General features: G+C 43.0%; 3 protein-coding genes across 8 annotated transcripts in view; 1 reads left to right on the forward strand and 2 right to left on the reverse strand.

Moving 5' to 3' along the window:
- Nucleotides 1–4,780: 4,780 nt before the first annotated feature.
- On the reverse strand, nucleotides 4,781–46,827 carry sfmbt2 (Scm like with four mbt domains 2). Of its 4 annotated transcripts, XM_042311193.1 has the most exons (22): nucleotides 46,713–46,827; nucleotides 41,672–41,856; nucleotides 37,954–38,048; nucleotides 34,629–34,869; nucleotides 30,755–30,775; nucleotides 22,830–22,918; nucleotides 20,769–21,012; nucleotides 19,538–19,635; nucleotides 18,428–18,529; nucleotides 17,953–18,183; nucleotides 17,216–17,342; nucleotides 16,981–17,094; nucleotides 16,858–16,900; nucleotides 16,094–16,161; nucleotides 13,593–13,732; nucleotides 12,964–13,073; nucleotides 12,605–12,780; nucleotides 12,466–12,510; nucleotides 12,156–12,316; nucleotides 11,489–11,761; nucleotides 11,159–11,287; nucleotides 4,781–6,198 (listed from the first exon to the last, which is right to left on the reverse strand). In XM_042311193.1, exons 2-22 carry the CDS (start codon nucleotides 41,760–41,762, stop codon nucleotides 6,058–6,060), a joined length of 2,739 nt encoding a protein of 912 aa, XP_042167127.1. In that variant the 5' UTR covers nucleotides 41,763–41,856; nucleotides 46,713–46,827; the 3' UTR covers nucleotides 4,781–6,057. The 4 variants fall into 4 exon arrangements, with proteins under 4 accessions (XP_042167127.1, XP_042167128.1, XP_042167129.1 ...); XM_042311194.1 differs by lacking the exon at nucleotides 30,755–30,775; XM_042311195.1 differs by lacking the exon at nucleotides 12,466–12,510.
- A 3,649-nt stretch (nucleotides 46,828–50,476) lies between these two features.
- Nucleotides 50,477–67,642, forward strand: LOC112214256 (store-operated calcium entry regulator STIMATE). Of its 3 annotated transcripts, none has more exons than XM_024372877.2 (8): nucleotides 50,477–50,976; nucleotides 52,371–52,419; nucleotides 52,629–52,724; nucleotides 53,066–53,187; nucleotides 54,237–54,349; nucleotides 54,980–55,063; nucleotides 55,455–55,586; nucleotides 55,886–56,088. In XM_024372877.2, exons 1-8 carry the CDS (start codon nucleotides 50,787–50,789, stop codon nucleotides 55,904–55,906), a joined length of 807 nt encoding a protein of 268 aa, XP_024228645.1. In that variant the 5' UTR covers nucleotides 50,477–50,786; the 3' UTR covers nucleotides 55,907–56,088. The 3 variants fall into 3 exon arrangements, with proteins under 3 accessions (XP_024228645.1, XP_024228646.1, XP_024228643.1); XM_024372878.2 differs by lacking the exon at nucleotides 55,886–56,088 and adding an exon at nucleotides 55,764–55,873; XM_024372875.2 differs by lacking the exon at nucleotides 55,886–56,088 and adding an exon at nucleotides 66,225–67,642 and having other exon boundaries at nucleotides 50,478–50,976.
- Nucleotides 67,643–70,453: 2,811 nt separating this feature from the next.
- itih5 (inter-alpha-trypsin inhibitor heavy chain 5) overlaps nucleotides 70,454–72,089 on the reverse strand; it is a 15,565-nt gene continuing 13,929 nt past the window's right edge. The window contains exons 12-14 of the mRNA XM_024372869.2: nucleotides 71,661–71,777; nucleotides 71,164–71,541; nucleotides 70,454–71,021 (exon numbers count right to left, since the gene is read on the reverse strand). Of these exons, the coding sequence (XP_024228637.1) occupies nucleotides 70,741–71,021; nucleotides 71,164–71,541; nucleotides 71,661–71,777 (776 nt within the window). The 3' untranslated portion in view covers nucleotides 70,454–70,740. The remainder of the gene's footprint in view (nucleotides 71,022–71,163; nucleotides 71,542–71,660; nucleotides 71,778–72,089) is intronic.

The raw sequence follows: 72,089 nt of genomic DNA on the forward strand, positions 1-72,089 counted from the left end.
CGACTGCACTTGAAGAAACTTTCAATGTTCTTGGAACTTTCCGGCATTGACTGACCGTCATGTCTTAAAGTAATGATGGACTGTCATTTCTCTTTGCTTATTTGAGCTGTTCTTGCCATAATATGGACTTGGTATTTTACCAAATAGGGCTATCTTCTGTATACCAACCCTACCTTGTCACAACACAACTGATTGTCTCAAACGCATTAAGAAGGAAAGAAAGTCCACAAATGAACCTTTAACAAGGCGCACCTGTTTGTTGAAATGAAGCTGGTTGAGAGAATACCAAGAGTGTGCAAAGCTGTCATCAAGGCAAAGGGTGGCTACTTTGAAGAATCTCAAATATAAAATATATTTTGATTTGTTGAACACTTTTTTGGTTGCTACATGATTCCATGTGTGTTTTTTTCATAGATTTGATGTCTTCACTATTATTCTACAATGAACAAAATAGTAAAAATAAAGAAGAACCCTGGAATGAGTAGGTGTGTCCAAACTTTTGACTGGTACTGTATGTCCTGTACGTACGCACCGACACACACAGAAATGGAGCATGATAATTGGAATATGTCTTGCGTTAAACATCTGGGCTGATTACTCCAATAGGGTACAATACTGAGCAGCATGAGAGGGAAATGGGTTCAAAATGGAACGTGGGAGAGGGGGATGAGATAGAGTAGAGGAAGAGAGGAGAAAAGAAGAGTAGACGCTCTGTGATGTCCTGTCAGCTCTCAGTCTTGCAGGCTTTGAATTTCACTGACACAGCGTGAAGCCTTAGTGATCACTATGAACACTATGACCTTAGTCACTATGACCTACTGACAGATAGTCCTCTTAGGGAGGTTTAAACAGACCACACAACAACATCCCTTTATCAGAACAACAGGGAATAAATCCCACTCGTCTGTCTGAAATGGCACCCTATTCCCTATATAGTTCACTACTTATTAATGCACTACCCATGGATCTGGTAAAAAAGTAGTGTCCTATGTAGGGAATGGGGTGCCATTTCAGAGGCACCCATTGCCTTGAATTGGATCTCTGTGACGGGTATTTAAAGAGAATCCACGATAGTTGAAGTTGACCTCCTAGTGGAGCTGTAATTTAGTTGTGTTCATTACTTGTAGCTTTAGCTAGCTGTCCTGTATGTCATGCAGATATAAGATCTGCTTACTCTTCCTGGTTCTGCCTGTATGAAGAGTTTGCCCTCCACTGTCCTTCTCCACTGGGTTCCATTGTATTGAGTTTGAAGCCTCCTTGACCTCTCTCTGTGTATGATTTGGTTCGGACTCACATTCAATTTTATTGTTAGAGCTGAGGAAAGATGTGCTTGATATTTCTCATAATGGAGTGATGTATTTTTTGCCTCGAGAGGCTCACGACTCGTCTCTTTTCTCTGCTTGGCTGGTTGGCAGTCAGCGGCGCATTAATAAATGATAAAGGAAATCAAAGGCTTACCAACAGCATGATTGGATACAAAATCTTGAATAATCAGTATATATAGACAGTGCATATCATTTGAGAATCATGTTATTTTTGATTCTACCATTTTAAAGCATTTCATGAAAATGTTATTTGGTATGAAAGCCTAAAGACAAGCAGTGAAATTGAAATCCTTCTGACACTTCCTTTCTATTTTTCACCTTTCCTACACTTCCCCCTTACACACACACACACACACCTCCCTCCCCCTCTAACACACTTCTGTTGTGCTTCTCTGCTAATTATTTTTCAAAGGAGCAATTTATTTCAATGTTTATCATTTCATCCATTCCCCCAAAGATAACATCAAGTGAATTCATTATCTTTGAGAGAGAGAGACGAGGGGGTCCAGAAAAATATTCATATTGCATCTCTCTCTCTCTCTTTCTGTTTTTCCCATTTCAGATGCATCCTTCACTTTGTAAAGGCAATGGAAATGGGAGAGGAGCAGATGGTGATTTGGTCCCACGGGCAGTACAGATGACTTATGAATAATGAAGAATAGAGAGGAAATTGTTTGGCTGGTTACACAGAGGTGTGATGCTATAGATACACAGTCGTTCCACACAGATAAACCTTAATCAATAGTGAATCATTTCTGAATGATGATGCACCCACAGCGCCACTTCATATCTGTCTGCTTGAACTACTTGTTTATCAAATGGCTTCGTGACAATTAACGGAAGACAAGGTTAATTTTAATTGCGCTGTTTTTTTTTTTAATCAACTACTGTAATGTACAACGTCTATTCCCTTTGGAAAAGTCCGTTACTTCCGCTTTATTGCGGGTGTATTTGACTAAATACTTACGTTTATTCAATCAAAACAAATCAAAATTGTATTTGGCACGTGCGCCGCATTCAACTGGTGTAGACTTTACTGTGAAATGCTTGCTTGCTTCCCAATGACGCAGAGTTTAAAAATAAAATGAAATAGTAACACAAGAAGAATAAAATGCATGAGAATGGAGCGATATCCAGCACCAGATCAATATGCAGAGGTACGAGGTATTTGAGGTAGATACACTATACGGCCATAAGTATGTGGACACCTGCTCGTCGAACATCTCATTCCAAAATCATAGCCCCTTTGCTGCCATTCCCTCTTCTGGGAAGGCTTTCTACTAGATGTTGGAGCATTGCTTCGGGCACTTGCTTCTATTCGGCCACAACAGCATTAGTGAGGTCGGGCACTGATGTTGGGCGATAGGCCTGGCTCGCAGTCAGCGTTCCAATTCATCCCAAAGGTGTTTGATGGGGTTGAGGTCAGGGCGCTGAGCAAGCCAGTCAAGTTCTTCCACACCGATCTCAACAAACCATTTCTGTATGGACCTTGCTTTGTGCATGGGTGCATTGTCATGCTAAAACAGGAAAGGGACTTCCCCAAACCATTGCCACAAAGTTGGAAGCACAGAATCGTCTAGAATGTCATTGTATGCTGTAGCATTAAGATTTCGCTTCACTGGAACGAAGGGGCCAGGCCGAACCATGAAAAACAGCCCCAGACCATTATTCCTCCTCCACCAAACTTTACAGTTGGGACTATGCATTCGGGCAGGTAGTGCTCTCCTGGCATCCGCCAAACCCAGATTCATCCGTCGGACTGCCAGATGGTAAAGTGTGATTCATCTTAGTGTTGAAGCTCCCAACTTAGTTATTGTGCTGACGTTGCTTCCAGAGGCAGTGTAGAACTCATGCTGTGTTGCAACCGAGAACAGACATTTTTTTCAACACCTGGCGGTCCAGTTCTGTGTTCTTTTCTGGCCCACCACTTCATGGCTGAGCCATTGTTGCCCCTAGACGTTTCCACTTCACAGTAATAGCACTTACAGTTGACCGGGGCATCTCTAGCAGGGCAGAAATTCGACGAACTCACTTGTTGGAAAGATGGCATCCTATGACAGTGCCACATTGAAAGCCACTAAGCTCTTCAGTACGGCCATTCTACTGCCAATGTTTGTCTATGGAGATTGCATGGCTATGTTCTGAATTTTATACACTCGTCAGCAACTGGTGTGGCTGAAATAGCCAAATCCACTAATTTGAAGGGGTGTCCACATATAGTACACTATATAAACATAAGTATGTACATAAAGGTAGGGTAAAGTGACTAGGCATCAGGATAGATAAGAGTAAAATATAGTAGCAGCAGCAAATTATGTGTAAAACTGTGTGTGTGAGCGCGAGAGTGCGTGTATGTGTGTAATGTGGATGTTGTGTCGTCCTGCGTGTGTGTGTGCATATGTAGTTTACGTGAATGTGCGTGGGTTTTGTGTGCAAGTGTCAATGTAGTGTGTGTGAGTGAGGGTGTATACTAACCAAGACGTTTACTGAAAACGGTATAGCCTAATAATTCTCTCATTTGATTGTCGTCTTTCTCTCTGAACGACCAGACCAGTGCTGTCGTGACCCAGATATAGGCCTGCTGCAATGGGAGTGCTGTAGTGTGAGAGCACAGAGAGGTGGTTAACCACAAACACACATGGTTAACTCTTCTTCCTCTACGTGTTCTTTCCCAGGCCTGTACAGTCGATCACAGCTGAGTCCTGACACACAATACTACTGCTCTATATGAATGGAGTTATGTAGGTCAAGACATGGAAATGATCAAAGCCATTTAGAAGATGACAAAATACTGTAGGTGTCTGTAGTTGCCAGCTCTCACTCTTAATATTGGGCTGTTGTGTTCTCAAAAGATTTACTATTGCATTCACTGTTAAAATACATTCAAATCATGGACGGACTTCAGAAGTTCGCCTGAAATTGCCACTTGTACATGAGTTTAAACAATTCTGCATTTTTTTTATTTAAACCAGTTAAATAGTTGTTTACTCCTCTGCAATCAAAATGTATCCAGTTTGTTTTCAGATACAGCTGCGAAAAGGGAAAATCATGCAAAACAGACGTTAGAAATTGGGTTGCCAAGCAACCCTTTGAGGTAGCAGTTGATTAAACTGCTTTTCAGACTGGCTCAATCGAAAGTGTCAGAGTTGGTGTGTGTATGTGCTATTAAATTAATTCAACTGTGCCGTAACAGAAAATTGGTGAAGCACGACTCGTCTTACTGCTGTGAAATACTCTCATCTGAATATGTACTGCCTGTATTCAATTAAATGTATATTACATTAATAACATGTTACAGTCTTGGAAATACAACAGGCAAATCCAATCAGTGATGGAATGGTTATTACTACCTATGTACAGTACTTCCTGTGAGTTTATACATGGTTTAAAAAACAAACAAAAAAACACCTTTGATGAATTCTTAATCTCTATAAACACTAGAAAACAAAGCGTCATTACAAAAATTCTGTAGAAATTTATTTTCTTATCAACACTTATCAAAAATATCTGCACCGCGTTTTGCATAGATGGATACAATATATTTTACACAACTGTTTACATGATTGTTAGAACAACTTATTAAAAAGTGAAAAAAAATAAAATAATAATAATAATATTTCAGGACTTTGGTCACATTGTAGATACTACCAACAAACTATCTATTGCTAAGCAACAGACTATCTGTTGCTAAGCAACTGCTTGCTAAGGTTAGGGTAAGGTTTAGAATAAGGGTTAGTAGTTAGTTGAAATGTTACTGACAGCCTGTAGAGCATCTACAGACAGACTATTCAAATAAAGTGTAACCAGGATTTTTTACAACAAAAACTGCAGCAGACCTTCTATTTCCCTATGCACACAAGAAAAAAAAAGAGGGATCATTTAATAACAGGACTCAATTACTATTGACTGGAATAACTCATGAACATCCTTAAATACATATTTGGAACCAAAGACTTGGACATTTCAATAGCCTCTTCAATCAACTCTAAATATATGTGTCTTTACATCCAAATAAGATATCTATTCAATAAGGAATACAATAAATATTGCAAATATATTATTGTAGGTTACTAACCAATTTTCGTTAATCAAATATATTAACCTAATTTACTTAAATATAACAAAGAGAGAAAACATTGAACAAATATTTTATAACATTTGTTCATAACTTAATAAAACGCTGTCAGGGCCATTAGTCTCAAAACAGCATGTAAAAAAAATACGATTTCCCCCCAAAATAATCCTCGATTTCAAAATGTTCCAAGAAAATAATCCTCAATTTCGATCAGCTTCTTCACAGATCTGTATTCCATATGGATTGACTCATATGTATCGTACTCAACTATTCACAGTTGACTGATCCTTCCACACAGTACTATGGAAATCTGAACCTTCAAGCCAATCTCTACCTGTTGTCGCAGATGATGGTGACGTCCTGAGCTCCGTATGTGGGTAGCTCCTCTTCTGCTTCCTCTGACATCACTTCCTTCTCTATGTGACATCAGTAATCCACGGAAAAGTGGCCAGGTAATCCTTGTCAAGAATTTAAGAATTCCTAAGCGACAGCATTACCAGTTTTCCCACTTTCTTCCCAGCCTTCCACACCAGGTAATCCCAGACTTGGCATTAATCGAAATCATCTCTCCTCCTCTTCCTCAGATGAAGGTGTACTGGGTCATCTCCAGACAGCCTGTTCCCTACAGGGTAAAGGTGCCAGGTGAGATGCCCAGGATCAGTTGGCGTACTGGGCATAGAAGGCCACCTTTACCCTCTCTATCTGGTGACACAGCTTGATGGCTGGACCCAGCTTCAGCTCCATACACTCCTGGACTGTAGGCAGGGTCAGCAACAACAACGCCTGGCCATCTATGTCCTGCAGAGAGAATGTGAGAATAAGATAAGAGATAATAAGGTGAGAGACAGAGACAGAGAATAAGGACAGAGACAGATAATACGGACAGAGAGACAGAATAAGGACAGAGAGACAGAGAATAAGGACAGAAAGACAGAATAAGGACAGAGAGACAGAGAATAAGGACAGAAAGACAGAATAAGGACAGAGAGACAGAGAATAAGGACAGAGACAGATAATATGAACAGAAAGACAGAATAAGGACAGAGAGACAGAGAATAAGGACAGAGACAGATAATACGAACAGAAAGACAGAATAAGGACAGAGAGACAGAGAATAAGGACAGAAAGACAGAATAAGGACAGAGAGACAGAGAATAAGGACAGAGACAGATAATACGAACAGAGAGACAGAGAATAAGGACAGAGAGACAGAGAATATGAACAGAAAGACAGAATAAGGACAGAGAGACAGAGAATAAGGACAGAAAGACAGAATAAGGACAGAGAGACAGAGAATAAGGACAGAAAGACAGAATAAGGACAGAGAGACAGAGAATAAGGACAGAGACAGAGAGATAATATGGACAGAGAGACAGAGACAGAGAATAAGGACAGAGACAGATAATACGGACAGAAAGACAGAATAAGGACAGAGACAGATAATACGGACAGAGAGACAGAGAATAAGGACAGAGACAGATAATACGGACAGAGACAGAGAATAAGGACAGAGACAGATAATACGGACAGAGAGACAGAGAATAAGGACAGAGACAGATAATACAGACAGAGAGACAGAATAAGGACAGAGACAGATAATACGAACAGAGAGACAGATAACACGAACAGAGAGACAGAGAATAAGGACAGAGACAGATAATACGGACAGAGAGACAGAGAATAAGGACAGAGAGACAGAGAATAAGGACAGAGACAGATAATACGAACAGAGAGACAGAGAATAAGGACAGAAACAGAGATAATATGGACAGAGAGACAGAGAATAAGGACAGAGACAGAGGCAGATAATACAGACAGAGAGAAAGAGAATAAGGACAGAGAGACAGAGAGAGGAAAGGATGACAATGTTAATGATAACGTGAAGAGAGAGTCTGTATATCAAACAAGAAAGTGTGTTGTTTTGGGGACATGTGTGTGTCTCCATGTATTTCAGAGTGTGTGCAAGCCTGGCCTGCTGAGGAGTGATGGACTCCATCCTAGCTGGAGGGGTGCCCTCATCATATCTATGAACATAGACAGGACTCTAACTCCTCTAGCTCCACATTGAGATAGGCTGCTGCCTGGCCTGCACCCTGTTAGCCAGCTTAGTGGAGTCTGTGGAGTCGCCTTAGCAATCTCACTAGAATAAAGACCTACTCCATTCCTGTCATTATTGAAAGAGATTGTGATACCTCACATCTCAAAATAGGGCTACTTAATGTTAGATCCCTCACTTCCAAGGCAGTTAGTCAATGAACTAATCACTGATCATAATCTTGATGTGATTGGACTGAAACATGGCTTAAGCCTGATGAATTTACTGTGTTAAATGAGACCTCTCCTCCTGGTTACACTAGTGACCATATGCCCTGTGCATCCCGCAAAGGCGGAGGTGTTGCTAACATTTACGATAGCAAATCTCAATTTAACCCCACAAAAATGACTGAGTTTTCATAATTTGAGCTTCTAGTCATGAAATCTATGCAGTCTACTAAATCACTTTTTATAGTTACTGTTTACAGGCCTCCTGAGCCGTATACAGCATTACTCACTGAGTTCCCTGAATTCCTATTGGACCTTGTAGTCATGGCAGAAAATATTCACATTTTTGGTGACTTTGATATGGAAAAGTCCACAGACCCAATCCAAAAGGCTTTCGGAGCCATCATCGACTCAGTGGATTTTGTCCAACATGTCTCATACTCTGGACCTAGTTTTGTACTGTGGAATAAATATTGTGGATCTTAATGTTTTTCCTCATAATCCTGGACTATTGGACCACATTTTATTACGTTTGCAATCGCAACAAATAATCTGCTTAGACCCCAACCAAGGATTATCAAAAGCCGAGCTTTAATTTCTCGGACAACCCAAAGATTCTTAGATGCCCTTCCAGACTCCCTCCACCTACCCAAGGATGTCAGAGTACAAAAATCGGTGAACCACCTAACTAAGGAACTAAATTTGACTTTGCGTAATACCCTAGATGCAGTCACACCCCTAAAAACAAAAAACATTTGCCATAAGAAACTTCCTCCCTGGTGCACACAAAACACCCGAGCCCTTGAAGCAAGCTTCCGGAAAATTGGAACGGAAATGGCTCTACACCAAACTGGGAGCCTTCTGACTAGCTTGGAAAGACAGTACCGTGCAGTATCGAAGAGCCCTCACTGCTGCTCGATCATCCTATTTTCCAGCTAAATTGAATTTTTGATACTGTCGCAAAGCTAACTAAGAAGCAGCATTCCCCAAGAGAGGATGGCTTTCACTTCAGCAGTGATAAATTCATGAACTTCTTCGACGAAAGATAATGATCATTAGAAAGAAAATTATGGACTCCTCTTTAAATCTGCGTATTTCTCCAAAGCTCAGTTGTCCGGAGTCTGCACAACACTGCCAGGACCTATGATCAAGGGAGACACTCAAGTTTTTTAATACTATATCTCTTGACACATTGATGAAAATAGTAATGGCCTCTAAACCATCAAGCTGCATACTGGACCCTATTCCAACTAAACTACTGAAAGAGACGTTTCCTGTGCTTGGCCCTCCTATGTTGAACATAATAAACTGCTCCCTACCCACCGGATGTGTAGCAAACTCACTAAAAGTGGCAATAATAAAGCTTCTTGACCCAGAAAATGGAGAAGAAAAAAAACAAAAAATCTTCCTATATCGAATCTCCCATTCCTCTCAAAAATGTTTGAAAATGCTGTTGCGCAGTAACTCCTTGCCTTTCTGAAGACAAACAATGTATACAAAACGCTTCAGTCTGGTATTAGACCCCATCATAGCACACTGAGTCTGCACTCGTGAAGGTGGTAAATTACCTTATAAATTGCGTCAGACCAAGGCTCTGCATCTGTCCTCGTTCTCCTAGACCTTAGTGCTGCTTTTGATACCACAACATTCTTTTGGAGAGATTGGAAACCCAAATCGGTCGACACGGACAGGTTCTGGCCTGGTTTAGATATTATCTGACGGAAAGATATCAGCTTGTGTCTCTGGATGGTTTGTCCTCTGACAAATCAACTGTAAATGTCGGTGTTCCTCAAGGTTCCGTTTTAGGACCACCATTGCTTGTTTTCACTATATACTTTACCTCTTGGTGATGTGATTTGGAAATGCCATGTTAACTTTCACTGCTTTGCGGACGATACACAGCTGTACATTTCGCTGAAACATGGTGAAGCCCCAAAATTGCCCTCCCTCAGACATAAGGAAGTGAATGGCGGTAAATGTTTTACTTTTAAACTTGGACAAAACAGAGATGCTAGTTCTAGGTCCCAAGAAACAAAGAGATCTTCTGTTGGATCTGACAATTCATCTTGATGGTTTTACAGTCGTCTCAAATAAAACTGAAGGACCTCGGCGTTACTCTGGACCCTGATCTCTCTTTTGATGAACATATCACGACTGTTTCAAGGACAGCTTTTTTCCATCTTCGTAACATGGCAAAGAATCTGAAACTTTGTCCGAAAACGATGCAGAAAAATTCATCCATGCTTTTGTCACTTCTACAGTATATTAGACTACTGCAATGCTCTACTTTCCGGCTACCCGGATAAAGCACTAAATAAACTTCAGTTAGTGCTAAATACGGCTGCTAGAATCTTGACTAGAACCAAAAAATGTGATCTTGTTACACCAGTGCTAGCCTCCCTACACTGGCTTCCTGTTAAGGCAAGGGCTGATTTCAAGGTTTTACTGCTAACATACAAAGCTCCTACCTATCGTTCCGATTTGGTCCTGACGTACATACCTACACGTACGCTACAGTCACAAGACGCAGGCCTCCTTATTAGCCCTAGAATTTCTAAATAAACAGCTGGAGGCAGGGCTTTCTACTATAGAGCTCACTATTTATGGAATTGTCTGCCTATCCATGTGAGAGACGCAGACTCGGTCTCGACCTTTAAGTCTTTATTGAAGACTTATCTCTTCAGTAGGTCAGATGATTGAGTGTAGTCTGGCCCAGGAGTGTGAAGATGAACGGAAAGGCACTGTTGCGACGAACCGCCCTTGCTGTCTCTGCCTGGCCGGTTCCCCTCTCTCCACTGGGATTCTCTGCCTCTAACCCTATTACAGGGGACTGAGTCACTGGCTTACTGGTGCTCTTCCATGCCGTCCCTAGGAGGGGTGCGTCACATGAGTGGGATGAGTCACTGACGTGATCTTCCTGTCCGGGTTGGCGCCCCCTTCGGGTTCGTGCTGTGGGGGAGATCTTCGTGGGCTATACTCTGCCTTGTCTCAGGATGGTAAGTTGGTGGTTGAAGATATCCCTCTAGTGGTGTGGGGGCTGTGCTTTGGCAAAGTGGTGGGGTTATATCCTTCCTGTTTGGCCCTGTCCGGGGGTATCATCGGATGGGGCCACGGTGTCTCCCGACCCGTCCTGTCTCAGCCTCCAGTATTTATGCTGCAGTAGTTAATGTGTCAGGGGGCTAGGGTCAGTCTGTTATATCTGGAGTATTTCTCCTGTCTTATCCGGTGTCCTGTGTGAATTTAAGTATGCTCTCTAATTCTCTCTCCCCCTCTTCTCTCGGAGGACCTGAGCCCTAGGACCATGCCCAAGACTACCTGGCCTGATGAATCCTTGCTGCTAGTTCCTGCCTTTCTATGGAGTTTATTTCTAGCCACCGTGCTTCTACACCTGCATTGTTTGCTGTTTGGGGTTTTAGGCCGGGTTTCTGTACAGCACTTTGTGACATCGGCTGATGTAAAAAGGGCTTTATAAATACATTTGACTGGTTGTGTGTACCTGTTCCTGGAAGATGTTGGCGAGAGCAGCACAGTCGGTGGAGGTGATGAAGGTGACCACGTCTTCTACAGACCACTCCAGAGGGTTCCTCTCCAACACCAGCTGGCACTCCGCCTCACTACACTCCACCTGGAGGGCCACAGGACACAAAGATTCATCTACATACAGGACCTTTATCGACTGGATATGACAGCCGGACGCCATTCACTGACCATATCTGGGCCACCCAGCCACCAGGGAGCCAAAGAACCCATCAAATACTAAATCACATCTTCATTATTGTGGGTCTGTGTATGTGTGTGTCTCTGCGTGTAGCATTCTCTCTCTCACCTGCATGTCCTGTCTCTTGGGTGGGTGGTACTTGCTCTCCTGGTTATATGACAGGGACCGAGTGCTCCGCCTCCTGCTTTCAGGACCCTCACGGCTGCTTGAAGCTACGCCGGTATGGGTGGCCCTGCGTAGCGTCACGGCGCGCCGCGGCCGGCTGTTAGCCACCTCCACAGAGGATGTGTCTGTGTGGTCCTCGCGCGGCTCAGAGCTGGTGCCTTCTTCACTGCCCGACTGCAACATAAGATCATCTTCGTCCTCGTCTTCATCACTGTCCTGTAGGGAGTTATAGGGTCAATCTTAGTGCAGTGACAATCAAGTCCATAGAGAGAGAAAGACACACGGAGAGAGAGAGGGAGAGAGAGAGACATGACAAGACAGAAAGAGAAAAGAGACGCAAGAGAGAGACACACGAAAAGAGAGATAGAGAGAGGACACATGAGAGACAAGAGAGAGATGCGAGAGACAGAGAAAGAAACACGAAAATAGAGACGCGCTGAGAAAGAGAGCAAGAGAGAGAGAGACAAAGAGAGAAAGACACACGGAGAGAGCGAGAAAGAAAATGAAAAAGAGAGGGGGAGGGGAACACAGCCTTCACTCTTATACAGGAGACAAAGAGACACGGAGAGCGCGACAGACAGACCGACATAGATGGAGAGCTCTGTCAGACCTGTGGTGACCCTGCAGGAGTGTAGTCCACTGCAGACGAGCGCCGTTTCTTCTGGACAAAGATGGCCTTCCTCTTCTTCCTGCGGCGTGTGGGTTTGGCCTCCAGACTCTCCTCTCCTCCAAACGGCTTAGACAGCTTCTTCTTCTTACCGTAGTAATACGCTGGGGACACAACACTCAACACAGTTCATATGGGCTCAATTCTGATGCAGGTTAGCTATTCATTTAAAAGGGGGTTTAATCAAACAAATGGCTGTGTGTATTTTCGTGTGTGTGTGTGTGTGTTTTTTGTGACAGACACACAAACTCACACTTGTAGAAAATTACTGTATTTGTTCGCGCACGCACACACCAACCTACAAACATATATGAAGTTGATCTTAGTTCCCATTAACAGAAACCCACACATGAACACACAAGTAGAGTAACCACACCTGCACACACACTCACTATATTTGGTCTTGGTCTGCATGGAGCAGCTCTCAGGACACTGGTCTGTGACTTGGACGGGGCTGAAGAGGTTGGGACAGCACTGCAGCTTCCCACACACTTTACGACAGAAGTCTGGGATCTGCTCTGCCAGACGCACGATCCGGATGGACGATCGATACGTCTTCCCTTTGTATCTAAGGAGTGAAGAGAAAACGTGTCAGCTCGGGCCAATGGTATTGTTCATACAGGACCGTAAACTCAGGATGTTCACCAGGAGCGTGTTCTGGTCTGATGTGGCTTGTCTTGTGACTTAAGTTAAAAATGGGTCCTAAAATTGTTGCGCCAATCCTGGTCGAGCTCCTCCAGGTGGGACTCACTTGGCTTTGAGGGTCTCCTCGTGGCAGTCCCAGTGCTGGTCTTCCACATCCTGTAGTTCTCTCAGGACACGCCCAGGCTTGTAGGCCGCATTGATCAACATGCTCAGCACCTGCACGGGGACACACAGGAGAACACACTTTCTTTAAAAACATTTTTTTTTTTAAATTCTCCCTAGTTGTGAAGTGAAGTTTTTTTACCTTTATTTAACTAGGCAAGTCAGTTAAGAACAAAAGCCAGTAGAACACAAACACACAAACCCTCAAACACACTCAAATGAGCAAGGACACACATTCACACACTCTCACTAGGGGGTATCTAGGGAAATTAAAGGCTGTTTTTGCTGAGTTACTGTGTGTGTGTGTGTGTGTGTGTGTGTGTGTGTGTGTGTGTGTGTAAACAGAAATGACTGACAGCTCACATTAAACTGAAGCTGCTGCTGAGAGACCGCAGGTGGTTAACAAGACATTTCCTTCTCTCCTCCCTCCCTTCCTCCCTCTCCAGTCCTTTAATTAGACATATGCCTCACCACCTCCTCCAGAGTCTGTTGTTAGTTTTTCTGATCCCATAGGACTCTGGTCAAAAGTAGTGGGAATAGATGCAACCAGTATGTTGATGTTCCTCTACCTACCTCTTTGAGGACCAGAGTGCATTTCCCCGGCCCTACAGCCTGTGGCAGCTCAGCGATGCGCCCCTTGTTCAGGTAAGGGCCAGAGAAACAGCGGTGGTTCACGTAGATCCTGGAACAACAGTATCTCCCATTGGCTGAGCCTGAGGAGGAGAGAGAGAAGCATCATGGGACATCAGACAATCCTCCAATGACAGACAGGTATAAGATTGTCAGGCAGCCTATTAAGTTCAATCTCTTGATAGACTATATAGAAGTCCAATTATTTTTTTTCACTATCAGAATTGGGCTGTGTTTAGACAGGCAGCCCAATTCTGATAGATGTTCTTACTAATTGGCCTTTTGACCGATCAGATCTGAAAAAGATCTGATGTAAAAAGATCTGATGTGACTGTTCAAAAGACAAATGAGTGGAAAAAAAGATCAGAATTGGGCTGGCTGTGTAAAAGCAGCCTAACACTTACATTATGAATGAGCTGTTCTAAAAATCCAATGGCTTGTTAACGAGGCTTGTATTAGAGGTGTGCTGCACATAATGTAGTGTGATGCCACACCTCAGTTTACACTTTGTTACTCATACAAATGGAATTGCACAGCTCCGGTTGAATAGTAATTAGACAAATGATAAATATGCATGAGCGGAACTTAGAAGGACATGCGTCTCTTATGGACATCATACTGATGCACCTCCCCACACACACACAATAAACAGAGCATTGGCACACACACACCCTTAAAAAATAAACATAACATTGGCTGTGTAAAATGTTGAGAGGACTGCTAACAGAAGTGTTATATTGATCAATATGTAGCAGTTTGTCAGAACGCAACACTTCTCTGAGAGCTGTGAGGTACCAATCAGCGATTGTGAAGAGCAACTGTTAGACGAATGTTGTTTGCTCATCAATATGAATCTGCTTTGAAGCAGGTGTGGCTAGCGCGCACACACACACACACACACACACACACACACACACACACATTATAGGGCTTTTCCATGTTAATCATTAACTCTCATTTTCATTAATAGCTGTAAATAAATCATCACATACAGTTGATGTCGGAAGTTTACATACACCTTAGCCAAATACATTTAAACTCAGTTTTTCACAATTCCTGACATTAATATAATTATTTATTTCAGCTTTTATTTCTTTCATCACATCCCAGTGGGTCAGAAGTTTACATACACTCAATTAGTATTTGGTAACATTGCCTTTAAATTGTTTAATTTGGGTCAAACGTTTCAGGTAGCCTTCCACAAGCTTCCCACAATAAATTGGGTGAATTTTGGCCAATTCCTTCTGACAGATCTGGTGTAACTGAGTCAGGTTTGTAGGCCTCCTTGCTCACACACACTTTATCAGTTCTGCCCACAAACGTTCTATAGAATTGAGGTCAGGGCTTTGTGATGGCCACTCCCAATACCTTAAGTTTGTTGTCCTTAAGCCATTTTGCCACAACTTTGGAAGTATGCTTGGGGTCATTGTCCATTTGGAAGACCCATTTGCGACCAAGCTTTAACTTCCTGACTGACGTCTTGAGATGTTGCTTCAACATGATGCTGCCACCCACGTGCTTCACGGTTGGGATGATGTTCTTCGGCTTGCAAGCCTCACCCATTTTCCTCCAAACATAAAGATGGTCATTATGGCCAAACAGTTCTATTTTTGTTTCATCAGACCAGAGGACATTTCTCCAAAAAGTACGATCTTTGTCCCCATGTGCAGTTGCAAACCGTAGTCTGGCTTTTTTATGGCGGTTTTGGAGCAGTGGCTTCTTCCTTGCTGAGTGGCCTTTCAGGTTATGTCGATATAGGACTTGTTTTACTGTGGATATAGATACTTTCGTACTGGTTTCCTACAGAATCTTCACAAGGTCATTTGCTGTTGTTCTGGGATTGATTTGCACTTTTCACACCAAAGTACGTTCATCTCTAGGAGACAGAATGCGTCTCCTTCCTGAGCGGTATGACGGCTGCGTGGTCCCATGGTGTTTATACTTGCATACTATTGTTTGTACAGATGAACGTGGTACCTTCAGGTATTTGGAAATTGCTCCCAAGGATGAACCAGGTCTACAATTTTTTCCTGAGGTGTTGGCTGATTTATTTTGATGTCAAGCAAAGAGGCACTGAATTTGAAGGTAGGCCTTGAAATACATCCACAGGTACACCTCCAAATTACTCAAATTATGTCAATTAGCCTATCAGAAGCTTCTAAAGCCATGACATAATTTTCTGGAATTTTCCAAGCTGTTTAATGGCACAGTCAATTTAGTGTATGTAAACTTCTGACCCACTGGAATGGTGATACAGTGAATTATAAGTTAAATAATCTGTCTGTAAACAAGTACTTGTGTCATGCACAAAGTAGATGTCCTAACCGACTTGCCAAAACTATAGTTTCTTAACAAGAAATTTGTGTTTCTTGTTTTAATGACTCCAACCTAAGTGTATGTAAACTTCCGACTTCAACTGTATTTGAATTATGAATCGTGTTTACCTGTATCCATGGCAATGGGCTCACAGAGGTTGAGAGGGATTGTCTCCACGGGTTGTGGCGGAGCCAACCTAAAGACAGAATATCAATCAATCCATGAACCAATCAATCAATCAATCAATCAATCAAGTGAACAGCCAAGCCATCCAATCAACGATACAGCTATTTAAGACCCAGTCAGATTTAGCTTAGTGTGATACATGTCTTTCCCTCAACACAACTGAACAACAATAGAATGAGGGATTATTGATGAATGAGTCCCTTGGGTGAGAGATATGGTAAAAGAGGTTAGACGAGAGAGGTTGACAAAGTGTTACTGAAAGCCTCATATGTCGTCTCTGAACGACCACTACCCTGATCCTTCAGAGCTGCGTTTCCCAGCCGCGACTGAAACATGTCATTTGTCAATATAATAAATCTGTCCTCTGAAAAAAATAAAAGGCCATTTCCAAGTGAACAGCTAGCTACTGTTTCGGGCGGGGGAGGGGGGGGGGCTATGGTCTGAGAGAGAGGGGCCTCGAGGCTTTTTAAGGGTATCTACTTGAGTGTGTTCTCCATCTATGAGGTTGTATTGTAAAGTATAGGCCATGCATTTCTGTGGCTGCTGAAATGGCTTGGCAATGCATTGATTTGTTTTTAGAGTGGAATAGCAATCTGTGTGATGGAACTGTTAAAGTGCTGGATGGGGCTTTTCAAGAAGGGAATGGAACAGTGAGGGTTTTAAATTGGAGTGGTTCTCTGTAGTTTTGGAGCATCAGCGAACTTACTGCTTCTCTGGCTGGACGACGGCTATCTTCTTCTGCTGCTGGCCTGCAATCAACACAAAATAATAGGGTTTGCACTGTGTGCTCGTGTGTGCGTGTGTGAGAGAGAGATGCGGGGATACTTACAGACAGGCTTCAGTGGTGGAGTCAAGAGGTAAGCATTGGTCTCACACCATCCTACAGGAAAGATGTCCATGGACTCCACATCCACAATACATTCAGGGACAGACTTAGGCAGGCCTGGAGAGGGACAAAAGAGCATGGGGTAAGACAGCTGTCCACACACACACACACACACACACACACACACACACACACACACACACACACACACACACACACACACACACACACACCTCACCTTCCAGTCTGAGCCACAGCAGGCGACCCCTGACCTGTGTGATCTGAGCCACACACACCTCGGTGGGCCTGACAGGGTTAACGGCCTCCAGCCACATGTCTTTAGCGAAGCCTTGGCTCTGCCACGCCTACACACACAGACAGACAGCCAATGGGATAAAGGGCAGACATAACAATGGATCCTTCTGACAAGACTTAAGCCACACACATTGTCTGTATAAGCATTCATTTAAAAAGGTGCAATATGCAGAAATCACTCAACCATTTCCTAGTTGCTAAAATTCTAATAGTTCACCTAATTTCATTTTGTGACAAAACAAGCAGTCATTGTGTACAGAATCATTGTACCATCTAAACCGTTGTGAAATATATTTTCCATAACCCAAATTATTGTCTTTTCAGCTGTTTGAATCTGGTATAAAAAAACAAATCTGTGAACACCAGTTCACATAGAACAGACCCAGGGCTTCTTAGACTTGCTTTCAATGATAATGACAGATCTATGACTGACATTTCTATGTGAATTTGGTCGGGTCGTCCAAAAAGTGACATAATGCAGCTTTAAGGGGGGTGGGCACAGGGACGACAAGAGGGATGAAGAGAAAGGGGAGGAGAGGGATGGAGAGAGAAGGATGAGGACAGTGAGGAGAAGATGCATGGAGAGAGGGAAGAGGAGAGGGATGGAGAGAGAAGGATGAGGTGAGGAGCTGAAGGAGGAAGGAAGCGAAAGTATCTTACGTCGGGGAAGCATGCGTCCGGGGCGGTCTCAGTCCCGCTCTGTTTCAGGTAGTCCGCCCAATCAAAGTCCTGGCTCAGGTAGCCCCTAGGCCGCTCTAGACCAATCCCGTTCTTCAGACACCACTGGACGGGGAGGATGCCCGGCGACTCAGAATGGCACACCAGGGACAGGGGTGTGGCCTCTGGAGTGAGGTCATCCACTGTGACCTGGAAGTAGTGCTCATTGTAGACCTACAGAGAGCCATTATTAACATGGCCGCATTAACACATCGAAACACTTTTAAGGGTATGACTAGATGTGATACTGTTTGGTGGGGTGTGATACTGTTTGGTGGGGTGTGATACTGTTTGGTGGGGTGTGATACTGTTTGGTGGGGTGTGATACTGTTTGGTGGGGTGTGATACTGTTTGGTGGGGTGTGATACTGTTTGGTGGGGTGTGATACTGTTTGATAGAGTTGGTCAGGTAGGCCCACCTGTGTGACAGATACAGGGCAGATGTAGAACGGTTCCGACGGTGACACCATCTCCAGCTTCATCCCCGTCCTGAAGGAGTGTTTGGTCAGGTCTGCATGGTCCTGAAACCACCGGGTCACCGTGGAAAACACACACGTCTTTTAACAGTCACTGCAAACAGGCTTTGTTAACAAACACTAAGCAGTGGGACTAGGCTATACAATTAAAATGTTATTACTTTGATATTACTGACTCGTCTGCTAGAACAAATAATAGCTATGTGAGTCTGACTAATTGTCTGTGACAGGTGCGTTTGACCTATAGGTGGCCCTTTGAAACCCACTGACACCGAGGCCATCAGACAGGTCCCGTCAGATCACTGTCGTCTGTACGACAGGTACACACCCAGACTTAAGAGGGGCGTGGGAAAGACAGCAGCTTATCACCACACACACACACCATAAACCACCCACACAATAAACACAACCACACAATAAAACACACCCACACAATAAAACACACCCACACACACACAGATAGGAGGAGAGGTGTCTGAGCCACGTAGCATAAACATTTTACAGTGACATTTGAGTAATTTAGCAGAAGCTCTTATCCAGAGTGACTTACAGTTGGTGCATTCATCTTAAGATGGCTCGGTGAGACAACACAGTCGTAGCAAGTACATTTTCCCTCAACAGAGTAGTCAGTGCTTTTGTTTACCATGGGATTTATTTATGATACTCTTTAAAGTATCAGACTTTTTTTTTTTTGTGTGTGATTTTTTTCGGGAGATGGGCAGTGACTCCGCTGTCCTGACATTAGGGGGAAGCTTGTTCGGCCATTGTGGAGCCAGGACAGAGAAGAGTTTTGACTGGGTTGAGTGGAATCTGATAACAACATGATATTGTCTGTTAAAATGACTGATTGGAACTCAGGGGTTTGACTACATTGATTAAGTGAGTATCTGATTAATGTAACTGTTAAACCAGCCGCCCCACATGGCCTGATAGCACACGCAGTAAGAATGGTCACGGGAACTAACGGACCTGCACAAGAGTACACATGAAGTCGGTTCTGTGTAGAAGCACTTCCTGTGTCACAGGGCTACTTCCTGTGTGGCTGACCCTCACCTTAAACACCTCCAGGGGCAGTGGGTTCTTCTGGGCCTCGCTCCGTGCCGCCTCCAGGGCCTCCTGCCACTCGAGGGCGCTCTTCAGGCCACGCAACTCTGAGACGGGAGAGAGATGACAGTCAGAATGTGACTCAAACTCAGCATCAAATTAAAAGACCTTACAAATCTCTCCCAACTGTTTATTTAAAGGGATATATTCAGCAATGGCTCACAAAACTACCTTTAACTTCCTTCAAACTGCATGCAGACATACAAATGGTGTCCATGGGTTCATCTGACACTGGGTTAGTAGAAAGGGCTTCATTGCCAATATCTCACACTATCCCTTTAAGAAAACCTCTCCCAGTGTTTCCCAAATGTCTTTTTGTTTTTTTAATCAGATGCCATTTAAAGGAATACGTCTTACAACCAGATGACCCTCCCCCTCCCACTCTTGACAAACTGGCTTAACTAGAGCTACAGCTGAGACTGGATACACTCATTTGGATTTCTATCGATCATTTGGAGAGGAGATATCTAAAGTTTGGTTCCATTTTATGTTCAAACAGTCGGAATGGTATATGTATGTCTGAAGGAACATGTTTGCGTGCCATTACAAGTGTGAGTGTGTTGCTATGATTGGGATATTGCGGGTTCTGTGGAAAGGTGTTTTTTGACAAAGCCATCAGTTCTGTAGAAGTTGAAACTGTAAGATCTCGAATATGAACAGAGGCCAACATGTTGAGTCATTCAGAGAGACAGAGAGAGACAGACAGACACAGAGACAGACAGACACAGAGAAAGAGAGACACACAGAGAGAGAGACACACAGAGAGAGAGAGAGCCAGAGAGCGAGAGACACAGAGACAGACCGAGAGACAGACCCGAGAGACAGACCCGAGAGACAGACCCGAGAGACGGTGGTTTATGATATTGAACAGAGAGAAGGGAAACCCCCAACTACTCTGAACGGTGTAAAACAGTCATAAAAACGTTGACACACGATAGATGATTATGTGTGGGTGTAACATTGATCCTCACTACATCAAGGTTACCATTTGATCCTAATCTATGGCTCTCATGGGATATGATTCATAACCAACCCTTAATAATCCGTAAATCCAATAGAGTTGGAGAGTCCTGGAAAGTTGCAGGTTTTTGTTTCAGCCCAGCATTTAAAACTACCACTATTACAGCTGAATGTGACCCAGAGCCCATACCTCCATGCAGCTATGACCCCTCACCCTTACCTGCTGGGGGCTCCAATGACAGACGGTTCTCCTGAGCCCAGCCTAGTGGGCGGAGCCTCACGTCGAGGTAGAACAGCCAGGTGTCATGGGCATCGTCTTGGAGACCCACATGGCGCAGGCGGAGCCTCCCACCAACGTTCTGGGCGACGCGGGCAGCCCAGTAGAGTGAGGGGTCAGTGAGGTCCCGTACCTCAATCACCGAACCCTCCACAATCAGATCCACTGTGTTCTTCCCCCTCAGAGGCTAGAGAGAAGGATGGGAAGAGGGAGTGGAGAAGACAGAATTGATGGAAAGTATTCAAATCTGTGTGTACAGTGCCTTCAGAAAGTATTCACACCCCTTGACTTTTTCCACATTTTGTTGTGTTGTAGCCTGAATTTAAAATGGATGGTGTCCCCCAGGACTCAGTTCTTGACCCTCTCCTCTTCTCTCTATACACCAAGCCACTGGGCTCTGTCATATCCTCACATGGTCTCTCTTATCATTGCTATGCGGATGACACTCAACTACTTTTCTCCTCCCCCCCTTCTGACACCCAGGTGGCAACATGCATCTCTGCGTGCCTGGCAGATATCTTAGCTTGGATGTCAGCCCACCACCTCAAGCTCAACCTCAACCTCAACAAGATGGAGCTGCTCTTCCTACCGGGGAAGGCCTGCCGGCTGAAAAACCTCTCCATCAAAATTCACAACTCCAGTGTCGCCCTCCCAGATTACAAAGAACGTTGGCGTGACCCTGGACAACACCCTGTCGTTCTCTGCAAACATTAAAGCAATGACTCCACCCTGCAGGTACATGCTCTACAATATCCGTAAAGTATGACCCTACCACACGCAGGAAGCTGCGCAGGTCCTAATCTAGGCACTTGTCATCTCCCGTCTGGACTCCTGCATCTCCCCAAACTCTCCCATGTCATCCCGCTCCTTCGCACACTCCATTGGCTTCAGGTCGAAGCTAGCATCGACTACAAGACCATGGTGCTTATCTACGGAGTAACAAGAGGAACTACCCCTCCCTACCGTCAGGCTATGCTCACACCCTACACACCCCAACCCGAGCACTCCTTTCTGCCACCTCTGGTCTCTTGGCCCTCCCACCCCTACGGGAGGGCAGCTCCCGCTCAGTCCAGTCCAAGTTCTTCCAGAGCCAGCATCCCCCTAAAGTTAGGACAGCTGAAACTGAAAGTCCCTGCCCATCTTCCGAAAGCACCTGAAACCCTACCTCTTCAAAGAATATCATAAAAGATAAAAGGAATAGAGTTAAGCACAGGCAAAATCCTAGAGGAAAACCTGGTTCAGTCTGCTTTCCAACAGAAACTGGGAGACAAAGTCACCTTTCAGCAGGACAATAACCTAAAACACAAGGCCAAATATACTTTGGAGTTTCTTACCAAGATGACATTGAATGTTCCTGAGTTGCCTAGTTACAGTTTTGTTTTAAAATCGTCTTGAAAATCTAAGGCAAGACTTGAAAGTGGCTGTCTAGCAATGATCAACAACCAACTTGACAGAGCTTGAAGAATTTCGAAAAGAATAATGTGCAACATTTGTCAAATCCAGATGTGTAAAGCTCTTAGAGACTTACCCAGAAAGGCTCACAGCTGTAATCACTGCCAAAGGTGATTCTAACATGTATTGACTCGTGAATAATTATGCGAATGAGATATTTCTGTATTTCATTTTCAATACATTTGCTAACATTTCTGAAATCCTATTTTCCCCTAGTCATTGTGGGGGTATCGTGTGTAGATGGTTGAGAACAAAAATAAATGTAATCCATTTTGAATTCAGGCTGTAAAGACAACACAACATGGAATAAGTCAAGGGGTATGAATTCTTTGACTGCACTTCATGTGTGATATCCCCTCTTTGAGAGGGAACTGGTATTCTCTGGGGTGAAACTTCAGCTTGACATACAGAGCTCAACAGATCAGCTAAAGCTCTAAACGTGTTGATGGTTAATACACGGGTGTCACCTACGCATACACAGTCTCATTATCTCTCTCCCTCGTTCTCTCCGTCTCGCTCTCCCTGTCACACTCCCACCGAGACAGTACTCACCCCTTCCAGTAGGTTTGCTGGTGCGGTCCGAGAGCCAGTCAAGTCCTGGATGAGAAAATCTGTCCAGTCACTGTACTTCTCCTTGATGGCTACGAGACAGAACAGAGGGAGAGAGAGACGGTCAAACATACTGTGCTGTGCTAGCAAAATTATACATGACAATGCACTTATATATATATATTAGCACCAGGCTAAGCAATGAACAACACCGGAAAACAGTTAGATACAGCACTACAGTACAGAGCAGTCCACATAAACAGGTGTTGAGAGATACAATGGGAGCATGGTAGAAAAAGGCAGGCATGAACGAACACACACACACACACGTATCACCCTCTCCAGAGCCATTTAAACGGTTGGCTCCCACTCATTTGCATAGGACATGTTTGTTTACTCCACTTTCTGTTTCCCACAGTGCAACAGTAGTGATGTTTAATTCATGGTGCATCGTGGGTCTTGATTTTACTTTGACTCCACGCTGACTAGTGGCTTCCCACAGGCATACACAGGTCTACTTTGGCCAGCACAGTATGAAGATGGGCAGAAACGGCTACTCCAATAGAAATCCCCGAAACACTCTTGTAGGCGATGTCATGGCGACATTAGCTAGCTAAACTCACGCGTGGAAACACTTCGTCGGGTTTAACGGTCGTCTCACACCGGACTGCGTATGTGTTGGCCGTCAAATCAAAGGCACTTCTTCGATATAAAGTTGTTTTTGACTCAAATTAAAACGTTTCAGTTTGTCACTTTCACGAGGTCGGAGTAATAACATGTTAAACTACTGAAGACATTGGCTCGAATCGAGGTTGTGCTTTTTCGATTTCAAGAAAAGTAACACTTAAGGCAGCGGTGTCAAACTCAAATCAGCGCAATGGCCATATTGAAAAAAAAAAACTCCCAATGATTTTGCAGGCCAGGCACTGCCAGTTGGCATGCAGCATGTTGGCAGTGCATGCTGCGACTTGTAGTGCAGCGCATCGCAGGCGGTATGGAAGCGGGCCAAAATGAATTGACAACCCAAGTCATTAAGCAGGCCTCGTGTTTGACACATCATTTTTCACTTCACCCATTGACTTCTCAAACCCCAAAAACCGGCCTGGTCTGCTTGGTCGGTTTTGCAATTGTTGTCCGGAAGTCTCGCGATGTTTAGAGGCTCTGTGGTTTACAAACTCTGTGGTCCTACTAGATCATACACACAAATAGAGTAATCTATTTTTAAGTGATGAGTTATCCACCCCTCTCCAAAGACCTCTACATCTAATGCTCTAGGTTTACAGTCACCAATTGGACGCAACGATTCTGAGAATATCTGACTCAATGGGGCATGGTGACATGAGTCACAGTAGAACGACTAGTGGCCAGTAGCCTAGATCATGGAGGATTACACCGCTACCTGTCATTAAGCCACACCACACTTAGAAAACAAATCGAATCATTCATTCCTATGGGAGAGAACAGAGTTATTTTCGCCTCATTTTATATTCTCTCATTAGTATATTCTTCTGAAGCCAGATGAGTCAGATTTAGAGAAACAGTCAATTAATTTTCCTAAAAACAAAATCACTCTGTCTCGGCACATGGCCGATCCTTTTTTCCATACATGGTGCAAATACGGTTGCAAATAATGTCCCTCTGTCCCAGTGCATCTCTCCACACCACCCCTGTTTAATAATAGTGTTTTTTCCACACCCACACACACACACTCACAGTGCTCCTGTTGATCTTCGGTGTGCAGAAATAGATCAACTATTTTTACAGATCCTCCTAGATTAGTCATCAAGCCATTTAGAATAGGCCACAGAGCAGAATGCAGGCTGCTGCTTCGGCATCTGAACTTCTGCCCCTCCCCCTCCCTCTTTCTGTTCTACCTCCTCGGCTCCAGAGTGTAGTTACAGTACTAGTTTGCATGTAAATGATCATTATTTACTTCCTTTTTCTTGCCCATCCTCCAGGCGATAGACACAGAGGCAAATCCTGACTTCCACAAAACAATAACTGCATAATTTACTTTGAAGAGAGAACCCCCTCTCCCCTTTTCTATCTTTCGTCTTCTCCCCTCCCCCAATCCTCTCCTCTCTTTTGCTATACTGGTAGACATCCAAACAAATACCCAACATACAAAAAAAAAACATCTGATTTGCATATCCAACAACAAGCCATTGTGTAAACAGACAGGGAAGGCCAATTCAAAAGCGTATTTAAGAGAATCAAAGCCATTATTAAAATAACAAGTCTGGCCTGTATCATGGCAGGGAGGGATGTTTTCATCTGTGATCACAGCAGTACAGCAGATTCTAATCAGGGCTAATGGGACCAAATTAGACCATTTATTCTCAGTCTCACAAAGTGCTTATCTAGTCATTAGTATTACAGTGGCATGGTAAACCACACTGAGATACAATGTCTATCTACCTAGTCTTCTGGGGATTCTGTAGGACTGAATTAATAGTATAACCACAGACCCTAGATCAGGCTTTAATATCTACCAGTAACAATCTAATGATCTACTGCTAGTACATAAGTACCCCATTGTTTCACCAGGTGGGTTGGCGACAACAAACTACCTTTTAGAAAAATGCCAAAATACTCAAAGTAGAAAGACAAAAATCAACAACAAAGATACAGGTGAATGTTATTTATAGTCAGAACTGTAGCTCAATGGTCACTGAATGACAGCCAACAGGATAGACAGACACCTCTCTGCTGTGGTAGGCTAAATCATGTGTAGGCAGGGTTTTTTATGACGGGGGAGACGCCCTAGCTAGTGATGTTAACCGTTAATGTAAAGCCATGTTTACTGCCCCGGGACGTAAGGGGTTAAGAGTGTGTGTAGGTGGGGCAGGGCGTTTGTAAATGGCTATAATGACATGCATGGCTAAACCTAATATCACCTGGGCTAGGTAGAGAACAAGACTGGCCCACACTAAACACATCCAGCACTAGTTATATAATCATTATGAAAATGGACAAAAGCAAATGAGATTGGGAGATGGGACTACACCCATCCACACTACACCACACACCAAGTAAATACAAAGCGGTTGCAAATCAGGTGGTGGAGATGGGGAGGATGGGTCATTTGGGTATCAAATCAGTCCTGGCCTGCTCTTTCTGAGTGCCTTGTGTTAGTTGGCTCGTCTTTGACCAGGTTGATGCATGTGTAGTCCTTCCTGCCAACTAAGGATTCATTCATGCACTATTAAGGACAGACGCAGGTCAAGAGTGTTCACACACACAGCTGTCAAGTAGGCCTGAGCCTCATCTCAGCGCCTCCTCTCTAGCAGGTCCTGGCAGGAAGTTGTGAGTCTGGTGAATGCATTATGCAAATGACCTCTGTGGGGTTCTGAGAGCAGCGCTGTTATCACATGACTAAACTTGTGATACCTTCGAAGCTCCTGACACACACCCACACAGGAACACAAACAAATATTTTGCTATGGGGAACTTGAAATATTGTTACACTTCACATTCTTTCGCTGCAATACTGATCTCTGTTTATTATCTATGCATAGTCACTTTACCTCTACCTACATGTACATATTACCTCAATTACCTGGACTAACCGGTTCCCCCACACACTGACTCTGTACCGGTACCCCCCGTCGATGACCTCATTACTGTTCTTTTACTGCTGCTCTTTAATTATTTCACTTATTTCTCTTAAAACGGCATTGCTGGTTAAGGGCTTGTAAGTAAGCATTTCACCGTTGTGTTCGGCGTGTGTGACAAATCAAATTAGACTTGAAACAAGACAGGCTGAAGCCCCACCCCGTCACTCAACAGGGAGGCAGCACACAGACAGTTTCTCCACGCCGTGACTGCTTCTCTCAGCATGTCACTCAACAGATTGTTCCAAAACAACAACGATGCTGCTTTCCACATTGCTTCTAAATATGAATTTTCTCTATTATTTTCTCTATTATAATAATAGTTTGTGAATCTTGCTCCTTGCAAAACACCAGTTAGTCTGAAGGAAACTCCTCAGTAATGCTACCTTTACTTAAAATGCAAACATTAGCTTTAATACAGGTTGCTACCAGTGTTGGTATAGATCAGCATGTTGATCAGCATGTTTTGTTCAAGGGCATGTTCTGAATCAGATAGCCTATTCTAAAATCTGTGTCTAAATATAACTATGCATCTATTCAAATGCTATTAGGGTCCCCTGGGAAACACTGACCAGCACTTTGGTTCCTACCCTATCATAAATCCTACCTAATGTGTTGTCATGCCAAACACCAACCATACAATTACAATAATCTATTCTGTTTCTATGTTTCCAGCAGTTCCCCAAAGCGTTTTAATCTATACTGAACAAAAATAGAAACGCAAAATGCAACAATTTCAAAGATTTGACTGAGTTACAGTTCATATAAGGAAATCAGTCAATTGAAATAAATTCATGAGGCCCTAATCTATGGATATCACATGACTGAGTAATACAGATCTGCATCTGTTGTTCACAGATACCTTTTAAAATAAAGGTAGGAGCGTGGATCAGAAAACCAGTCAGTATCTGCTGTGACCAACATTTGCCTCATGCAGCACAAAACATCTCGTTCACATAGAGTTGATCAGGCTGTTGAATGTTGTCCCACTCCTCTTCAAGGACAGAAGTTGCTCGATATTGGCGGGAACTGAAACACGCTGTCGTACGCGTTGATCGAGAGCATCCCAAACATGCTCAATGGGTGACATGTCTGTTGAGTATGCAGGCCATGGAAGAACTGGGACATTTTCAGCTTCCAGGAATTGTGTACAGATCCTTGCGACATGGGGCCGTGCATTATCATGCTGAAACATGAGGTGATGGCGGCGGATGAATGGCACGACAATGGGCCTCAGGATCCCGTCATGATATCGCTGTGCATTCAAATTGCCATAATGCCATCGATAAAATGTCCGTAGCTTATGCCTTCCCATACCATGACCCTACCGCCACCATGGACCACTCTGTTCACAACGTTGACGTCAGCAAACCGCTCGCCCAGCTGAAACCAGTGGCCATCGAAGGTGAGCATTTACCGACTGAAGTAGATTACGACACCAAACTGCAGTCAGGTCAAGAGGATGACGAGCATTTAGATTAGCTCCCCTGAGACAGTTTGACAGTTTGTGCAGAAATTCTTTGGTTGTGCAAACCCACAGTTTCATCAGCTGCCTGGGTGGCTGGTCTCAGACGATACCACAGGTGAAGAAGCCGGATGGGGAGGTCCTAGGCTTGCATGGTCACACGTGGTCTGCGGTTGTGAGACCGGTTGGACGTTTCTCTAAAAAGATGTTGGAGTCAGCTTATAGTAGAGAAATTAACATTATATTCTCTGGCAACAGCTCTGGTGGACATTCCTGCAGTCAGCAGGTCAATTGCACGATCCCTCAAAACTTGAGACATCTGTGGCATTGTGTGCACACTTAAGAGTGGTGCTTCTAACTTTCAGTTAGGCGCACCAGTGCAACCAATTCAAAATATAAAATGCCCCGCACGCACACACACACACACACACACACACACGCACACACACAGGTAATTCTGGAGTAGGAATCCTCGTGAATTTTGAGAATGTGTCCTAGAATGTGCCGAGCAGGCAGTGTCAGCAGTGTCTAGACAAGCTAAGATTCTAGGCTGAGACACCTGCTGTCTAGTGGAAGATTGTCTGAGAGAGTTTAATTCTGGTAATACACACTTGTGGAACGGGAAGGTGATATGCACATCCTAAACTTGAGAATACCGTTGCTAGGATAAAAATAAATAAATGGGTCATTCTTGAATTGTGGTGGTAAATGCTGTTGCTTGACTTTGGCACCATTTTAAAATGATTTAACATGACAAATAATGCTTTTGATGTTTTATTTAACTGTTATTTATTAAAGAAAACACACTCAGTGGCCAGTCTTTTTAGGTACACCACCCCATTCACAAAAAGGGTTTGCTCCTACAGACAGTGAGTCACGTGGATGTGACTTGCTATATAAAGCAGGCAGACAGGCATCGAGGCATCCATTTACTGTTCGATTGAACGTTAGAATGGGAATAACTAGTGACCGAAGCGACTGAGCGTGGTATGATCGTCTGTGCCAAGCGCACCGGTTCTAGGCTCTCAGAAACGGCCGGCCTCCTGGGCTTTTAACGCACGACTTTGTCTAAGGTTTACAGAGAATGGTGCGACAAACCAAAAACATCCAGGGCAGGGGCAGTCCCTGTGGGCATCAGCTCGCTGATGAGAGAGGTCAAAGGAGAACGGCAAGAATCGCGCAAGCTAACAGGCAGGCCACAAACAGGCAAATAACGGCGTAGTACAACAGTGGTGTGCAGAATGGAATGCACAACTCGTCGGTGTCTCATCACGGATGGGCTATTGCAGCAGACCACACCGGGTTCCACTCCTATCAGCTAAAAACAAGAAGCAGCTCCAGTGGGCACGCAATCCAGGTCCCTGTTGCGTCATGCTGATGGCAGAGTCAGGATTTGGCGTAAGCAGCATGAGTAAAAGTAAAGATACCTTAATAGAAAATGACTTAGGTAAAAGTCACCCAGTAAAATCCTACTTGAGTAAAAGTATAAAAGTATTTGGTTTTAAATATACTTCAGTATCAAAAGTAAATGTAATTGCTAAAATATATACTAAGTAAAAGTATAAATCATTTCATATGCCTTATATTAAGCAAACCAGACGGTAAAAATGACATCATTTTCTTTAGAAATGTAGTAATGTAAAAGTTGTCAAAAATATAAATAGCAAAGTAATGTACAGACACTAAAAAAAACTACTGAAGTAGTACTTTTACTTAAAGTACTTTACACCACTGACAGACACACACGTTCTAAAGTTGTATTCTGAACTCCGCCCCCCTCATCTCTCTCTTCTCCTCCCCAGTTAAAACAGAGCCTATAAACAACAGCGAGACTGACTACCACAGAATGTGTGTATGTAGGTATTTTATACTGCAACATCTATTTGTATGTATTGTGGGAAACTACTGGGGGCTAGCAAATGTGTTTGTCCCACTGGTGATGTGTAGAGGTGTAGTGACATGGTTTGGCGATTTAGGTAGATAAGCCTATTAATTTTGAATAATGAACAAAAGTATTTAGAATAGTGTATAGATCAACAAAAACAAGGAAGGCTATTAAAATATATATATATATTTTTTTACTAGTATAATGTGTGTCCATGAGCATTCTCTCTGGTGGCAAACTGTTATCGGAGGACAGGTCTATATTAAAGAAACTTAAGCATATCACACCGTTAGAATGTCATACATTTGAGGATTCCATTAATACTTTGGGGTGTCTAAATCCAAAGTGTCACTTGGTGTTAGTTCATTTAAATGAAGGGAAATAACATGAGTAAAATGATTAATCATATCACAGTAAATTATTTTTTAAGGGTTGATGACCTTAGATTTGAGAATTTGTGGCCTCCATTTAAAAAAAAATCCTAATTTACCTAAGGTATATTTGATGTTACCAAAATGTCATGCCCAAATGCCACTGTAATTCAAGAACCTCCCTAATACAGATAGAAGTGACATCTTTCCCTCCAAAATAATAGGTGGGGGGGAGGTGCAGAAATGGGGAAATACAGAGGGGCATGCAGAAAGACAGAGGGTGGGGGGTTTAAGAGTCAAACAAACTCTGAGGCAACTTCCTGTAAGTTGACAGGAAGGAGGAGAAGGAAGCACACATGCAATGCTGAGAAGGTTAGTGATATGCAGAATCCTTGGGACGTCCCTACCCTAAATCTAACCCCTAACCTAACCATAACCAAAACCCTAGCTAACCCTAACAACCGCTTTAAATGTCAACTTCAATTGGGTGACGGAGTTGGACGCCCCAAGGATTCTATTTAGACTTGTCTTTGCTGAGAAGAGCCAGCAGGCAGGCAGGCGAGTTAGTCAGGAAGACTGATAGGGCTGCTTACCTTTTCTTAGGTAAACGTTATCTGAGAAACAAAAAGAAATAAAGGTAACTGTAACATAGAAACACACACACACACACGCAGGAACGCATATACACACACTTTGCTTAGCGTGATGCAAGAGGCTTGATAAATAGAAATGGAGGGGAGAATCACTCATTTGAATCACTAAGTATCAAGGAGAAAACAAGAGGAAAGGTTGCCTAAATCTAACCTAATATTACCTTCTCAGCATAGTGAAAGACACTACAGCCTTCCACTCCCCACCTGATCCTGTTCTGCAAATACATGAGCTCTACCAGCTCTATTCACCACATAGAGTAGCTAGCAAACACACATACACTCACACCAACAGTCTGTGTCCACCTCTCATGCAAACCCTTATTATAGACGAACCCATAAACGCAAAATCTCTGGAGTCAAATCAAAACGGGAGTGTTTGTGTGCGTGCCATGGTGTGTGTCAACTACCCAGTCCCTTGGGTGTCATCTAACCCACTAAACATGCATGGTTATTACATGCATGGTCCATTTCATTGCCATTCAGTCCCCTCAACCCATCAGCTCTCTGCCAACACGGAGATCCTCTATGTGTCTCTTGTGGCCACTCATGCTCCAGTGTGTGTGTTAAAAGGTCAATTAAAGCTACATAAAAATCTAGCACATTTTATCCCCCGCTGCTGCAGTTTCTATAGGTCTTTTATTATTATATATATATTTTAAACACAGTCTTATTTTTACCCCGGAGCACGATTTGCCACCAGGTAAAGATTGAGGTGTGAAAAAAGTCAGGTAGAAGCAAATTCAGCTATAGTCTCCTTAACAAACAAAAAACCACTCCCAAAAATCAGCATAAATACATCAAAGCTCTGTTATGGAGGGTGAGTCATGTGGATGAGATGATCCGGTGTGAAAATGCCTCTTCTAGAACGGCCGCTTAAAGGAGGATCGGATGATAAATTACAGATGCTAAATTATAGATGGGATTTATTTTTGACAAGCTTTGGAAGGGGTGAAACAGAAGGATCAGGGGGTGGAAGGGAGAATGTCAGGTTAGCTAGAGCATTAGAGGTGGAAAAAGGGTGACTTTCAGTGTTTAGCGTGGCAAATATTACATCAGGTTAAATTGAGTGTGTGTGTGTATGTGATCAACAAACCAAACAAGCTAAATAAACAATCACTTTATGAGCAACCTTCGTGTTCATCCGAGTCTACCTTGAATTAAAGTTGCTGAATGTATTTGGGTGTTAGTTGTGTGTTTCTGTGGGCAGGTTTGACTGGACAGTGCAGTCAGCTGTTGTGTGTTGGCTGACTAGGCAGAATGAGCTCACTCTCTTATTGACACATGGGCTGGGGCAGGGCAGGGTAGAGTGTCATAACAGGCTGAGACTGTGTGTGTGTGTGTGTGTGTGTGTGTATCTTGGGACAGGGTGCACTGTCAGTCTGTGAGAACAGGTTTTATTGGGGTCTCTACAAGCTACAGGTGTAGTACTATACTAGGAGGTCAGGTAAAGTTCAGCTACAGGTGTAGTATTATACTAGGAGGTCAGGTAAAGTCCACTACAGGTGTAGTATTATAGTAGGAGGTCAGGTAAAGTTCAGCTACAGGTGTTGTATTATACTAGGAGGTCAGGTAAAGTTCAGCTACAGGTGTTGTATTATACTAGGAGGTCAGGTAAAGTCCAGCTACAGGTGTTGTATTATACTAGGAGGTCAGGTAAAGTCCAGCTACAGGTGTTGTATTATACTAGGAGGTCAGGTAAAGTTCAGCTACAGGTGTTGTATTATACTAGGAGGTCAGGTAAAGTCCAGCTACAGGTGTTGTATTATACTAGGAGGTCAGGTAAAGTTCAGCTAAAGGTGTTGTATTATACTAGGAGGTCAGGTAAAGTCCAGCTACAGGTGTTGTATTATACTAGGAGGTCAGGTAAAGTCCAGCTACAGGTGTTGTATTATACTAGGAGGTCAGGTAAAGTCCACTACAGGTGTTGTATTATACTAGGAGGTCAGGTAAAGTTCAGCTACAGGTGTTGTATTATACTAGGAGGTCAGGTAAAGTCCAGCTACAGGTGTTGTATTATACTAGGAGGTCAGGTAAAGTCCAGCTACAGGTGTTGTATTATACTAGGAGGTCAGGTAAAGTCCAGCTACAGGTGTAGTATTATAGTAGGAGGTCAGGTAAAGTCCAGCTACAGGTGTTGTATTATACTAGGAGGTAAAAAGTCCACTACAGGTGTAGTATTATACTAGGAGGTCAGGTAAAGTCCAGCTACAGGTGTTGTATTATACTAGGAGGTCAGGTAAAGTCCACTACAGGTGTAGTATTATAGTAGGAGGTCAGGTAAAGTCCAGCTACATGTGTTGTATTATACTAGGAAGTCAGGTAAAGTCCAGCTACGGGTGTGAGTTCAGTATATGAGCTATAAAGCCACAGTTGAAGAGGGTGTGTTTATTCACTCTTGGCTAAGATGTGTGTATTCAAGTGTAAAACACAAATAAACTCAGCAAAAAAAAGAATGGTCCCTTTTGCAGGACCCTGTCTTTCAAAGGTAATTCTTAAAAATCCAAATAACTTCATGGATCTTCATTGTAAAGGGTTTAAACACTGTGCTTGTTCCTGTGCTTGTTCAATGAACCATAAACAGTTAATGAACATGCACCTGTGGAATGGTCATTAAGACTAACAGCTTACAGACGGTCGGCAATTAAGGTCCGTTATGAAAACTTAGGACACTAAAGAGGCCTTTCTACTGATTCTGAAAAACACCAAACGAAAGATGCCCAGGATCCCTGCTCAGCTGCGTGAAGATGCCCTAGGCATGCTGCAAGGAGGCATGAGAACTGCAGATGTGGCCAGGGCAATAAATTGCAATGTCTGTACTGTGAGACGCCTAAGACAGCGCTACAGGGAGACAGGACGGACAGCTGATCGTCCTCGCAGTGGCAGACCACGTGTAACAATACCTGCACAGGATCGGTACATCCAAACATCACACCTGGGGGACAGGTACAGGATGGCAACAACAGCTGCGAGAGTTTCACCAGAAACGCACAATCCCTCCATCAGTGCTTAGACTGTCTGCAATAGGCTGAGCGAGGCTGGACTGAGGGCTTGTAGGCCGGTTGTAAGGCAGGTCCTCCTCAGACATCACCGGCAACAACGTCGCCTATGGGCACAAACCCACCATCGCTGGATCAGACAGGACTGGCAAAAAGTGCTGTTCACTGACGAGTTGCGGTTTTGTCTCACCAGGAGTGATGGTCGGATTCGTGTTTATTGTCGAAGGAATGAGCGTTACACCAAGGCCTGTACTCTGGAGAGGGATCGATTTGGAGGTGGAGGGTCCGTCATGGTCTGGGGCTGTGTGTCACAGCATCATCGGACTGAGCTTGTTATTGCAGGCAATCTCAATGCTGTGTTACAGGGAAGACATTCTCCTCCCTCATGTGGTACCCTTCCTGCAGGCTCATCCTGACATGACCCTCCAGCATGACAATGCCACCAACCATACTGCTCGTTCTGTGTGTGATTTCCTGCAAGACAGGAATGTCAGTGTTCTGCCATGGCCAGCGAAGAGACCGGATTTCAATCCCATTGAGCACATATAGGACCTTTTGGATTGGAGGATGAGGTCTAGGCCATTCCCCCCAGAAATATCTGAGAACTTCTAGGTGCCTTGGTGGAAGAGTGGGTCTGTGGAAGTTGTTCAGTTTTTGTCTCTGTTGTTGAATCTTATGTTCATACAAATATTTACACATGTTAAGTTTGCTGAAAATAAACGCAGTTGACTTTTTTGCTGAGTTTATAAAAGTGTGTGTGATCAAATATCAACTCACCACTCTGTGTGTGTGTGTGTGTTTCCAGATGGTGTCCCTACCTTCAGGGGGTTGGAGGGTCTTGTTGTTCTGGGAGCACCAGCCTACTGGGTGGAGTTCGGCGGTCATGACATCACACCAGAAGTCGGCCTTGCGGTCATCTCCGTAGCCACTGAAGCGCAGCAGCAGCAGCTGGCCACAGGTGGTGACGATGGTGGCCACCCAGTAGGTGTCTGGGCTGCTCTTATTGGCCACCTCCAGCTTCATCCCCGGCTGGAAGCTGCTCTGTAGGCTGATGTCCACCTGCGAGAACCAATCAGAGAGCACCATGTCACACAAGAGCCTGCCCTCACTGACAGGTGAGCTTGATTATAATGGGCTTGCACTTAAGAGGTAAACCAAGTGCATTGGGCGAGATAAAGCACATCTATACATTGACATTCTAAAGTGAATGACATCACAGGTTTATATGCAGAATGAGGGACGTCTGACTGGCTCGCTGAGCCATGATTGACAGAGTAAAACAAAGGTGGGCCACAAGTACTGAACAGGTATGACACAGGTGATTCCCAAAAGGTCCCCACCCACACTATCTGTTTAGGAATCTGTTTGTTCACAAGGGTCAAGGGTCCTTTAACGTTCCACTGAACTAGCAACCACTTTGAATATCCTAAACAATCTGGCCTTGCGGACAGTGACTCACAGAGAGAATGAGAGAGAGAGAACGAGAGAGAGAGAGGGCGAGAGAGAGAGAGGGAGGGCGAGAGAGAGAGAGAGGGCGAGAGAGAGAGAGAGAGAGAGAACATATATAAAGGGCTACTACCAGGAAATGGATCATGTAATGTTTCAACCATAACCCCAGGCTGCACTCACACATATCTAAAACCCATTCTATAAAACACAACACACAAATGCACGCACGTGCACACACGGCCTGTGTTACTGGAGAAAGGCCAACATCTTAGAACTAAAAACAATGCAAATGGCCTCATGACTTCCTGAGAAAAACAAATCAAATATGCTGTATCACACTGGATGGCTTATGTAAGAGAGGCAGAGGCGGAGAGAGAGACAGAGACAAAGAGAGAGCGAGAGACAAAGAAAGAAAGACAGCGAGAGAGAAAGCCAGCGAGAGAGAAAGAGACCGCGAGAGAGAGACAGCGAGCCCACAAGGAATCACTGTTTCAATTGGCACTAGGTCTGTTGAGAGCATGAGAGTTATTTCACTATTTCACAGAATCACATTTTCAGGGCAAATCATGCTCTTTTTCCTGTGACTCAATCCACTTACCAACAACACTCCCATTCAAATATGATCATCTTTCATGTGTCCAACCGGGCAATCACATCAGAGCACACCTCACGGACTTCAGTTCACACACAGAGCTTGAGCCCGCTTGAACTGACATCGATGAAATCAGTCAACGCCATTAAACCCACTGAAAGTCTACTTCCATACTGTACACTCCTTTCTTTCCGCTACATTATGTAGGATTACTTATGCATTCTCTTTTCCCATCGTCCCCTGCAGCCGTGTGGCAGGCCTCCTTAAGATAGCTGTTCCATCAGGCTTCACTACTACTACTGGCAGTCTGACACTACACCAGGCAAGACTGGGGAGTACTGTAACATACAAGGCAGGGGTATTCAACTCTTATCCGACGAGGTCCAGAGCCTGCTGGTTTTCTGTTCTACCTGATCATTAATTGCACCCACCTGGTGTCCCAGGTCTAAATCAGTCCCTTAGAGGGGAACAATGAACACCCGCTGTGGTACTGGTTACCAGGTCCAGAGTTGAGTTTGAGGGATACGTGCCTTTTTCCGTCCTTTTACAACTTCCATGGAGCTTGAGTCAATCTCTGAGTAATTGTGTGGCTTGTGTTCAATGCTAAATGTCACATGAATTTAAGTGTGTATGATGCCAAAATACACATGCACTGTGTACAGCACATTGGGAAAGTGTTCAGACTCTGTTTCTACAACTTGGAGTCCACCTGTGGTAAATTCAATTGATTGGACATGATTTGGAAAGGCACACACCTGTCTATAAAAGGTTCCACAGTTGACAGTGCATATCAGAGCAAAAAAAAACATGAGGTTGAAGGAATTGTCCGTAGAGCTCCCGAGACAGGATTGTGTCGAGGCACAGATCTGGGGAAGGGTACCAAAAAAGGTCTGCAGCATTGAAGTTCCCCAAGAACACAATGGCCGCCATCATTCTTAAATGGAAGAAGTTTGGAACCACCAAGACTCTTCCTAGAGCTGGCCTCCTGGCCAAACTGAGCAATCAGTAGAGAAGGGCCTTTGTCAGGGAGGTGACCAAGAAACCGATGTTCACTCTGACAGAGCTGCTTGAGTTCCTCTGTGGGGATGGGAGAACCTTCCAGAAGGACAATCATCTCTGCAGCACTCCACCAATCAGGCCTTTATGGTAGTGACCAGACAGAAGTCACTCCTCAGTAAAAGGCACATGACAGCCCGCTTGGAGTTTGCCAAAAGGCACCTAAAGGACTTTCAGACCATGAGAAACAAGATTCTCTGGTCTGATGAAACCAAGATTGAACTCTTTGGCCTGAATGCCAAGTGTCACGTCTGGAGGAAACCTGGCACCATCCCTACGGTGAAGCATGGTGGTGGCAGCATCATGCTGTGGGGATGTTAATCAGCGGTAGGGACTGGGAGACTAGTCAGGATCGAGGAAAAGATGAACGGAGCAAAGTACAGAGAGATCCTTGATGAAAACCTGCTCCAAGGCGCTCAGGACCTCAGACTGGGGCAAAGGTTCACCTTCCAACAGGACAACAACCCTAAGCACACATTCAAGACAATGCAGGAGTGGCTTCGGGACAAGTCTCTGAATGTCCTTGAGCGCCCAGCCAGAGCCCGCACTTGAACCCGCTGTAACCCCCGCCAAATGTGCTTCAACAAAGGACTGAGTAAAGGGTCTGAATACTAATGTAAATGTGATATTTCCATTTTTTCTTTGTCATTATGGGGTATTGTGAGTAGATTGATGAGGGGGAAAAAACTACTTCATCAATTTTACAATAAGGCTGTAACGTAACAAAACGTGGAAAAAGTCAAGGGGTCTGAATACTTTCTGAACGCACTGATGCAACAATGAGGATGCAGGGTATGTCATCTTTGGTATGCGAGTCTCGGTGAACAGCAGTGACTATGAATATGTAACTATTTGAGTGTGGTCTTCAGCAGGTAAGTCATGCCTGAGCCTATGAGCCTAACTACACTGCTTAACATCATTAGCTAAAGTACATTCTCACTCAAACACATGTTTAAAGGGATTCGCGTGATTGCCACCAATTCAACAACAGTATTTACAAGATGTTGTGAGGGTTAAGGAAATGTAAACGTGTGTTTGTCACTCACATGTTTGAAAGCGGTGTGGGGTGCCGCGGTCGCCCCCGTCTCCTCTAGGTACTCCTCCCAATTAAAGTCGGCCTCTTCCTCCATGGAGTCTGCGTCTGATAGGAAGAAAGCCCCGTCAATCATTTTGACCGCCATCAACCCAGTCACAAAACATTAAAAATCACCATAAATACAAGCATAACAGCGTCACACTCTATAACGACATGTTTTATTTCATTAACTAGCAGAAACAAAATCATTCAGTCGACATTCATACCGGTTATAGACTAGGGTGATATTGTCTATATGAATGCAGCTGCCACTGTATCGAAGCCCTTGGATGCCGTTTTCATCATTAATCGCAGGCGATAGGTGCAATACACATCCCTGCATTCTGCATTAAAGTTTGGTTCACACTGTGAACCCGAATGAATACATCAAATAAAATAAAACACTAGCCCTATAGGCTTTGAGAGGTCCCGTGTGGCTCAGTAGGTAGAGCATGGTGCTTGCAACGCCAGGGTTGTGGGTTCGATTCCCACGGGGGACCAGTACGGGGAAAGATGTATGCACTCACTACTGTAAATTGCTCTGGATAACAGAGTCTGGTAAATTAATAAAATGTCCAATTCAAATGCCTACGCTGCGTTGTAGGCTTATATCTCTTCAGTAAATCCGAGCTTGTTTTTCTTCTCCAGTCTATTCCATTCAAACAACTCGAGCCTATGTGCACGTTGTAAATTTCAATCTTAATTGGCTCATTTCAAACTGTCGTTGATGAGGCGCCATAAACCTGAATTGGGGGATCCTCCAGCATCGTTTAAATCTCCAGTTTGCGAACAGTTTGGCTTCCCAGTAGATTACAACGCCGATGGACAGAGAGTTGTGGATAAAACCGTATGTAGCCACTGCTCAACGAGAATAGCCTCTGCATGTGCCAACACCTCAAATATGTTGCCACATACGCTGACATCACAAGACGGAAACGCAAAGAAACATAACATCGTCTCACCTCTGCATTCAAGCATTCCTTGGCAGCTGATTCTGACTGGGCCAAAGAAATGACAGGAGTGATAGGTAGACTTTGTTTATATTTTTTGAGTCTTTGGTTAACAGCCGCAGATATGAGCCCATTCTCGGTGGTTGAGAACAAGAGGGATTCAGCACCTCGTGACAATGCTCGAGCCACGTTACAAACTTCCCTCTTGCACTCATTTCAGCAAACAGGTCTATGCTCTATGTAAGCAAGCCAAAGCTCTCAATGAATTGGCAATTGCACACTGTGAAGGCACTTAACAGTGACAGCCCATTACATTACCCCGGGAATGGTTGATGTCCCATGCTACAGACAAGCCCTCTTCATCAGAGTCACAACTGTGCATCTGGCACTGAAGGAGGCAGTGTCATGGTGCGTTCGTAACCAAGTGGGAAGTGTCAATTACTAGTGGGGAACTCGTCTATCATCCTGAGCACCCACTTCTCCGACATGGTGACCTCTGACGTCACCTAGTAAGGAAATGGCCTTTAAAACAGTATTTTCTGCAGTTAAAATAAATCCATTACGGTGGTTTTTGAACTCTATAATTTGTTTAACAAGCATGATGGTTGTACTTTCAGTTTATAGTTGACGCAGCTTGTTGGCCATTAGCCAATCTGCATTTATCAGCGAGTTCAAATAACATGAACGCATCCAACTGGTATTTACGACTTCACAACTGGTACATTTCCACCTCCCACATGGTTACAAACGCAGCATCAGAGTGGAAAACCGACAGGCCCAACATAACAATCCTGTCACAACAGACAATGCCAGGAACATTGTGAATGCCATTTCATTTTTCCGCTGTACTGAAACTGAACCGTGACCCCAAATCCGCAATACGTACCCAACTGTGGGTTTGGTGAACTGTTACACCGTTACTTATAGAAGTATGAGATACCAGACCCGGTCTCAGGGATGGGGAACTCTGGAGAGCCCTTCGATCCCCACTGAGTTGGGTAGATCTGATCCCCTATGTACTTTAAAACGGGAGGAATTTTTGCCTCTAGGGCTCTTCAGACAGCTTTTAAGGGGACCCGTTTTTCTGGATAATGTGTTTTTTTATGATTGTGTTTTGCTTTTCATGTATTGCTGTGTAATAACGTATATTTGAACGTGTATATGGATGTGTAGTTTAATGTGTATATTGTCATTTTACGTGTATTCTTGTGCTAAACAGGGCTCATCTGGAAAAGAGACCTTGGTCTTAGCATGGATTCCCTGTCAAAATAAAGGTGAAATAAAATGAGAATAAATGACAATGCAGTGGAGAAAAGACAATAGGAATAATGTTGTAAATAAAACAGTATATGTCCTCAGTCCCGAGCAAAAGAGTCGAGTGGAATACAGTTTGCGTGGAGTGGGGGAAAAAATGTGTACGCCTTCATTCTGCAACGATCAAAGTCACTGTGTAAACTGATACGTCGTAATAAGCATAAACAAAACATACAGATTTAACGAGACAAGCGGGGTGAGATCTGATCACACACACACCAATGTCATTTCTCTAAATCTATGGGGAAGGACATTTATAAAGAACACAGCAGGAACCAGCTGAAACTAAGTTTAGTCTCTTGTCAAGCATTCAAAATTAGGTCACTTGAAAATGTATCTGATCTTTAATGAGTTTTATGTGTGTGTGTGTGTGTTCCAGGTCTTACGTAATGCCACTAATGTTTCTCCTCAAGGTGAGAACGGTTTCATTTGCCCGTGGGAGACTGTTACTTGGACAAGGTATAATGTGTCTTGTGTGTGTGTGTGTGTGTGTGTGTGTGTGTGTGTGTGTGTGTGTGTGTGTGTGTGTGTGTGAGTGTGTGTGCATGTGAGAGAGAGAATCTGCATCTCTTGTTCCTGCTGTGTGGTTTCTCCTCTCTAGGCTGTGTCTCATGGGACTTAGTGTGTGGGACTTAACCTGCACTAATGAGAGAGAAGAAACTACCAGTTGTTGTAGTCAGGGGGCTTTCTGAAAAGAATCTGCTAGGCTTGCTCTTCTCCCTTACACATAGCAGTGTGTGTGTGTTTGTGTGTTCACACTCCCCATCCCCAGACCTTTACAAAGGCTATGACGTAACCTTGTCATTCAAGCGTATTTGAGATTTAGAAAATCACTTTAAAAATCCTTTAAAATATGTTTTATAATTAAAAAATATGTTAGATCAACCGTGGTGTTGAGAAAACGCTCCTAGGCGAGTTGTATTTCCTCTTTCCTGTCCGCCCAACAAAACTTTCCGGTTTTCTATTTCTTTTAATCCAAGTTCCACTTTTCAAGTCTGTTTATCTGATAAGAAGCATCTTGTAGGGCTGAACAGAACAAGGAAGTGAACACAGGAAAACCATGACATAGAAACTAACTATGACTCCACAGTCAACTCATACTTCCCCACACCAATGACCAGGTAAACTGGACCAGATTCTCTCACAGCTGGACACAGTGGCTACTGCAGATTCATGCTGAATAATCCAAACCCCCAAAATAGCCCTGCACTACACGCATTCTGAGACCTCGATGAAGGTCAATAATGGTGTGGCATGTTAAAAGGAATGGGAAAAATTGGAAATTGGCTGCTTATCACAATCCCCTGTTGTGATTGTGATACAATGGAGATTAATGGTTGTGCCCTTCGCGTGTCATCAAAACAATGGAAGACAAAAAAATGAGGAAGAGATAGAAGATTAAAAAGTGTAGGTAAAATCCCTCACCTGAGTGCACCCGTTCATCTCTCCCATTGGCCGGGCTGTTGGATTTCCCCACGGAGAGGGCCAACGGCCTGTCCTGTGGGCGGGACTGCATCCTGCTCTCTCTTCCTGGTGACCTTTGCCCTTTTACCCTTTGTCCGTCTGTCTTCAGACTCCCCAGTCTTCACTGCATCTCCCTCATTCCTCCACTGTGTCACACAAAGGAGGAGTTAAGTAGGAATGGAGCATTAAAATCCATATCATGTCCATCTAAACAATGACCACTATAACAAAAGACAATACAGGCATTTATTCCAGACCATACAGATGAGAAAAATGAAGAAACCCGCACACTGCTCTTGATAGCATCACTGCTCGTTATTAAGCTTTACGTATCGGCCTCACGACCTTCGTCAGGGCTTGTGAGTTTTTTTACATTTTTTATTAGCACCATTATGTAGACATAGCTCCACCCACATTCGTTCCAGGCATCGAATGGGGTTGGAGTCGAACAATGTGCATTTCATAAATAGTGTACATAAAACGCATTTAACACGTCTGTAAAGCCACAATGAGCACATCGACTCACCGTGCAAGTTTTCAGAAATCATTGGGTACAGTGCAAGAAAAACGTCAGAGTAATCTGAAATAGGGGACATGAATTCATGTTTACATTTACAACATGTATTTCATCATTAAGACCTTTTGGGAAATGTCTGGAGGGTGAACATCCAAAGACATTCTATTTTGCTCAGAGTATTATTTACATCACCACCCCTGTCTGATATCTTAACTTTCACTATGCCACAAAATCTAAAAAAGGTAGAAATGTCATTTTTTTAGGTCATTAAACTGGATAGTCCCTGTCGTTTCTTCTGATTGAACTTGTATGAACTTGTATGTTCACTAATTCTCTGTTGGAGAAAACGAGATGTTTTGCCTACAGACCAGCCCTCCGTGCAGACGGAACAGCCTCTGTTCTACTCATTATACTTGTACAGCATAGAATACCTGCTCAGCACAGTGCATTTCTACTGTGTGCCTCTGCTTGGTTCAGTCTACGAGAGCAATGTGCAGTTTCTGCTGTCGTGGATTTGCATACCTCAGCACAGCTCTTCAGCCACAAGAGATAACCAATCACAGTTGAAATAAGGTTGAAGAACAGGACTGACACAGCAGAACCTCATAAAACCATGCCACAGAGCTCAGCGTTACATAAACCATTACGGAAGAAGAGGTGTTTTAAAATGGCATAAAATCGCTCGCATAGGAATCATAGCGCTTAGTCATAATTTACTCATACTTTTGCTTTATCTTAAAGGTCTTAGAGGAAAACAAACTAAATAGGTTCCTATTGTTTTCCCACTCTGTCTCTTTCCCAGATCACGTGGTTACATTTGGGATACCTGCCATTTCACTCAGCCTCCGCAATGACTCACTGTAACTGCACACACTTCCATCAAATGTTCAATTAACACTGATTCAGAGCAGATTCATACCAATTCCCTTCAATCAAACTAATACACAAAAACAATTCTCTGCAGACTTCGCAAATTTGCCTAAGCATTCAAATCCCCATTCAAAAGAGCAATAGGCAATGTTATGTGCTCGTCATCATGCGTTTTTATAACAGGAGGAACATAATTGGCAATGCATTGAAATCAACTCGTTGCTTCATTGCATAGCTGTGTCCTTTCACGACATGTAAATCCTTCTGAACGTGTCCTCCGTCACGCAGGGATCCAAACACACATCTATCCATAGCGTAAACAACAAGCTGGTCTAATTGGACTCACATGACACTGCCCCCTGTCCCTCTCCACTCTGTCTGATAGTCCACATCCTCCGGGACGCAAACATAGGATCCATCTGACTACAGACCATAAACTATCAGAGATCACAGGCAACAAGGTCCATTAAATAACTCAAATGTAGTATAAACCACAATGTCTAAGACACAATCAGAGAAAATCACAGATTTAGAGAACCGAGCAACTTGTCTCACAGAGGGTCACTTATCCCAGAAATGTTCTCACTGATTTAAATTGAAAATGTTCACTATTATAGCATTCAGTCAGGAGGATCTAAGGCTGTGTTTACACAGGCAGTACAATTCGGATTTAAAAAATAATTCTACTAATAGTTTTTTTAAAACCAAAATCAGCCTAACTAAACCACTAAATTAAAACATATTGGTCCATACTGGTCCCCAGCATCCCAGTGAGCAGCCCAGATTGGATCCTGGGGATTAGGCTGATCTGTGTGTTAATCTGAGACGCAGGTCTTTCCTGGTTAAAGCCTCATCAGATTGAGATGGTGGGGGGGGGGGGGGCGGTGTTATGGGTTAGCCCTGATGAGTCCAGTAGACACCACACGCTGTCCCTTAGCTGCCTTTCTCTAAAACCCCCACCAGGACAATAGAAAGACATAATGGGGAATTAACAGATTAACTAACACTATTTGGGCTGGGTGTGTCCTTCCTCATCTCCCGCCATGTTTTTGTTTGTAGGTATCAATATTTGACCATTTATCCTGCGAAGAGTAACGATATCTCTCAATGATTTCTACACTTCTGTTTTATCACTCACTATGTAATCCACAATATCACATCCAATGAAAGATTTCATGATTTATCAGTATCTATGATGTATTAGTATAATATATCAGTATAATATAGTGTCTTGTCTCTATGGCTCATCTAGCCTGGTGTGTTCCTTATTACACAGCCTGTGATGCTGTGTGAGATCAGCTGACTGAGATATTTAAAAGACTGAAGAGCAAACAACTGCCCCAGGCAGACAGGCCACAATGCACAGTGGCAATGAGAAAACATACTAATGGGCAGCCTACTGCCTACAACAGCAGCTTCAGGCAACTTCTCCAGCATCAAGCTATTGTCTGAGTAACATCACATCAGAAGGTCTATATAATTACATTTTCCATAAACTCAAAAATAATCGAAAATAGATGGAAATGGATCTTGTTTGATCTTAATCCAAATGTCATGTTGTATAATATATCTTTATCTTCTTTGAAGAAAAACATTTGATGTAGGCCAATCACTGGACAGCTTTTTTGCACATTGTGTCTGTTATGCTGACTTATTTTCACTCCTCCAGACATTGAGTTGCTCATGATCAGGTAAAAAAAAGATTTTTTTTTTTTTTTTTGAAACTCCTGTGATTCATTCATCCACACACCTCACTGAATTCATAGTGGAGAAAACGAAATGTGGCTTTCTTTACGTTGCAATGAATCTAGTCAGCCAGACACTTCCCATGCACAATTAGCCTGGGGATGTTGTTACCTTGCCATTATTTAACCTGAAACTACAATCTTGGCCTGATGACTTAATACATCCGTTTTCCATATCACTTTGTTATGTAAAATCACCTTGAAAGATGTGTTAATAATGTAAGTTGTTCTTGGCTAATAAAATTCTCTGTCTTCACTCACAAAGCAGAGCCAATCCATCAATATTTCATCTGTTCTTCCTTTAGAACCTTATCAGGGACATTTACATATAATGGCAAGTGCTTTCAAAAGATCGATTATGAACGGCGCTGAGGAGCACATGAATACAACCATCAATAACCATGCATCCTCGATCATCTTTACACCCCTATACCAGATCCCTGGACACTTCATAGGGTTTTACTGTAAAGAGGCGAGATCTTCTCCATGATGTTGCTTGCTTCCATTCCATCTAGGCTACACCAGTACCAAGGCAAAACGAGCTCACATGAGAGCCCCCGACCTGCCGTATGTTTTAGGGTTTTATAGCAATAGGCAGCCTGAATACGCATGAGAGTGCAAATGCACATCACTGTTCATTCGGTAACGTGGTTTTATTTTTTATTCATTATGGAGCCGAATGTAATCCCGAAGAGGGATCATCAGAATAATGCGCAGCTAAACTCCGGATTTGCTGACCGCCCGCAATAAAAAATAAATAATTAAATGGATATATGCGCGGTTTAACCCAATTAGCAACTTCATCATACAAATTTGGCATAACGTCGGATTGGGAGAATTACCTCGTGCAATTTTACAATCATCAAGATTGGATGTTAAAACCTTGATGGATGATTAAAAAGACAAACGGAACCGCTCATCAGACCATTATTCTATGTCTACTAAATAACGATAAAAATGTTTGATTGTAACTGCTAATGCTGATAAAGTGAAACAGGAAATGTAGCTAGGCGTACTGTGCATTTGTGGGATACGTGTGTCGCCGACGTCCTCTCAGTGCGTTACACAGTCAGTCATTTGTATATGGCACTTCGCTAATGTACTTTGCACACAAAGTATTGCAGCGGAAAAAAACTCTAACAGTATTGCTAAACGTCTACTTCCAATTTAATTCATTAGAGCTTGTTAATGCGCATCAAAAGAAACTGAAACTGGACGGTTAACTGCAGTAATTTTATTTTTTCCTCATTCAAAGATTTTACATGCAGTTTTTTACACACCAAAACCCGCCATGTTGAAAGTGGTTTGACATATTGGCAATGTCCGGTATTTTCCGATGCCTTTGCGCACCTATGTGTGGGGAAAAATGTGACACACCTACACGTTTAAACTGTAAATATGAACATTTAAAATGAAGTCAGGGGTGTGAATTTATGAGTATTTCACTATTTTATCGTTTTTAGTGGAAAGCAGACCGTTAGATGGAAATTCATTTATCAGGCTTATTGAAATGTGTTTTTCCTACGCACGGCAAGCATTAAAATAAATGTTTATGTAACCAATTTATTTTCGCATCAAGGTTTATATTAAATAAAGAAAAACAATCATACTAACTAAATTGAAAGTGCCACGAAGCGACGTTCTAACCGCATGTGAAAGCTATAATTACGCACGTAAAAACACTTTGAACAACTTGGCTCCTGAATGCGCCAGTATTTATGTTTCTAGAGAAACAGCCTCGAGTAGGAATGGTTAAAGGTTTTAGCCAGGAAAAACCTTTCACGGTAGATATTTCGTCGAGAAAACGACGGCTCTGGATTAGTAACCTACATAAATATTTAAAGAAGCGTCAACCTGTCACCTGTCTTACCTTAATGATGTTTTTTTCGCGTCTAATTTGCGAGCCTTTTTCGTTCGGTGGAAGCCAGCGAGCGACGTCTTCCAACTGCACAGCACAGAGATCGTTCCAATATGGCATCCCACATCTGCGCATGTCCAAAAAATCTTCAGATTATTTTCAAGCCAACTCCTTCAATGACCTTTAGTGCAGTTACGAATTTTTTCTGCCAATTATAAATAGAATGTTGAAGTAGACTACCCACCCCCATATTTTAACCCCTCGGTCTTTCATAGCTGAAATACACAACACATAGATATTGTTACCAGTGTGTTTACACAATAATGAAGCCACTATTTTTACACTTCTGAACCAATTTTTTTATTGTATCTTTATTTAACTAGGCAAATCAGTTAAGAACAAAATCGTAATTACAATGACGGCCTACCACCGCCAAAACCTAACCAGGAAGACACTGGGCCAATTGTGCGCCTCCCTATGGGAATCCCAATCACGGCCGGTTGTGATACAGCCTGGAATCGAACCAGGGTCTGTAGTGACCCTTCTAGCACTGAGATGCAGTGCCTTCATCTGCGCCACTCGGGAGCCCAATTCATGATAGATGTAATGACATTTCCGAATACGTTTTTTATTGTCGAGACTAATTGTTTCATTGTTTTAAAAATGGGAATATAGGCTATATTATATTAAGGTTGTTTTTACATGTGAAATATAAGTGTCCAATACACAAATCCCAACAGAAGTCAATAGGCATACTGTATAGTCAAAGATAAAAACCTGTTTAAGCCTGGAGCCAAAAATACTTGTCTGACAACTATTTGACTTTCAAATAAATGAACGAACGTGTAGGCCTATGCATGTGCTACCCCCTTCTTTGAGAATTCCATTGGCACTGTTTCTGACTGTTACAGTCGTGTCTTGACATACTAACCTTTTCTTTCGGTTAATTGTGTGTTTTTATTAAAAATTATACTATTCAACATATAATGAAACGTAACTCAAAGTTTAGTGTGCACGAGAGACAGAATGTCTTACTGATTACAAGGGAATTCAGTGTCACATACTGCACAGAAGTAGTATTTATTTCACATGGTATTCATTTAAAAGATAAGTCAAAAAGGTATCGTTTTTTAACAGCTCGGTTTGTGTTGTTTTTGTAATGTTAGTGCATAAAGTCGAAACTGTTTCCGCTTGACTGAAAACTGAAAACGTTTATGCACTTTATTAAAACACTTAGAGTAGCCGACATGAGATAAAACCATTGATATTCATTGATAAGTATCTCATGATCATTCTGTCAGTCAACCAAACCCTTGTATTCATGTGGTCCAGAAGCAAATTGGGGTACAAGGGCTTCATATGGTCCCAGTTCGGCCCATGTGTCCAAAGTCCCGAATTGAAGGCAACTCAGCAAGGCATGAACATTTTAAGTTTCCATGAATTGAATTGTATTATCAACCATAATATGACCAGGGTTTCTTCATGACTATGTAACAAAAGCATTGCATTCAATGGATATTGCATTAGAAGCAGGCCTATTGTCCTGTTACATTTTTTTGGAATGCCTGATGTACTGAAGTGACTCATTTTATTGCTCTCACTTATTGACACATATTTACCATGGCTACTCTATTTGGAAGATGAACCATTTCATCAAATAATTGTTATAGCGTTCAAGCATTACTGTAGTCAATACTATCCTCTAGTGGTAGAGCGTGTGTAGGCCCACTCGCCAACTGAATGGGAATAGACAGACATGATAAGGGTATAAAATAGAACACATTTTAAACTGTCTTGAACTGGGTATCATATCTTATGAGGATCTTCTTTTGACTAAATAAATGTACATTAAAACTATGTATGATTGTTTGAAAACTATAGCTTCAACAGTGTATGGTGGAGGTTTTAGGCCAGACTGCGAGTAAATCAATTGTTTTAAATTGCGGAACAATAATGCAAAATCTAAATTGCGCAATATAGACCTACTTGTTGGATCATGATTTTGGGAAATCCTTCAACCTCCCTCGGCTGTCATCATCCCATAACAGTGCTAGAATGAATGAGCATCATCTTCCACTTGCAACTCAAACAAAAAAATAGGCCTACCGAATAGTCTGAGTTGCCTAGCCACCACCGGCCTCATCCGCACGCCTCTGGTGAAGCGAATGCCTCTCCGCGGCTTCGCGCCTCCGGGGCCATCCCCGTGGAGGGAAGTGTGCATGTGCACGTGGTGGTGAGGTGCTGGTGACAGATGGTTGGTTTGTAGCGCGCGGTTTAATCTGCCAGAGAAGAGGTTTTAACAAATGCGCGGGGGAACGGATTATCCCCCACGTGCGACGCATGCATTGCACGGGCCACTGCCCTTTGTCTGTGTGCCAGTCAGAAGAAAAGGGATGGTTTGTCTATATATCTCAATAACTCCCAAATTCATCTAGCCTGCCTTGACAATGACCATGGAGTAGGCTTATCATAAACCATTGGATTGAATGAAATGCCATAGGCCTATTGCAAACCCACAGGCTATGGCTATTGATTGAATAAGTAATTAATCAGTAATTAATTAAATGCCAACTTCCTCATCATTCCATAACTGGACAATAGTGGCTTCATGACAAGGCACTAATGCACACAGCCCCTTAATCTCCAACTAAAGGCCATTCAAAATCCGTTTTGCTTATTAACACTTGAAAGGCTTTGAGGGATTCCACTTTGAGCCAATGAGTAGTTATTCTGACTGCAAAATAACAGTCTTATAAATACATTTCATATACTATTGCACAAATAATCATTTGGTTCTGTGTTATGAAGGTTTGGGTAACAGTAGAATATGTTACCCAATAAAACAAATCAACAAGCATTTTCATTGGTTTATGTTAGTGTAGGCTATCTGTGGTGCACATGGAACAGTTATTCTTGGAAAAGGTGACATTTTGAAATAGAGATAATCTCTTATATTTTTTTTATTATTTGGCAAAGGTAAGTGTTTTGGTAACCTCAGAATCTGCTCTTTCTGATAGTATATAGAAGGCAAAGGGTCTTACCTGCATGTAACTCTGTATGAGCCTCAGAGGATTTGAAAAAGTCACTTTTTGGTGCTCTGATTCCCTGCCTCTGTGTCAATTCCAACTAAACTAAAATGTCTCTTCATATTCAATTTGACAATTGACAATATTGTCACCCATCAGATTATTGCCAATTTAATTTTGTATTTAGACCATCTCTATTATTAGATTTGTGAAATAATGTTCAATATAGTTTAGGTGTAGTTTAGATGGGCCATCATCAACTGAGCAGGCTGACTGCTGGTGAAAGAGTAGAAGAAAGAAATACATGTCCGTTAAAAACTGGATATGACACAAATTCTGTTTCTGATCTCGAAATTCTAAAAACAAATGCATGTGATAAATATACGTACGTAGGAAAAGTAAATGACGGAGGGTGGCATTAGTTTAAAAACCGCAGAGATATTTAAATATAATTAACTTGCACTTAAAATGACTACCTCAACGCTTAAGTGTTAAATCCACTATTGTTGTCTTTCATCGTGTGTAGGACACATCATCTGACTGCTGTAGTATAGATAATTCATATTACAAAGGTTGTCCATTTAGATTAAATTATAGCCCAAAACTCTATAGCCTACATGTGATTAGAACGTGGTAACTGATAAAGAGTATTTCAAATGGGGCTTGGGACATTGGATGGCCCCCTACTGCGGAGACAGGGGCGTGTGACTGCATTAACAAAAGGAACAAAGACCGCCTGCGCTCGCAGAGAGATCCAAGGAATTCAACAGCAGGAGGTGACGTCAGAATCACTCATTTTGCGGTGTTGTCGCTCTCAAAAACATTTGATATGGAGTAGAACAATTACCCATGTTCCGAAGTTTAGTTTTCGCATTTTCGGGGACTTTTTCAGTTCGCAAAATACTTTTGTATTAACTTCACAAGAGAGACATTGAGCAGTGATAGCATGGCAAATTCGTTGTTTTGTTTTTCTTGAGGATATACGGAATTTCTCCTCGCAAACAACAGGGGAAGTGCCCCCTGTCCTTTGTCTGACACGGGTGTTTTTAAAGTATTCGACATGGACATTTACGGATACAATGGTGTTTTTCTGGTCAAAAGACTATTTAATAATGCGGCTTTTGAGATTTCGAACATGTCAGACATTACGAAGACGAATCCTCAGGGATGCGATAACGGGGCTTTGACAAACAGATTCGGAGTCTTGATTCAAGGGCTGCTGGCCATAGTTGCCTTCAGCACATTGATGGGTGAGTATCTTTCAGAAGAGAACGTAACAATGTTTCAATAGTTTATAATTGTATAGGCTAACTTATTGTTTCGAAATAGCAGATCATGTTACAAATAAAATACTTAAAAAATCATGTCCGGGTCTACTCAGCCAAGCATCGCACTGTTATCTACTGCAGAGCTACACTCCATCTATGAGCACGTGGTAGTTTGTTTGTTTATGCTATTTGACGTTTCTATCCGATTGGCTGCTGTTGCACTTTATAAGGCTGATAATGCATATATAATTATATTATAATCCATTTAAATAGTGTATTATAAGAATGTTTCCCGTATCCTTTTATGTGCCAGGTTTAAAATATTCAACGCCGCTGGTAGCCATCATCAGTGGCATATCAACACAAATGTAAACGATCTCGAATGTATCCTATTACTATTAGACTATTGTTTACAAGTAGTTTATAAGTCTACAATCTCTAAACCCGTTTCATTTGTATTATTCTTATTATTGAAATGCCTCTTCAAGACAGGGGTGAACGTTTATGCTGTATGATGGGGAAAAAAACAGTTTTGAGAGGGTGGTCATAAAATCCTATAGAATACATAAATGTCTTTTTGAATATAAGAGGCTCTGTCTATATCTCTGTCTACAGCGAGATGACATTTTGTAGTCATGTACTTTACAACAGAGTGATTTATGACAGAAATGGGTCAGACTCCAAAGGTGAGTGGAGGATCAATTAGCTTTGACCTCCTCACAGTTACTTATTAGTAAGAATATCCATATTTAGCCAGCATGTAAGTACTTTACCAGCCAGAGTACCCAAGTCTGAAAATCAAGGGTCTACTCAGCCAAGCGCTGCACTGGTATGCACTGCAGAGCTACACTGTCCATCTCAATGCCTCTCCTCTGCTTGGCAAGATGCGTCCATCTTTGTTTAGAGTCCTCTTCCTCTTGGCTATTTTGGTGACTTCCTCCCATTGACAGACCACTGGCCACACCTTTTGCGTGCCAGAGTTCTTGCATACAGTTGCTATCATTTTATGCCAGGCACCAATTCTGGCTTTGCATTCTAACCTTCAGATAGTTTTTGGGTGATAATGAGTCAAACTGCAGCCACAACATGATGATTGGTATGTGAACAGTCACACACTCAGACCTTGTGTTAGCTGGGGAGAGAGGAACAGTGGGTTCCTGTTAGACATGTGGCCCTGAGCTACCAGTGTCCTGATGGGGATGGGTGGACTGAGGGAGCATGTGGTTCTGACTGTGCCTTTCTTTATCCATCTCTCCTGGACCCACAGAGGACATGTACACACACACACACACACACACACACAAAAATATAGCGTTTTTCACTCTTCTATGGCTGTCTCTCTCTCACTGCGTCTCTCCGTCTCTCTCTGTCTACAGTGAAGAGGTTCCATGAGCCCGTAGGGGTCAGAAGACCATGGAGGATCTGGTGAGAGTGGTGTTTTTATTACTATTTCTTATCAGAGTCTGTATCAAATCCCCAGGAAAGAACAGGAGACCGTCGGTTGATCACATGGCTGAGGATCATAGATTCTATTAGATTTAGAGATGTCAATGTTTGTTGCTTGACTCTTATGTATCTGGCTATTACAAGTCACCATGGTGATGACCAGCCAAAATTTCACCCCATCTCTACAGGTTTTATGACACGTCCAAGCAGGCCATTGGCGCTCTCTTCATCCACTTCGCCAATGTGTTCCTCTCCAACCTCACAGAAATGGACCCCTGTTCCCTGTGAGTCCATAGCTGTGATTGGACAGGTTGGCAGAAACCACCTGCCAATCTAAAGTCTCAACCACTCATTATGATAAATAAATAAGGTGTTCTGTTGTCACATACAGCAGATGGGTGCAGTGAAATGTGTTGTTTTACACGGTCAACCATAGTAGTATGGTGCCCCTAGAGCAAATTGGGTGTTAAGTGCCTTGCTCAAGGACACATTGACAGATTTTTCACCTTGTCGACTCGGGTATTCCAACCACTGACCTTTCGGTTACTTTCCCAACGCTCTATCCGCTAGGCTACCTTTTGCTCCATGTCAAATAATTGACCGGCTTCCTGGTGGGTTTCCACAGGTATCTGATGAACTTCCTGCTCGATGCCACGCTAGGCATGCTGGTCATCTGGGCGGGGGTCAAGGTTGTCTCCAGGATCGTGGAGTACAAGCAGTTCACACTGCTCACCTTTGGAGAATACGGTGAGTCTCCTAGACATCTGTTTAGGTCGTGTCAAATGTTTGGAGGTTGGCCAAAGCATAGACTACTACTGCTCTGTGACTGTGTCATTGGAGAGGGTTGTGCCAGTTAATTTTCTGGAAATATGTCATGAAGGTTGACTCTTCTTCCTTTCACCACTGGAGGCCGCTGTAGGCTCATGAGAATATTGCATGAAAAACATCCTCCGAAGGGCGATGGTGGCAATAGTGTTGGATTAAGTTCGAGCCAATTGCTGCACTCGTTCCGTCCATAAATTTGAATCGTAATACAGAACCAAAATAAGATTTGAAATGTTAGTCTGTTAATCTACTGTATTCCACAAGGTCATTTTTCTACTCTATCTGCACATGGTTCTGTTTCATGCTGGTTTTTCCATTGACTATTATGATCCAACGGATTGTAAATGCAGCTGTGCCTTGACCACTGGCCAAATATTTTAGTGGGCTTTTAGTTTCCATCTGATCTGTATCACGCTCCCTCTGTGTGCTGACCTTTCCCCCAAAAGCTTGCTAGAAATACTGTCTCTGTCATAACTATTAGTCCTGAGAACTAAACAAATAGTAAGACATTTATCTGTTTGTGTAAACCCACTCTGTCCTCTTAAAGAGCTGAACAACATGCAATCATGGCAGGCGTTGTCTTTTGCCTCTTTTTTTTTCGCAGTTTCTCTTATACCTTTCTCTCTGCTGTCTCACTTCTCTTTCTCTCTTGTTTTGTCTCTCTCGTCTGTCTGTTTCTAAGGTGTTCCCAGGCTTGGAGAGGGTTTGTTAATGACAGAGACATGTCCCTGTCTGTGTACACTGAGATGAAAGAGAGATGCAAATAGTACACGTGTGGACGTGTTTAGACCAGAACACTGAGTTTGTGGGTTTTTGTGTGTCTCTGTGTGTATGAATGTCAATGTGTGGTTGTGGCAGTCTGGCGTCATCCTCTCTATGGCTGATCTTCCCCAGGTGACGATCTGAGTCCGTTGGTCAGTGTATGTAGTTGCAGTGTGGCCATTAAGTAATGGTCTGTTCTGTCTCACCAGGTGACCCTCCCCAGGCTGCAGCATGGCTCGGTCAGTGTGGTGTCTACCTTCTCATCATGGTCCTGGAGAAGAGTGTAGTCAGCTTGGTCCTGCTCATTCCTGGATGGACCAACGTGAGTAGGCCCACCATACCCACAATCACCTGCTCCAGGGACATGGGCTAACCCAGATCCTGAGACTACCCACTGGAGGGAGAGAGAGCGGAAGTGTCAGCCATGTACTTTCTTCTCTATTCTGTGTTTGAAATCTCTGGTGACAATTTAAAGTCAACAAAATGTCAAGCCTGAAAAACAAAGGGAGGATGAAAGGTTTTGGAGAGAACAAAGAGAAAGAGTTGTCCCTAGAACAGAATGGGAACATTGACCTTCAGCCAAATGAATATCATCCGGCCTCTGGAACTAGGGTCTTTTTTTTGACACTGGGGCTTTTTTCTCAGGGTGAAAAGGGTGGGGGAGGGCAGCGGTAGCCCAAACTGTCATTAACATAGCTCATCCCAGACAAATCGAATACTTGGAGCATTTTTCTGTCTCTCTTTCTCTCTCTCTCTCTGACATGGTGAATACCACATAATCATCACATTAGCTCCAATCTCACTCATGTTCCACGGTAGAGAGCCAAAGAGATTGACGATCTAAATGGCATTGGATGACAGTCGCTTGTGTAACTCGCCTGTTATTTTGCCCTGCCCAAATTGAAAGTGTGTGTGTTGTGACGCTGTGTTTCTCTGCGCACTGATGTTCCAGCTGCAGTCTGTGTTGCTGGACTACATCCCTAACCCTCAGGTGGAGCTTGTGTTGGTCATGCTCATCGTGCCATTCATTGTCAACGTGAGTCTCACCTTCAGTCTCAACGCTCTGCATAATGTTGTGTATACGTCACAGGAGGCTGCTGAGGGGAGGACGGCTCATAATAATGGCTGGATTGGAGTGAATGGAATGGTCTCAAACGCATGGAAACCATGCGTTTGAGTCCGATACTGTTCTTTTCATTCCATTCCTGCCATTACTATGAGCCGTCCTCCCCAATTAAGGCACCACAAACCTCCTGTGGTTTATGTAGTGTCCCAGACAGTGCATAAAGCTTATATTTCTGGATAGAAAACCTGCATAAAGTTTACAGAATACAGTATGCAGGCTTACTAGGCTACAGTGATCATTCTGTGTCCACCACTGCACCGGTTCTACTGACTGAGTTTGTTCTCTGTGTGACCCTCTGTAGTCCATCATGTTCTGGGTGGTGGACAGTCTGATGATGAGGAAGTACAAGACTCTGAAGAGCCTGGTCGACTCCTGCGACTCCTCGACCAAGGTCGACTCCACGGCGCCGTGGGTTACCGGCGACGAGTCACGGGTGAGAGTCAGTTAACTAGAGATGTCCCCGACTAAAAAAATAAATAATCTTGGTCGAACGAAAGCCATCTGTTCTTTCGACCAATTTTAAAACGTGTATTTTTCCATGTATAGAAACACCATATGTGTTTTTAATAAAATCAGATCTATATGCATTGAACTTGTCTGATACTTTAAGATCACTGTTTGATGAAATAAGACACAAATGACTGAAGAGGGGGCCAGAGATCACAATAACAAGAAGAAAAAAACCTTAACCTGTCCCGACCATCCTCCTCCCGCTCCTATTGGCTTTCGCAGATTCTGCCGTTACTCTACTGAAGTTGCCGGTAATAGGCTACATGAGGAGTCGGCAACATTTTTCATGTGGAATGCCAATTTATCTTACCATTTCTACCGATCTGCGTGCCAGTTATGGTTTTCATGTGCACCTTTTTGTGAAACATTTTCATTTATAAAAACGTCTTCGTACCTCAAAATCATTGTCATGTGGTTAATCAAAACTATGTAAAAATAGCCTATAAAGCCAACAAATAAAAACATTGCTGCCCGCAGGTAGAAAATGTCCTGATTTAAAAATGAATATCCTATAAATCACATTGGCTACGCATGGCCTGTCTGCAGCGAACTTGAAACATTGTATAAACTATTTAACTTGGGTCTGGCCTGAAACTCCTTGCAACATAGTATAAAATATTTTGGGCCCTCAAAGTTGTCCATGCTAGTGAGCTCAGAACAGACACAGCAGTAGGCTATTTGCGTAAGGGATAAGAAGTAATCAGGTTGGCCTATATTTACGATGTTTCCACTGGGTCAGAGCATGACATTTTTCCCTTTCACGCTGAGTGGTTATTGAAAGGGAGAGAGCTGGAAAGATTTTATTTTAAATACATTGGGGAATTGTTTATTTAAATTCATATAAAAACAATTTGTTTGCTTGCTGTTTGAGGTGGAAAAAAAAAATACTTTGAGAAGCTCTGCAGCTCGTTAGTGATCGTGCGTTAAACCAATCAGAAATAGTATCAGATCCCCAAATGGGCACATTTATATGCCTATGTTTGCACGCAGACCAGGTAGCCTATAGACCTACTTCTGTGTCATCAGGTGCGCTCCAAACAAAACACAATGAAAATGTAATGACGTAAACCAACATTTTGTTTCTCACAAGTGTAGCATAGGTTGTGCGCTCTGCAAACAACGTGTCCACTCCAATAATGACAATAGTAAAAGTCTGGAATAATATATTTAATGCATGAACAGACATTACCGTAACCAGACAAACTTTGGTAGATTACAAATGATAGGAATTAACTGTAAATGGACTACTGGTGATATACGTATGTAATCGGGAATTGATTGAAACTAACAGTCAAATGCAAGTTATGAAACAATGAATGTACACAAATTGGGAGGGAGCCCATTCTGGAGAGAGACGTGCATTGTGCAGCCACACTCCTCTTCTTAGACTGTGCCAACCCGCGGCCTCCGCAATGGATTAGTCTCGGCCTCCGTAATGGATTAGTTCACTGGGATGGGCACGAATAAGACTGGTGTCTCGTGTGCCATTCATTTAAAAATATATATATATGTGTGGATTTGGCTATTTCAGCCACACTTGTTCGAGCACACAGCTATGCGGCAGGGTAGCCTAGTGGTTAGAGCGTTGGACTAGTAACCGGAAGGTTGCAAGTTCAAACCCCCGAGCTGACAAGGTACAAATCTGTCGTTCTGCCCCTGAACAGGCAGTTAACCCACTGTTCCTAGGCCGTCATTGAAAATAAGAATTTGTTCTTAACTGACTTGCATAGTTAAATAAAGGTAAAATAAAATAAAATAAAAGATCTCCATAGACCCGTAGTGAAGAGTTCAGTGACTTTCAACGTGGCACCGTCATAGGATTCCACCTTTCCAACAAGTCAGTTTGTAAAATTTCTACCCTGCTAGAGCTGCCCTGGTCAACTTTAAGTGCTGTTATTGTGAAGTGGAAACTAGGAGCAACAACAGCTCAGCCGCGAGATGGTAGGCCACAAAAACTCACAGAACGGAACCGCCTGGTTGCTGTAGTGTGTAAAAATCGTCTTTCCTCTGTTGCAACACTGTTCCAAGTTCCAAACTGCCTTTGGAAGCAACGTCAGCACATAACTGTTCGTCGGGAGCTTCATGAAATGGGTTTACATGGTGCGCACAAGCCTAAGATCACTATGCACAATGCCCAAGCGTCTGTCGGCTGGAGTGGTGTAAAGCTCGCCGCCATTGGACTCCATCTTGCAGCTCGACAAAATAATCTGGGTTTAGCGGATGTCATGAGAACGCTACCTGCCCCAATGCATAGTGTAAACTGTAAAGTTTGGTGGAGGAGGAATAATGGTCTGGGGCTGTTTTTTATGGTTCGGGCTAGGCCCCTTAGTTCCAGTGAACGGAAATTTTAACACAACATACAATAATATTCTAGATGATTCTGTGCTTCCAACTTTGTGGCAACAGTTTGGGGAAGGCCCTTTTCTGTTTCAGCATGACAATGCCCCTGTGCACAAAGCGAGGTCCGTACAGAAATGGTGTGTCAAGATTCGTGTGGAAGAACTTGACTGGCCTGCACAGAGCCCTGGCCTCAACTACATCGAACACCTTTGGGATGATTTGGAACGCTGACTGTGAGCCAGGGCTAATTGCCCAACATCAGTGCCCGACCTCACTAATGCTCTTGAGGCTGCTGCGGGTACTTGCTTCCATTCAATGTTCCAACGTCTAACTGAAAGCCTTCCCAGAAGAGTGAGGGCTGTTATAGCAGCAAAGGAGGGACCAACTCCATTTAATGACCATGATTTTGGAATGAGATGTTTGACTAGCAGGTGTCCATATACTTTTGGTCATGTAGTGTATATTTGCTACTGCTCGACTAAATAATCTTTTGTTGCCAACCTATCTCCCAAACAATCGACCATTCAAATAATTGGGGCCAGCCCTACGGTTAACCATAAGAGGGGACTGCAGATCTCTGAGTGCTACTGCTCTGTGGGATCATGAAGGGATGCCGTTTGATGATAAAACATTAAAGCCCATGGGTGTAAGAGAGACTTTCCCACCAAAAATCACAACACTCCACATCCCCATGGGACACTGGCTCATGACGTCTGTGTTTTGTGAGAAAGAAAAGAAACGGAGTGTGTGTGTGTGAGTTATGATAGATGTCCGTCACAGTGATTTAGCCTGTCTGCACCTGTTTTATGGGGGCTTCCACCCTACACACACACACACACACACACACACTGCTTTCTGGGTCGGTCTAAAGGGCAACTGGCCCACATAGTTACTGTCAAGGAAAGACTGAGTCAGGGAACCCCCCCTCAACCTCCTCTCCCCCTTTCACTCCATTTTTGTTTGTCTCCGTATTCTCCCGTCAATTTGTGGTGTTGTTTCTCTGTGGGTCCGTTACCCGAATTGGATCGTGTCGTGTGAAACGTAGTCCATGTCCTGCTTGTCCCTGTTGTTCTGGAATATAAGAGTCTGATTATCACAGCAATGTTATTGACATTCCTTGTTTGGTAAGACACGAGTGATGGATGTATGGAGCTAGATCGGCCAGACAGTTGTCACATCGTTGAGTCAAGTGTCTTCTGTGTTGTAGAGTTGCTCCTAATCTGTTGATGTAGTCTACCGTAAGTGTGTGATCACCTTGTTTCATTGGGTCCATTGTGAGAATTGTATTTGGTGGGAGAACAGTTAGTAGGTGGTGAATAGTGATGTCATTATGATATTAGTTAACTGTCTCCAGTGGCTGTATAGTGTTCCATTTTGAGTGGCTGTGAAATCATGTACTGTATATTGGAGTAGTGAGACTGTCGACAGAAGCCTTCTGTGTTGGGTAATCAGACAGAAGTGCCCTCCTCCAACGCATTCAATGTGTTACTGTCCTCTCTCTCTTTCTCACCCTCCCTCTGGAGTCACAATGATGATGACAGACTGGCAGTGTTTCTCTCTCCCTCCTCGTCCCTGGTACTCTGCCAAGCATCAACAAATCATCCCTTCATCCCGGGAATAAAAGTGACATTTGGAATTAATTTCCATTTGTTGATGTCATGAAAAGAGGAGGGGAAGATGGTTCTCTCCCTCTATGTCCATGGGAGAGAGGAGGGCATTGATTAGGGAGAAAGGTTGGAGTTTGGTTGGGCTGTGTGTCTGTGTGCAACGAGTTTGATTTCAGTTCCCGACACGGTCTGTAGGATAGTGTTTGGAAAGGATTTCATCCATGGTCAGCTGTGGCCATATGGTGTTCAGAGTAGGCTATTTTACTTTTATCACAACAAAATGTTTGAGAAACACAGACACAGCATCGGTAGTCTGGCCTCTTGGTTTGAGTGTAACTGAATGAAGATTTATTTGGGATTGGCCTCATATTGGGGAGAGAGGAAGGCTGGGCAAGCCCCCTTTCTGCCTCTGCTTCTCCCATTACTATAATCTCATCCAAGATGTCTGCATTGGGCACACACACTCGCACACATGCATGCACACACTACCATAATCTCATCCAAGATGTCTCTGTATCCAGCATACAGTGCATTCGGAAAATATTCAGACCCCTTGACTTTTTCCACATTTTGTTACGTTATAGCCTTATTCTAAAATGGATTTAATAATTTTTTCCCTTCATCAATCTACGCTAGGGTTGCAAAGAATTCAATGGAATTGCAACCCTCTGCATGCACAGTGCAATCTTCCATCACATGCACAGCTGATTCTCAAGATCTTGCACACTAATGAGATGCTATTGAGCCCACACTACTACACCGTCTGAGCCAAGGACTACATACTTTCTGGTAAGTTTTGATTATAATACTGGGTGGGGTGAATATATTTTATGACATACATTATTTTTTTGTTAACTAGTAAATAGTAGCCTACAGCAAAGAGTGTTTAAATGATTTGTAACTTCTTAACAATTTCTGATAGTTAGTTTTTGCTACCATGTGGGTTTCAGCTTGCTTAAGCCTGCTAACTGAGTGTTAATTCACGTGTTTCCATATATGTTACGTTTTAACACATTTATCTACAAAGGGGTTGTTTAATCTAACTGCTTAACTATTTATCTGTACATTGAATAGCATTTTTATTTATTTTCTACACTTTTCTTTACAGGAAAATGCCACGGGCACTATCTGATGTGTGGAGACATTTCACTGCAGCTAATGTAGATGGAAAAGCTGTGAACATTTGCAAATACTGTTCCAAATCATATGGGAAGAATGCAACAAAGATGGAGAATCATCTGGCCAAGTGCATAAAGTTCCCTCAGCACTCACAACAAGCAACCTCTGACAAAAATCCCTCTACTTCTATTCAAGGCGAAAATGATTAACCAGACACCTTATCGATAGCAGCAGCTCATGGTCCTCCTGGAATCAGACATTTATTTTGTCTCAATGGAGGAACATAGAGATGCTGATGAATGTCTTGCTCGAGCTGTGTATGCAACTGGTTCACCTCTGATGCTCACAGGCAATGTGTATTGGAAGATATTTCTGAATGTTCTTTGCCCAGCATGCACATCTCCAACCAGACATGCTTTATCTACTCATTTGCTGGATGCAGAGTTCAACAGAGTTCAAGTGAAGGTCAAGCAAATCATAGAGAAAGCAGACTGTATTGCAATCATCTCTGATGAGTGGTCGAATGTTTGTGGGCAAGGAATAATTAACTACATCATCTCCACCCCTCAACCAGTATTCTACAAGAGCATAGACACAAGGAGACAACATACACACCGGTCTCTACATTGCAGGTGAGCTGAAGGCAGTCATCAATGACCTTGGACCACAGAAGGTATTTGCACTGGTGACAGACAATGCTGCGAACATGAAGGCTGCTTGGTCTAAAGTGGAGGAGTCTTACCCTCACATCACACCCATTGGCTGTGCTGCTCATGCATTGAATCTGCACCTCAAGGACATCATGGAACTGAAAACAATGGATACAATCTACAAGAGATCTAAGGAAATGGTTAGGTATGTGAAGGGTCATCAAGTTTTATAGCAGAAATCTACCTCACCAAGCAAAGTGAGAAGAATAAGAGCACCACATTGAAGCTGCCCAACAACACATGTTGGGTTGGTGTTGTCATCATGTTTGACAGTCTCATGAAGGGGACGGAGTCTCCAAGAAATGGCCATATCACAATCTGCCGATATGGACATGATCCTCTTGATGAGGCTATCCTGGATTATGTATTTTGGGAGAGTGTGGTAAGCAGCCTGAAACTCCTAAAACTTATAGCAGTAGCCATTGCACGAATTGAGGGAGACAATGCCATCCTGTCTGATGTTCAGACTCTGCCCTGCCCACTTCACTGTTGCTCCAAGCAGAAGAAACTGCATCAAAGCGTGAAGACTTCTGCCTGAATCCCATACACTCCGCAGCGTACATGTTGGACCCCCAAGTATGCTGGCAAGAGCATCCTGTCTGGTGCAGAGATCAACGAGGCCTATGTCATCACTACTGTGTCTCGCCACCTTGGCCTGGATGAGGGCAAGCTTCTTGGCAGTCTGGCAAAGGACACTTCCAAGCAAGGGCTTTGGGATGGAGATGCAATATGGCAGTCGTGCCAACATATCTCATCAGCCACCTGGTCGAAGGGACTTTGTGGATCTGAGGCTCTTTCCCCTGTTGCCTCCATCATCGGGCGGCAGGTGGTTAGAGCGTTGGGCCAGTAATCGAAAGGTTGCTAGGTTGAATCCACGAGCTGACAAGGTACAAATCTGTCGTTCTGCCCCTGAACAAGGCAGTTAACCCACTGTTCCTAGGCCATCAATGTAAATAAGAATTTGTTCTTAACTTACTTGCCTAGTTAAATAAAAAAATCCTCCAAATCCCACCAACATCAGCCGCCTCAGAGCGCAACTTGTCCTTGTTTGGGAACACACACCAAAGCACGTAACAGGCTGACCAATACAAGGGTTGAAAAAATGTTGGCCATCTGGGAAAATTTGAAGCTTTTTGAGCCTGACAATGAGCCATCCTCAACAAGGTTGGAAAGTGACAGTGAAGATTAGGCCTCAGTGTCTGATGTTCAAGAGGTGAACATTGAGGAGGTCCAGGGAGAAGACATGGAAGCCTGAGAGGAAGACAACCAAAGCTTTAGTTTCTAGACTAACATTTTACAGATGTATGTTGAGAATGTTTTTGGGGGATGCAATATATCATTGGGATCATTATATATTCCCTTTCTTTTGTTGTTTAGTGAAATCATCCCATTTTAATTTAATAATTTGCAATTGTCTACATATGTTAAGGTAAAAGGTTTGTTTCTGGTAAATTATATTATATGGTAAATACAGTAGCAAGAAAAAGTATGTGAACCCTTTGGAATGACCTGGATTTCTGCATAAATTGGTAATCAAATTGGATCTGATATTCATCTTCGTCACAACAATAGACAAACATAGTGTGCTTAAACTAATATTACACAAATTCTTGTATTTCTGTTGTCTATATTGAATGCATAATTTAAACATTCGCAGTGTAGGTTGGAAAAAGTATGTGAACCCCTAGGCTAAGGACTTCTCCAAAAGCTAATTGGAGTCAGGAGTCCTCTAACCTGGAGTCCAATCATTGAGATGAGGTTGGAGATGTTGGTTAGAGCTGCTTTGCCCTGTAATAAACACTCACAAAATTTGAGTTTGCTATTCACAAGAAGCATTGCCTGATGTGAACCATGCCTCGAACAAAAGATATCTCAGAAGACCTAAGATTAAGAATTGTTGACTTGCATAAAGCTGGAAAGGGTTGCAAAAGTATCTCTAAAAGCCTTGATGTTCATCAGTCCACAGTAAGACACATTTTCTATACATGGTGCAAGTTCAGCACTGTTGCTACTCTCCCTGTAAGTGGCAGTCCTGCAAAGATGACTAAAAGAGCACAGCGCAGAATGCTCAATGAGGTTAAGAAGAATCCTAGAGTGTCAGCTAAAGACTTACAGAAATCGTTGGAACTCGCTAACATCTCTGTTGACGAGTTTACGATACGTAAAACACTAAACAAGAATGGTGTTCATGGGAAGACACCACGGAAGAAGCCACTGCTGTCCAAAAAAAACATTGCTGCACATCTGAAGTTTGCAAAGGTGCACCTGGATGTTCCATAGCACTACTGGCAAAATATTCTGTGGACAGATTAAACTACAGTTGTTGTTTGGAAGGAACACACAACACTATGTGTGGAGAAAAAAAGGCACAGCACACCAACATCAAAACCTCATCACAACTGTAAACTATGGTTGAGGGAGAATCGTGGTTTGGGGCTACTTTGCTGCCTCAGGGCCTGGACAGCTTGCTATCATCAACGGAAAAATGAATTCCCAAGTTCATCAAGACATTTTGCAGCATAATGTTAGACTATCTGTCCGCCAATTGAAGCTCAACCGAAGTTGGGTTATGCAACAGAACAATGACCCAAAACACAGAAGTAAATCAACAGAGAATGGCTTCAACAGAAGAAAATACGCCTTCTGGAGTGGCACAGTCAGAGTCCTGACCTCAACCCGATTTGAGATGCTGTGGCATGACGTCGAGAGCAATTCACACCAGACATCCCAAGAATATTTCCGAACTGAATCAGTTTTGTAAAGAGGAATGGTCCAAAATTCCTCCTGACCGTTGTGCAGGTCTGATCCCCAACTACAGAAAATGTTTGGTTGAGGTTATTGCTGCAAAAGGAGGGTCAACCAGTTATTAAATCCAAGGGTTCACATACTTTTTTCACCATGCACTGTGAATGTTTACACGGTATGTTCAATAAAGACAAACGTATAATTGTTTGTGTGTTATTAGTTTAAGCAGACTGTGTTTTGTCTATTGTTGTGACCTAGATGAAGTTCAGATACAATTTTATGACCAATTTATGCAAAAATCCAGGTATTTCCAAAGGGTTCACATACTTTTTCTTGCCACTGTATATCCAATGCAAAAAACATCTACACTTAAATGGTATTAATATTAATTTGCAAATATTTCCATTAATTCTCATATATTCCCATGGAAAGATTCCACCTCTGAATAGTCCCCAAAATGTGCAACCCTAATCTACACACCATACCCCATAATGACATAAGTATTCAGAACCTTTACTCAATACTTTGTTGAAGCACCTTTTGGCAGTGATTACAGCCTCGAGTCTTCTTGGGTTTGACGCTACAAGCTTGGCCCACCTTTATTTGGGGAGTTTCTCCCATTTTTCTCTGCAGACCCTCTCAAACTATGGTAGGTTGGATGGGGAGGGTCGCTGCACAGCTATTATCAGGTCTCTCCTGAGATGTTCAATCAGGTTCAAGTCCGGTCTCTGGCTGGGCCACTCAAGGACATTCACTTGTTCCGAAGCCACTCCTGTGTTGTCTTGGCTGTGTGCTTAGGGTTGTTGTCCTGTTAGAAGGTGAACCTTCGCCTCATTCCTGAGGTCCTAAGTGCTCTGGAGCAGGTTTTCACCAAGGATCTCTCTGTACTTTTCTCCATTCATCTTTCCCTCGATCCTGACTAGTCTCCCAGTCCCTGCCACTGAAAAACATCCCCACAGCAAGATGCTGCCACCACCATGCTTCGGCAGGTTTCCTCCAGATGTGACGCTTGGCATTCAAACCAAAGAGTTCAATCTTGGTTTCAGCCGACCAGAGAATCTGGTTTCTCATGGTCTGAGAGTCCTTTAGGTACCTTTTGGAAATTCCAAGTGGGCCGTCGTGCCTTTTACTGAAGAGTGGTTTCCATCTGGCCACTACCATAAAGGCCTGATTGGTAGAGTGCTGCAGAGATGTTCCACAGAGGAACTATGGAGCTCTGTCAGAGTTACCGTCTGGTTCTTGGTGACATCCCTGACCAAGGCCCTTCTCCCCGATTGCTCAGTTTGGCCTTCAATGCTGCAGACATTTTTTGGTATCCTTCCCCAGATCTGTGCCTCGACAGAATCCTGTCTCGGAGCTCTACGGACGATACCTTTGACCTCATGGCTTGGTTTTTGCTCTGACAGGCACCGTCAACTGTGGGACCTTACATAGAGAGGTGTGTGCCTTTCCAAATCACGTTCAATCAATTGAATTTACCACAAGTTGACTCTAATCAAGTTGTAGAAACATCTCAAGGATGATAAATGGAAACAGGATGCACTTGAGATCAATTTAGAGTTTCATAGCAATACTTATGAATACGTATGTAAATAAGATATTTGTTTAAATATTTGTAATAAATGTGCAAAAATGTCTCAACCTGTTTTCACTTTGTCATTAAGGGGTATTGTGTGTAGATTGATTTGTAAAAAAAAAAAATTGAATCCATTTTAGAATATGGCTGTAATGTAACAAAATGTGGAAAAAGTCAAGGGGTCTGAATACTTTCTGTTTGTGGAATTATTATGCCATAAAGGCCTTTCCAGAAACTGTATGAAATTGGAATTCCGCTTAGTTGGGATTAAATGTGGTGGAGCACTGGTCTGGACAATATTCCAGACAGGGAATAAAGTGGGATTTTATAGTCTTGGAGTGGGAATAACAGCACACCAGACCTGGACACATCACCTCATCTTGGCCGACAGCTGCTCACATGTTTGTGTGACGGTGTCTCTATGTTTGTGTATCTATTCTCTGACGTGTTTCTCCCTCATCCAGGTCCTGTTGACAGTCGAAACAGACACTGAGGAGGAGGATAGTTCAACAATGATCCGAGGAGGGTCCCGCTCTAGCCTCCCAGTAGTGGGCATAATACCTAGCTGGGTGGAGGTGTAGCTCTGGTATCCTTCTCTACAAGACCCTGACACATACGCTGACCCGAGCCACACATACGCTGACCCCTACGCTCCTTCCAGAACACACAGATTTGCTTTATTTCATTGTACACATCCCAATGATGTCTTTGATGACTTGGCTGTTATGAGGATGTTGAATGTTATATGAACTATGCTTGTTGAAGAAGAGAAAAAAAAAGTCCTTCGCCCTTGCAGTCCCTGTTTACCGAAACAACAAGCTCGGTGTGGCTATAAAGTGTATCTTAATGGAGATAATTAGAGAGCACAGTGTGAGCTTGAGGGAACACGACAGTGGTGATGAAAGAGTAAATCTGTCCTCTCTCAGGGGGATTTTGTGAAAAGGGTGTTTGTTGATCTCCAAAGAGCTCTTTGACATCATACAGATTACTGCTTGGTTCAAACCTTGACATACAGCGTCTAATAGTCTGTAATTAAATGTGTTAAAAGTCTGTTTTGGACCTGTAGTATTTAGTAGAATCCACTACTAGTGTCCTTGTCTCCTTTCCTCCTTCGCCACTAACAGGTGGAAGGGCTGGATAGTTTCAATCATTGATTTCACCTATCACGTCCACTCAGATCAGTTGTTTGACTATTGTAACTCAGCTGGAGGAGTTGGACCTTAAAGTTGGAAATGTTTTATCTCTGAGTTGGACTGTAGTGGTCTGGTCTGGAACAGTTCTTCACACTGTCTCCAGAAGATGTTTAACAAGGCGGAAAATGGTATTCTATGTGGAAAATGGACCAGATCATTTTATATTCCTCATGGATCCATTTGGGATTGATTTGGACTTATACAAATATTTGCAATGTTTCTACTATGAACTAAAGAGCTTAGTGATATGGAGTGATTTTGAACATTCTAATGTATTTTCTTATTTCTTTTGTCTATTTTACTCTATTCATATTACTTGAGGTTAAACCTGTGGTAATGACATGTAATGGGAGATTTCGAAGTGGTATGACCGAAATGATCACAGTCAATTCAGAGATTACCTGAGATACCAAAATAGTGTTCAGGTTACCATTTTAATGTTCATTCTTATAGATCACACTTCTCAATCATTGAGCTGTTAACTCTAACATGAAAATACAGTACTGCCATTTGTAATAATTTAATGATGTTCCTGGAACCATTTAATGTCTTAGTGATGTGAAAGATTCTGATTGTGAGACTGTCATTTCACGTGACCTCAAATGTGTAGAACAGCTACTGTGAGGACCTGCGACACTACATTTATGCTAATTATTCACTGTAAATAATAAAATGACTCATGCTCTGTCTATAACATATATTTTATTTAGTGTTACTCCAATCCATCATGTATGTGTTTTGTGGAAACAGAATTTTGAATTGTGACTGAATGTTTAATGGATATCCACTTGAAAGTGCCATGTTTGCTATAATATATTCATGATTCATTTATGATACAACAAGAAACATGTCTTTGTCTTTTGTCTTCACTGTTGTCACTATCGTTTGTATTATAATTTAAATTCAAGTAAAATTGTATAATAATAAAAACCACGAGTGTTGAATACCTTTGGTGGCTCGGGTCAGCCCGGTGGCTGCTGAGCTCGATGACAGACACCTGAGCGGGACGCAGAGTAGTAGACCTGTGTGGGGGGGGCCAACGGGCCTTTGACCCCAAACTGATGACAGGAGGGGTGAGGGGGGTGGTTAGAGGGGGAGATAGTCATTGGCACAGGGACTGGTAGAGGAGAGAGTTAGTTAGGGGGGTGTCTGGTGTGATCCTAAGCAGAATGTCGCCACTTGAGCTTGACCAGGTTTACATGTTTGCTCTCCCAGTGAGCACCTAAACCTAGCATGCAAAGAGCCTGCCTTCCTGCAATGACTAAGGCCTGGGTTCAGTCCCAATACAATTTGTAGACAATGCGGCTGTTAAACGCAATTCCGATTGAGCAGCGTTTACCGTGAATATGAGCTCTAAGAACATGAGGACATTTCCTTTAAAGCCCTGATGGGATTAACTCAGTAGGATGGAGCACAGTACTAGTTTTGGGTGTGATTCCTGCTTGGGCCACATACAGCACATACTTATACTAAATGTTTGTGTTAACTGTTAGTTACTTTCATAGAACTGTTTACTTGGTAATGTTAGTATTATGTTTCAGGTGTTCTCACAATCTAGAGCTGTTCAGAAAAAAGTAGATCTTTACAAATAAATATTGTTTTTATGTTTTACTTCCTTTACACACAAAAAGTTCATCCGGTTCAATAAAGGTTATATTTACATGTACAAAATGACAGTATAAAACGATACATGTCAAACAATGTCCTTATTACATTTATATTAAAAATAGTAAAAAAATACATTCAAGAATATTGATGGTTGGTTATTCAGTGCAGATACCCCTGAGGAAAAAACAACAGGAAGTAGGCAACAGGAATTGGATTGAAAGACATGGTTGGAGGGGGATGGGTGGATGGGGTAGTAGCATAGAACATGATAGAGGCCTCTAGTAGCCAAAAGGCTGTGTTAGAATGGGCTGTGCTATTGAGGGCATCAACCATTTTAATGAAGTCAACTGGGTGGGACTTCCAACTTCATTAACTGATCCCTCCTGGTGACCCAGTTGGAGTCATGTCCTACTGGGTCATTAGGAGGGATCAGCCAATTGTGAAGAAAAAAATGGACTACTTTAAAATGGAGATAGCCTCAATGGCACTGCCCATGATGTCACAGAGGCTACAGTTGAAGTCGGAAGTTTACATACACCTTAGCCAAATACATTTAAACTCAGTTTTTCACAATTCCTGATATTTAATCCTAGTAAAGAATTCCCTGTCTTAGGTCAGTTAGGATCACCACTTTATTTTAAGAATGTGAAATGACATAATAATAGTAGAGAGAATGATTTATTTCAGCTTTCATTTCTTTCATCACATTCCCAGTGGGTCAGAAGTTTACATACACTTAAATTAGTATTTGGTAGCATTGCCTTTAAATTGTTGAACTTGATAAAAAAAATTCAGGTAGCCTTCCACAAGCTTCCCACAATAAGTTGGGTGAATTTTGGCCCATTCCTCCTGACAGAGCTGGTGTAACTGAGTCAGTTTTATAGGCCACCTTGTTTGCGCACGCTTTTTCAGTTCTGCCCACAAATTTTCTATAGTATTGATGTCAGGGCTTTGTGATGGCCACTCCAATACCTTGACTTTTTTGTTGTTGTTTTTTTTGCCACAACTTTGTAAGTATGCTTGGGGTCATTGTCCATTTGGAAGACCCATTTGCAACCAAGCTTTAACTTTGGCTTGCAAGCCTCCCCCTTTCTCCTCCAAACATAACGATGGTCATTATGGCCAAACAGTTCTATTTTTGTTTCATCAGACCAGAGGACATTTCTCCAAAAAGTACGATCTTTGTCCCCATGTGCAGTTGCAAACCGTAGTCTGTCTTTTTTATGGCGGTTTTGTAGCAGTGGCTTCTTCCTTGCTGAGCGGCCTTTCAGGTTATGTCGATATAGGACTCGTTTTACTGTGGATAAAGATACTTTTGTACCGGTTTCCTCCAGCATCTTCACAAGGTCCTTTGCTGTTGTTCTGGGATTGATTTGCATTTTTCGCACCAAAGTACGTTCATCTTTAGGAGACAGAACGCATCACCTTCCTGAGATGTATGACGGCTGCGTGGTTCCATGGTGTTTATACTTGCATACTATTGTTTGTACAGATGAACGTGGTACCTTCAGGCGTTGGGAAATTGCTCCCAAGGATGAACCAGACTTTTTTATCTGAAGTCTTGGCTGATTTCTTTTGATTTTGCCTGATGTCAAGCAAAGAGGCACTGAGTTTGAAGGTAGGCCTTGAAATACATCCACAGGTACACCACAATTGTGTCAATTAGCCTATCAGAAGCTTCTAATGCCATGACATCATTTTCTGGAATTTTCCAAGCTGTTTAAAGGCAGAGTCAACTTAGTGTATGTAAAACTTCTGACCCACTGGAATTGAGATACAGTGAATTTTAAGTGAAATAATCTGTCTGTAAACAATTGTTGGAAAAATGACTTGTGTCATGCACAAAGTAGATGTCCCAATCAACTTGCCAAAACTATAGTTTGTTAACAAGAAATTTGTGGAGTGGTTGAAAAACGAGTTTTAATGACTCCAACATAAGTGGATGTAAACTTCCGACTTCAACTGTATTTGGCACAGATCGAAAGATGAGTCCTCTATGTGACTATGGGTAGTTGAGTAGTGTTTGGAGTGTGAGTATGTGGGTCAAAAAGAAAGCTGATTTAGAGGTTTAGCATCAGAGGGTATGAAAAGAGCATGTTGGCTACTATAGCTGTACCTGGGGTTATAGTTTCTGTGTGCGCGGGACAAGTTCATTGCTGGCTCCTTATTGGCCCCTGTCTCAGGCTCCGTTACTTCCGTGGGGCCAATCGCCAGTGTCGAATAGGTGTGACACCACATAATCTTCATACTGTCCATCGATCAGCTTGGCTGCGTTGTTCCTGGCGAACCAGCAGTCCACGCTCTGACGTCCGCTGTAGATACGCCGGGTCTTCTGGACCACCGGCACTGAACGCCCTTTGACCTTCAGGATGGGTGACCGTGCAGACGTGCTGTTGTCTCCTGTTGCCATGGCGTTGCCAGGAAGCTCTGCGAGTCCCACTTCCTCATACAAAAACTGACCTGGAAGTAGAATCACAGAGGGTCAGAATGGAAAGGAACCACAGAGCTATAGGCAAACCAATGGTAATCCTCACTAGGGCCTAATTCCATGTTGGCTCAAGACCCCTTCTCCCACCGACCACTAGTAGTTTCTGATACCTACCCAGTAGTCCATGACAGTCATGTGACAGCCCTTTGCTGTTGGAGATGTAAAATCCCAGGTGGTTTCTCTGATAAGGAGCAGGGTTCTTGTACTGATGCACCAGTATGACGAAACAAATGGTTCCTCCTATGGTTACGGTCACGGTGGACTTTCCCACTATCGTCACCGCAAGCCCGCCACTCTCCACGGAGACTGTGGTGTCGCAGGACAGGACCAGGCGGTCCTGTCCATCCAGAATGACCTTCTTGGGGGTGACCTCGATGTAGGAACGTTTGGGTCGGTTCACCACGATGGTAATGGTGCTGAAGTATGTCCTGTGCTGTTTGTGGCTGCCCGCTGGTGCCGGGGCGCCTATCAGCTTACCGTTTACTGTCACACCTAGACTCACATATACACACACACACGATCACACACACAAATAGACCACACAAATCATATGAAAACACATAACCAAACATCAAACATAAAGTCAGAATCTCTTGAGGGGACAGTCTTACCAGAGTGCTTGTGGTCAGATACCATTCTGAGAATGTGTCCTGGCTCTCCGTTGATGTTGAAACACACTGTCAGTTTACTGAGGGGGAACTCAACCACAAAGTGGGGATCGCCGTCCGCTGTGGCAAGGGGGTTGGTGCGAGAGAGACGGGATAGGGAGACACTGGTATTGAATATGAGGGAATATGAGGAGATAGTACATCTATGCATATGGATTCAAATACATGTGTATTGCAGTATTTGAAATGTATAACATTTTCAAAAACACAGCCAAAACAAGTACTTTTATTTGAGTATCTGAATGATTTTTTTGTAAAAATCAAATAGTCGACCAAATTGTATTTGAAAGTTTTTTTCAAATACCTGGGTTAAATGCATGGGTGTATTTGAGGATCTGAATACTTGTTTGGAAATAGTAGTTGAAATACATT

The sequence above is a fragment of the Oncorhynchus tshawytscha genome, linkage group LG33 (genome assembly GCF_018296145.1).
Source record: "Oncorhynchus tshawytscha isolate Ot180627B linkage group LG33, Otsh_v2.0, whole genome shotgun sequence".
Lineage (NCBI taxonomy): Eukaryota > Metazoa > Chordata > Actinopteri > Salmoniformes > Salmonidae > Oncorhynchus > Oncorhynchus tshawytscha.

Excerpts from the sequence above, each read along its gene's own strand:
- sfmbt2 (XM_042311193.1), bottom strand. The coding sequence starts at position 41,762 with ATGCAGTCCCGCCCACAGGACAGGCCGTTGGCCCTCTCCGTGGGGAAA. Across the intron at positions 38,049-41,671 it reads AGATGAACGGGTGCACTCAG|ACGCAGACTCCATGGAGGAA; the intron begins GTGAGGGATTTT and ends TCTTCCTATCAG. Across the intron at positions 12,317-12,465 it reads TACAGTAATTTTCTACAAGT|CGTATTACTACGGTAAGAAG; the intron begins GTGAGTTTGTGT and ends TTGTGTCCCCAG.
- LOC112214256 (XM_024372875.2), top strand. The coding sequence starts at position 50,787 with ATGGACATTTACGGATACAATGGTGTTTTTCTGGTCAAAAGACTATTT. Across the intron at positions 55,064-55,454 it reads TCGTGCCATTCATTGTCAAC|TCCATCATGTTCTGGGTGGT; the intron begins GTGAGTCTCACC and ends GACCCTCTGTAG. Across the intron at positions 55,587-66,224 it reads TTACCGGCGACGAGTCACGG|GTCCTGTTGACAGTCGAAAC; the intron begins GTGAGAGTCAGT and ends TCCCTCATCCAG.